The sequence below is a fragment of the Nyctereutes procyonoides genome, unplaced genomic scaffold, assembly GCF_905146905.1.
Source record: "Nyctereutes procyonoides isolate TBG_1078 unplaced genomic scaffold, NYPRO_anot_genome, whole genome shotgun sequence".
Lineage (NCBI taxonomy): Eukaryota > Metazoa > Chordata > Mammalia > Carnivora > Canidae > Nyctereutes > Nyctereutes procyonoides.
The window spans coordinates 13,754,922-13,827,010 of record NW_026575136.1 but is presented as its reverse complement, the minus strand read 5'-3'; the positions used below and the strand labels follow the sequence as shown (position 1 = coordinate 13,827,010).

General features: G+C 42.6%; 1 pseudogene; it reads right to left on the bottom strand.

The window, feature by feature from the left end:
* Window positions 1-16,480: 16,480 nt before the first annotated feature.
* On the bottom strand, window positions 16,481-70,627 carry LOC129495427 (60S acidic ribosomal protein P0-like; annotated as a pseudogene).
* Between the last annotated feature and the right edge of the window lie 1,462 nt (window positions 70,628-72,089).

Sequence of the window (72,089 nt, the reverse complement as noted above, 5' to 3'; positions counted from 1 at the left end):
ATAGTCACAGAGAGAGAGAGAGAGAGAGAGGCAGAGACACAGGCAGAGGGAGAAGCAGGCTCCAGGCATCAGGAGCCCGACGTGGGATTCGATCCCGGGTCTCCAGGATCGCGCCCTGGGCCAAAGGCAGGCGCTAAACCGCTGCGCCACCCAGGGATCCCCAGTTTTTTTTTTTTTTAAGATAAAATCATCCTTAATCTGCCCCCATCCCTGGACCTGGGCCAGGCCGTTGTTCAGCTGCCTTCATTGTCGTGGGATTTAGTACGCATTGGGGGTGCGGGATGTGGAGAGACAACCAGAGCAGTTGTTTTGTCACTAGTGTTTCAACTAATCTTCCTGGTTTTGGTCCTTGTTTTTTTCATTTCATTTGTCACCTTTCCACTGCCACCCCCCTTTCCTTACCCTCTCTTATCCTTCTGCACATTTCTATATGATGCCAAACCACTGAGTCACCTGGGTGTCCCAGCTTAACTTGTTTTTAAACTGAAATTTTTAGAATTTATATCTCCGATCTTTTCCTTTGTGACTGCCATTACTCTTAGGCCTTTCTAAAATCAAATATTGACCAATGTTTTCCATTTATTAAAAAAAATGTAGAGTTCACTGTTTACATTTAACTCAGATTCATGTGGGGTTTATGTTAGTAGATGATGTGAGGCAAAGCTCTATCCCTAATTATTTTTCAAGTATCTTATCAGCTATACTATCACCTTTATTGAAAAAAAATAGCTCTCCTCTCCACTGGTGTGTGGTGATGCCTGTATTAAATAGAATCTTATTTTTATGTTTAAAAAGTATCCTACTGTTTCTCTTATAGGCATCAGTTTTGAAAGGCAAGGATTCCAAAGTTTCTGAAAGAATGGTTGTGGTTGCTGGTCATTCAGTTGGCCTTTTTAATGATCAATTCCAGACCACAGTAGTGAAGACTCACTTCCAAGCTATTAAGAGTGAAGGCGGAGTTGATGAAAATGTGGTATATCCCACAAGACCCAGGAGTGTTGCAAATGTGACATTCAAAGAAAAAAAAAGGTATTTCCAAGTCAAATTTTGTCATCTTAGAAATACTTCTGTAATGAAATAAAAAACTGAATTTCATTAAAAATGATTCATGGGATTGATAAAGTTCAAAGTAGCTTTTTATTTTTTTAAGATTTTATTTATTTATTCATGAGAGACACAGAGGGAGAGAGGCAGAGACACAGGCAGAGGGAGAAGCAGGCTCCGTGCAGGGAGCCCGATGTGGGACTTGATCCCAGGACCCTGGGGTCACGCCCTAGGCTGAAGGCGGCACTAAACCACTGAGCCCCCCCAGGGCTGCCCTCAAAGTAGCTTTTTGAAAATATCCTATTCTGAATATAAAAGTGGAGCAATATTACACTAACATGAATGTATGTGAAAATAGCTCATGATAAAGTTGCTAGTAACTGCCTAATTCTTGAAGACTTCTTTTTTTCTATATTTGAAATCTGTCTAGCTTTTGGGGGAAAAAAGTAATACATTTTATTGTAGAAAACTTGTAAAATACAGAAAAAAAAAATCCACAAAGATAATGTATAATCTCACCAATGAGTTAACTGCTTTGGAATTTTCTTTCTTTAAAGATTTTATTTATTTATTCATGAGAGACACAGACAGAGAGGCAGCGACCCAGGCAGAGGGAGAAGCAGCCTCCCCACAAGGAGCCCGATGTGGGACTCGATCCTGGACCCCAGGATCACGTCCTGAGCCGAAGGCAGATGCTCACCCGCTGAGCCACCCAGTAGTCCCTGCTTTGGGAATTTTCAAGTGGCTTCAGCAGTATAATCATACTGTTTGCTTCTCTTTGTTCAAACCAGCAAAAGGATATTTTAGTGTAGCATTGGCTTTATCACTGGCAAAGTTGGTTCGGAGAAATGTGGCTTGGATCTGAGCTCAGGTTGAGCCATTCTATTCCACACCCTATCCTTTTTTTTTTTTTTTTTGATTTTTTTCCACACCCTATCCTTGACATAGGTGAGGACATTGGGTGTGCAGACCTGGGGGGGGGGGGGGCTCAATGGTTCAATGACTGGCAAAATAGGTTGCCAGAGAAAGATGTCTTGTGCCAGCACCTTGGACGTAAAATACCACATGGTATTGGAAGTAGAAGAAAGGCCTCGCTTTGCGTGAAGCAAAGATAGGATCTCGAGAGAGAGAGACCTAGGAGACTAAGGATTGTCAGCACATCGTCTGTCACCCTTAGTTAAGTCATTCCTTCTCAATGGGGGTGTTTAGGTAGGGATGGTGGGAAGGGCTCCTTATTATTTCTTTAACAGGACTGTAGTGTTTTTATTTTTATTTTTTAAAGATTTATTTATTTATTCATGATAGATACAGAGAGAGAGAGCGAGGCAGAGACACAGGCAGAGGGAGAAGCAGGCTCCATGCTGGGAGCCCGACGTGGGACTCAGTCCTGGGACCCCAGGATTGCGCCCTGGGCCAAAGGCAGGCGCTAAACCGCTGAGCCACCCGGGGATCCCCAGGCCTGTAGTGTTTTTAGAAGTCAACTTTTCCAACATTGCATTGGTAACTCAGAGAGAGAAAGAGAAGGTTCATTCATTCATTTGTTCACAAAGATTTGTGAGCGCCTATTATTTGCAGGGGACCACTTCAGGCCTTCAGGATACAGCAGTGAGTGAAGGAGGCAAAATGTTTTCTTTCCTGGAGCATACATCTGGGCAGGTGAGCAGATGAGAAAGAAACAAATAAATGAATATACGTTATATTGGGTGTTTCACTCATTTGTATACTTATACATATTTATATATTCGTATTTATGTTTATGTATTTATTTTTGTATGTTAACATACAGGGGGAGTGCTGGGGAAAAATAGAAGAGAGAATAAAGGGATGGAGCATGATGGAGAGTGCCATTTTATTAGATAGAGTGGGTAGGGAAATAGCCTCTTTAGATGACATTTGAGCAGAGACCTGAGTGAGGTAAGGAAATGACTCATGCAGAGAAGGAATAAGAATGTTCTAGGCTAAGGGAAGGACCGGGAAAACTTCACTGAGAGGGTAGCATGCTGGGCATTTTGAAGATAGTAAGGTGGCCCAAGAGGCTGGAGCACAGTGAGCAAGGCGGAGGGTAAAGGGAGATGTGGCCAGATGGGCAGCTGGGGGGCGAGTTGATGTTAAGTAGCCTAGAGGTCAAGGCAAGGCGTCTGGATTTTATTCTGGGCGAGATGGAAAGCCATCAGAGGGTTTTGGACAGACGACTGACAAACTGTGACTGCCTTGTCTTAGGTGGTCGCTCTAGCAGCGGCAGGAGAGCAGGAGCTACTAGTCTTTGCTGGTTTTCTCTGGGGTGGTAACAGGGCTGGTCGTTGGGAACTGGTGGCCATTCGGGATTTGCTTTCGGACTGGGTATTGCTTTCTGGAATGTTGAACACTGGAGGAAGAGCACTTTTGGGGGCAGCCTGCATGGCTCGGCGGTTGAGTGCTGCCTTCAGCCCACCCAGGGGGTGATCCTGGGGTCTCAGGATCGAGTCCCGCATCGGGCTCCCTGCATGGAGCCTGCTTCTCCTCTGTCTGTGTCTCAGCCTCTCTCTGGGTCTCTCATGAATAAATAAATAAAATCTTTTTTTTTTTTTTTAAAGAGTACTTTTGGAAGGGGGATAGTTATTTCAAGAGTTGAATTCTGGTCCCTGGGACGTTTATTAGGATAATGAAATAGAGATTTCTACAAGCACAGGGAGTTCAAGGCCAAGGATAGAATTTGCCAGTGATGCATCTAGAGAGAGCAGCTAAAGGCGTGAGACTGCAGAGGTCACCTCTTGGCTGGGTTTGCGTTTGCAAAGAGGTCCAAGGCCTGAGGCCCGAGACATGCCAACACCTAGAGAAGGGGAGGAGGAAGAGAATTAGCAAAGGAGGTGGTGAATTAGAGGAAAAGTAGGAGGGTATGGTATTCTGGATTCAAGAAGTGGAGTCTCCTCATGGCCATAATCACCGTATGGAGAATGTACTTTGAGGTTTTTGGTTTCTATTCATATATATACACACACACATTTGTGTGTCTTAAAAATTAGGAATAGGATCATAGGCACACATAAAATGAGCTGTGAAGTAGAAGAGAGAACTATTTCAAGGTTGGCTGTCAAGGAAGAGCAGAGAGGAGTGGCCGGGCAGGCTGAATAACGGGCTTGGAGGTTCCTGGCCCCACAGTTGAGGCCGCCGTGTGTGCGGCCACCTGGGCGCCGGGCCCGTTGGCAGGAAACAGAATGGCTGTCGCGGGCGCTTGGGGTCCGCTCAGGGCACAGACTGTCATCCTGGTGTGAGGGTGAGGCATGCTGGCTGGGCCGTGGCCTCCGAGGGTGCCCTATGTGGGGATACCAGGCCCCTGCTCCGCGACCCCAGGAGGGAGAGGCCGGTGTCCAGCTGGGAGTCCAGGCCCTGGCACGGCCCACTGGCGGCGGGCTCTCCTCTCTGTTGCCCTGCTCCTTGGGACGCTCTCAGGCGGCAGGGGGCCCGCATGCTTGACCCAGGCTGTCAGGTGTTGGGGGGGGGACGACACTTGGGGACAAAGAGCCGGCCAAGGCAACGCCCAGAGGGCGCCTGGGGGGCAGGAGAGGCAGAGGTGAGAGCAGGCTCAGCCTCCCTCAGGCTCGTGTCTGGGCTGTGAGGCTCCAGAGCCCGGGTGCAGCGGGGGGCCAGGGCGCAACAGGGGGGCCAGGGCGCAGCAGGGAGGCAGGATGCAGCTGGGAGGCAGGGTGCACCGGGGAGGCAGGGTGCAGCTGCGGGGCCAGGGCACAGTGGGGAGGCCAGGGTGCAGCAGGGGGTGGGGGGCAGGGTACAGCTGGGGGCCAGGGTGCAGCCGGGAGCTGGGGCACAGCGGGGACCAGGCCGCCGCCAGGGGCCAGGGCACCGTGGCCTGAGCGGCCCAGCAGTGCGCGGTGCTGACGGCTTTGCCCTGAATACCAGTGTCTCCAAAAGTGTTCGGCTGCCTATGCCTTGGGGACTGCGGGGAGGGGGGGGCCTGAACCCCAAGGCAGTGCTGCAGCCGCCCCACCGGCTGGTGCCCGGTGCCCAGGCCATCTCTCTCTCTCTCTCTCTCTGTGCCTTCAGGTCGCCCCCCTGTGGAGCCGAGCTCGGCCTCCCGGGTGCGGGGTCCAGGCGCCTCGAGGGGCCCTGAAGAGGAGGATCCCCATGTCACCTGCACCCCTGGGCCCCGTGGATGCTGTTGGGCCAGGACTGTTTCAGGCTCTCCGGAGGCTCAAAGAACCTGTGCTCTTGGAAGCAAGTTCTCTTTTAGCAAGAACCAGGAATTCCATGGCTAGGAAGAAGGGGCGGGAGGGTGCCTGCAGCGAGCAAGGCCACGGGGGGCGCAGGCCGCAGGCCCGAGGCCGCCTGTTCTCCACACGTGTCTTTCCTTTACTGCAACAGGCCTGGGTCCTATGAAGCGCCCTGACAGTGCTGAGTGTCCTGGGAGGAGAGCCGAGGGCCAGGTGAGCCCCCGGACAGGACGCTCCAGGAGGCTGCGGCCCGGCAAGGACACGGTTGTCAAAGGACTGAGGAATGTTCCCTGCTCCTCACATCAGCCTAGGAAGGGGACACGGACTCTGAAGGAAGGAGGCCGGGTGCCAGGGGTCCTCGCGCAGCCCACCAACCCCTAAGTTCCAGGTTCCCTCAGGTTCTGGTCACGTTTTATGAGACGCACCTTGACCTCATTGCATTGCCTTCTGACACATGCTTGTTCCAAAAAGAGGTCGTGGACTCGAGGCTGACGCGGTGGCGAGGCCGCCGCCGTCCTCATCCGGCCGCGCTGCAGGGGACAGTCAGCACTGGGCCCCATGCTTGGCTCTGTGTCCCGCGGCCAGGGAGGAGGCTGCCGGGACACTCAGCCCATCCGACTCCAGAGGGAACACTTACGGCTCGACAGTTTGGAAAAAAATTTCATTAAACTTTGAAGAAGCTCACTTTCTCTGCACCCCCAAATTCTTAGAAAGAGAAGTAGCTTTAATTCCAATGTAGAAGACGCCTGGATGATGGCTATGCCTGTGGCAGGTTCGCAGCATTCACGGTTCGTGTTTACACCGAATACAGCCAGGAGGCTGGCAAAGCTCACTCGGGAAGCTACTTAGATTGAACGTACTTTTTTTTTTTTTTTTTTTTTTTTTTAGGATTTTCTTTATTTATTCATGAGAGACACACAGAGAGAGGCAGAGACATGGGCAGAGGGAGAAGCAGGCTCCATACAGGGAGCCTGACGTGGGACTCGATCCCGGGACCCCGGGGTCGTGCCCAGGGCCGAAGGCAGACGCTCAACCGCTGAGCCCCCCGGGGGACCCCCGGATTGAAAGTATTTCTGAAGCAGGTAATCATTACTTAAATCTGATTGATATGAGGCTACTGGACAATACAGGACATTTTTATTGTTGCTTATTTAGTCTATGTAACATACGGAGATTGTTGGTTCTGTTAGAATTATGAAGAATTACAAAGTAGGGTTTCTTTTTTCTTTATTCCCCCCTTTATGTTATAATTGGGTGGTTAAAGTAATGACATTTGAGGAATAAAATCGTGAACGTTTCCTTAAAGATGACAGAAGGATTTGAAAATTCATTACTGGAAAAGGGAAATGAGAGTTTGTAAGTCGTCTGGTTGTCTAGGATTCCCCTGAATTTAGCTCTAGGATAGTTTTAAGTACCTGGTGCATATTGTCCTAGGATAATGAAATGCATTCATCTTGTTCATCTCAGTAAATAAATGTGGTTGTAATGATGGGAACTGTTTATATCAAAAGAAAAAGCGTAACACTATATGCTTTTATTTTTCTGAAACCCAAATATTTCCATCTTTTAAAATACGGTATTCATTGTTGTTTGAATTACACTTTTTTAAAAAAGATTTTATTTATTTATTCATGAGAGAGAGAGAGAAGCAGAGACACAGGCAGAGAGGGAAGCAGGCTCCATGCAGGGAGCCCGACGCAGGACTCGATTCCGGGACCCCGGGGTCACGCCCTGAGCCGAAGGCAGATGCTCAACCACTGAGCCACCATTCAGGGACCCTGGGGGACTTCAGGTCAGCCCCCCACCAATTCAGGGACCATTCAGGTATCCCTGAATTACACTTTTTATCACAAGAATCTGCTGTTTATATCAAGTGCCCAATAAGATGTCTTTCAATTAAAAAGGTGCTTCAAAAAAAAAAAATAAAAAGGTGCTTCATTTTTGTTTTGCTCCTAGGAGTTTGTCTCAGTCTGGGTCCAGTCAGGAGGGAGAAGGCACACGGTAATTTGAACAAGGAAAGTTCAAAGAATTGTTAACCGTAATAAGGTGTTGGGATGATGAGGGACTGGCTAGTATGAAATAAAGAGATCTCTAAAAAAGAACAGGAATCGCGGTTTAGATAAAGCACCCATGGAAGAGTCCCCCACCTCCTATCCCAGGATGGAGCCCTTTCTGGAAGGTTTATGCCAGGGGATCTTGCTGGAAATCCATCCTCGAGGTTGCTGTAGGGAACTCTTCAGAGGAAGGAAGAGTCTTAGTAGAGGCATTCCACCACAAAATGCATGGGGCATCGCTGGGGGAGCTGCCAGGGGCTAGGTGCTGCGTGCTGCTGGCCCCTTGCTCTCCCGGGCCCTGGGTGCTGGGGCTGGACCCTGGAGCAGCTGCCCATGCTGCGTGAGCCTAACGTTGGGGAGGCTGCTCATGCTGCAGAAACTGGGTCCCCGGAGAAGCTTCCTCTGCAGGAAACCTGGATCCCTAATAGCCTAATAGCCAGCTCTGCAGCTCGCTCAAAGCAGGGACAAGACTCTCCTCTGGCGGTGTCCCCCCAGTGCCCTCTACTGAGAGGATTTAACATCCCAGATCCTTTTGCACAGAGTAGGCACGTAGGATGATGGGCTTAGATTAGCAACAGCTGATAAACCGATAACTGACAGAGTTTGATTTGATACCTACTGAGCCTTTAATTATTATCAGAAATTTGACACTAACAGAAGAGTCTTTAAACAAAGAGCTAGACCAGAAAAATGACGCTCATTCCATGATCCGATAGACGCTGATTCACAAGTATGGATACAGCATCTTCTGCTGGAGGTTATGGATTTCAGATTTTTTTTTTTACCTATTGCTGTGCATTCTAGAGTTTGTCTAACAAGATTTCCCTTATAATATGCTCATTGTATAATCCATCTCTTTCTTTAATAACAACTGACACTTTTTTAAAAAGTGACTTAAATTAGAATTTATTTTTGAGGGTTGCTGATACCCAGGCTGATGATGCCGATTCCATCCTGTTGTCAGGCCTGAACCCTGTTGTATGAGTCTGCCACTTGGAGAAAAACCTATCATTTAATCAGATAATAAGTTGGTACTTTTCAGAGAGGCTGCACCGTAGTGAAGGGGGCCATCATCCAGGTGAAAAAAAAAAAAAAAAAGAAGACGGAGGAACGAGCTTCAGATCAAGACAGACAAAGAAGTAGAGTGGAAGAAAGGGTTCCAAGGCATTTGGGTAAGAAGTGCATCCAGAAATTCTCGTTGAGCTCGTCCTCTGGGACAACTGTCCTGCAGGGTTCTGGAGACAATGGTGGGACAAAGGACGGAAGCGGTCACGGATTTTCTAGAAGTCCCTGCTTAGTCTGCTAGAGAAGGCAAGCAAGCCCCTACCTCAGTGCTTGCTGCAGAAGTAGCTGGGGTCCCGTGAAGGGACTGTCAGTGTTTACCAAGGGCATGTTCATCATTTTCAAATTATTAGCATAGTTTTCATAGAAAAAGATAGTGAGCATGTGTCACAGTTTTATTTGCCTTATTGAGGAGTAAACTAGCAGAATCACAATCCTGGCTGTAAAAGAACATGAGAAACGGGATTTAAAAATCAGTAGGCAAAAGCATTGTTAATAAAGACTGCTAAAATAGAAACAAAGCTGATCAATGTCCAATAGAGCTTTAACACCGTGGTTTGGGGGGTTGTTTTCTCTGCTACACAGAAAAAAATAATCCTGCTCTATCATGTTTTTTTTAGGAGTTAAAATTCTAACTGTACTGAGTTGTAAAATGTCAGGGCCCCAAACAATTGTGATATTAAGTGAAATGAAGTTACATACCTCAAAGGAGATGACCCACTAGTGGGCTTACTGGAGCATGTCTAACAAAGCATTAGAAGGTCCCAGAATTCTTTTTTGCCTTATTTCTGTGTTTTGAATAATTCTCTTTAACCAGGGTCAGAAGCAGCTTCCCAGAGGTTATGAGCTGATGGGGGGGGGGGGGGTGTTACCCTGGTGAAGGGATGGGGAGGGAGCGTAGAACAGCACTTGGTTTGGTAGATGAATGCCAAGTTTAGGGATGGATGAATTCTTTTTAAAATTTTTTTAGGGATGGATGAATTTTGACAGCTTAGTTTTTATAATTTTTATTTGACGGGCAGGATTCCTTGATTCATCAATAAGAAAGTCACCCATACAAGGGTGTAGAGGGAAGAAAACATCTAATTTCCTTTGTGAATCTCTCCATATTCACCACCATGTTGGTGACACTGTATAGATTTTTCCAAAGAAAGTGATTTAAGAAACTTAACCTATCCTGCCTAGATGTCCTTACTGTAGGACCATTTGCTGGTGTAAATGCTGGTCTAGGAAAATACAAACTCAACTCCGGGAGGCTCTCTTCCACGTTCTCCACCAACCCCTTTCTTTCATCTTTCACTTCTTCCAAACTGAGTGATTCTGGGAGAGTCCCTAACCCTTCTAGCTTCCATGTGCATAACTGTAACTGCAAAACTGTACCTATTTTCACGGGGTTATTGTGAGTTTTAGAAATCGTAAAAGGTAGGAAGTGTTCAGAGCTAGTAGTCATTATTCTTAAGCACTTAGCCATTCTAACGCCCCCAAGGAGAGCTCCCTCTACTCGGAGTGCCTCATCTCAGGGGCGGTACCAACACGTTACTCCAGCTAGAAAACCGAGAGTTCTTTTCCACCTCTTCCTCTTCTCTCTATTACCTTAGATGAGGCTCATGTCATTTCTTGCCTGGTTTGGTGGGTTGAAGAGTGTCCCCTCCAAATTCAGGTCTACCTGGAGCTTATTTGGAAACAGGGTCTTTGCAGACGTGATTTGCTAAGATGATGTCATGCTAGGTTGGAGTGAGGCCTTAACCCAGGAGCTGGTGTCCTTATAACAAAGGGAGAGGACACTGAGCCTCAGAGGAGAAAAGGTTAAAGTTCATGTGACAACCGAGGCAGGGGGTGGGCTGATGGGCTGTGAGCCAAGGAATGCCGAGGGTGACTGGCAACCGCCTGGAGCTGAAAGAGGAAGATTCTTCCCTGGAGTCTCCAGATGGAGCAGGGTCTGGCCAAGCCGTGGCCTTACACTTCCGGTCTCCGGAACCCTGAAAGAAGTTTCTGTCGTTTTAAGCCACCAACTTTGTGGTGTTTTGACAGCAGTTCTAGGAAACCGATACACGTGGCTTTCTTTAAAAAAGTTCTTTTCAAAACAGCTGCAGAGAGCCTCCGATCCTTGCAGTTGGTTTTGTGTGTGGGACTCTGTTGTATGCTCTGTACCCCCCTCTTGTGACTGCGTTTCACGGTACATTTTGTTCATGGGTTTCCCGTATCCTTTTCCTACTATGTGGTCTCCTCCAGGCCAGGAATTTCGTCTATTTCTACTTGATTCATTCTCTGTTTATAGCGCTGTGAGCCTGGCACATAGTAGACATTCCACAAATACGAGGTATATGAACAATGTTTGAGCTCCCCACAGAATCTATACAGGGCTTTGTACTGAAATGAGCCCCCCTAAAAGTGTGCTCATTGGTCCAGGCATTTGTCTATACAGTCTTCCCACTTGCCGGCATCATAATACTGATATTCATCTCTTACCCCTTTAGAGCAAGCCCTCAGTTCCTACTTACAGGATCTCCTTCAATGTAGGGAACTCTGGCGAGAGAACCTCAAGCAAGAGAAATCCCTCTCTTTTATATTCTTCTCATGCGGGTTGGTCGGTAATGGCTCGGGGCAGGAAGGCCCTGAGCATGTTCCCTGAGAGGGCCCGGGATGGTTCTTCCGATTTGTCCAGTTCCTGACTGGTTTTCACTAGTGAGCCAAGAAGTCCCTGGTGTTTTAATGAGATGGTTATGAAGATTTGCTAGTTGTCTACTCTTGCATCTGGTTATTGGAGATAACCAGGAGGTCGGGGGGAGGGGGGTTTCCCAATGTTTATAAGCAGTTTGTCCACTAATGCTCGAGATAGTCAAACATTTAACCAGTAGAAGATACCACATGGCATATGTACGTGTGTCAAGAACGTCCCGCAGTACTGAGAAAACTAATAGGAGTAGAGCCCCCTTTTGATTTCCTATGAAATTTAATGTTGGAGGAAATTAATCTAACAAATATTTTACAGATTCAGATATTACAAAAGTATTAACATAAAGAGTAGGGTCTTTCAGGGGGTGGATATAGAATATAAAAAAGGCTTTTTTTGTTGTGATGGGAGAAATCTGTTTATTTTTTATTTTTATTTTTATTTTTTTTTTGAGAAATCTGTTTAAAATATATGCAATTTCAGGGAAGGAATAAAAAATAAAAATTAAAAAGGGTAGCATTTTTGAGGGGTATGTGTGAATGTTGGGAAGAATAACTGGCTCCTGAAGAAGGTGGATTTGTATAGGTTAACTGTTTAAAGTATATAACAAGTATCAGCCAAAGTAGACAGCTTACCCTCCTTCTTTCTACTTGGCAAGGTGCCTCTTTGAGTGAAAAATTCTGCAATTTCCTGCTCTTTCTCTCTAAATGACCAAGCATCTTGAGGTCTATCTCCATACCAGCCCTTGCATTTGTTTCCTCTCCTCCATTCTTTATGCCACCGCCTTTGCTTTTGCTTCAGGCCTTTATAAATAATAAGAGGAGCATGGTAAGGAAGGTGCTGCTTGTTGTTCTCTTGTTAAAAGATGGGAGAGAGAAGTGGTCTCCCCGGATGTACTGAGGTAGAGCTGAAGCAGGGTTCACGGTTTCACTGCGTAATCCTGTGACACAGGATATCAGAATCGTGTCTTCATGTTTTTCATCTCTGGGGGAAGAGGGAGTGATTTTTTTTTGGGTGATTTTGTGACAATAGGTGACTCTACCTGTTGATCCCCTAAAGGCCGAGTACGCCTTTGTGTTAAAGGCACACTTGACTCTAGCTTTCCTCCCCGGGATGACTTGGCCCAGGTTAGAGTAGATTCTTGGAGTTTTTAGCTTCCACCCGATTGTTTGGCTGCGAGGAGGGCAGGGCTGGGCAGTGGGGTGTCTGTGCAGTTCGCTGTATGTCAGGCACTGCTCTCGGCCCTTGTAGGTGCTCTCCTAGGTTCTATCACAATGCAGTGTAAGGTGAAATTACATTCTATTTCAGTATCTAAATGAACGACTCCCATCCTTATTTTTAGCCACCGTGAGGCCTTTAGTCCCTGGAGTCCTCCCTCTTTCCAGTTCTAGAAGCCCCAGGGATGCACACCCAGCAGAAAGGTCAGGGCGAAGGAGAGAAGCCTGGCGAGCCCGCTGTTTGCCCCGGGAGCCATCCTGCTGTGCCGCTCCAGGGAACCATGTAAACTGAGGCAGGCTCAGATCTCCAGAAACGGAGCCTATTTGGGAGCAGCGGGCCTCCCGGCGGGTTGGGGAGCAGAGGGCCTGCGAGGGGGGAGGGGCGGCCGGTGGCCCACAGCACCTGGACTTGGGGGGTGCTATGGGCCTGGGGGGATAAGTTTCGGGGGGCAGATGGGCCTGGGGGGGCGGGTGGGCAGATGGGCCTGGGGGGTGCAGGTGGGCAGTGGGGGGCACGAGCCTGGAGGGTGCAGGTGAGCAGTCGGGGGCTCGGGCCTGGGGGGGTGGACGGGTGGGGGGGGAGGCTGACAGGTGGGGGGGCCGGTGGACAGGGGCCGTGCTATGGGCCTGGGGGTGCAGGTGGGCAGGGAGGTGCTATGGGCCTGGGAGGGGCAGGTGGGCAGGGGGGTGCTATGGGCCTGGGAGGGGCAGGTGGGCAGGGGGGTGCTATGGGCCTGGGGGAGCGGTCGGGCCGCGGGGGGGAGGGGCTGGAGGGGGGACAGGCCGGGGAGGGGGGGCGGCCGGGCCTCTGCTCCGGAAAGCGGGGTGGGCAGAACCCAGGCAGGTCGGCGCTGCCTCCCGAGGGCTCATCGCGGCCCGACCCGGTTCTAGGTGGTCGCCCTTCTCCCGAGGCTGCTCGCTGCCGTGGGGTGTGCATGGGGTCAGGGGGTGGGACGGGGAGTCTGCAGGTGAAGAAAGATGACTCTGCCCGGCGTGGGCCTGCATGCAGGTGCGGGTGTGGGTGCGCGGGTGCGGCAGCTGAGCCCAGCGGCAGCGGAGCTGGGGTAGCCCCTCGCCCCCAGGGTGCGCATCCCTCACCCCGTCGCCCCCCCCCTCTTCCCCCCTTCCTCCGCCCTCCCCCCACGCCCTCCCTCCCCCCTGGGGCCCCCTCCCTGAGGAGAATGCCCCCCCTTCCTCCCGCAGCAGCACTTTGTGGGGGCCTGGCACCTTGGCGGTGAAGGTGCCCTTGCAGGGGCCCTGGGTGCCGACTTCCCGGTTCCCTGCGCTCCCGGGCTGTCACTGGGCCTGGATCCGGAGTGCTGCCAGGTGGAGCGCGGGCTGGGGAGACACGGCTCCCTGGGGGCCCAGGTGCCCGAGGGGGAGTCGGGGGCCGCGGGGCGCCGTGCAGTGACCCCGGGGCGGGGCGGCTCCAGGTGGCCTTGGAGTGCCAGGCCCTAGCTCATTCCTCCCCGGTGTCCACCCCGTGGCCCCTGCCAGGTGCAGCAGCCCATGCTGTCCCGAGTCCTGAGCTGCCCGGCGGGTGGGCCCTTGACCTGACCCGGTAACCTGCCAACAGCCTCTCTGGGCCCCGTTACATCCCAGGTGCCCTGGGGGAGGGGCAGGTCAACATGCCCCCCCCCAGGTCAGGTCAGGTCAGGTCAGGTAGGTCAGGTCAGGCCAGGTCAGGTCAGGTCAGGCCAGGTCAGGTTGGGTCACGCCAGGCCAGGCCAGGCCGGGTCAGGCCAGCCTGCAGATTGAGTGTTAATCAGGCTGTAGGGGCTTTGCTGTTGAGCTTGGCTTTTAGTGAAGAATTCGAGGGGGTAGTGTTTTCCGGAGTTCGTGTTCTTCTGACACACTTGAGAGGATTTCTTAGGCATGTAGACCAGTCTGGAATAACCAAGGTACTGCTACCCTGAGAAGTTCCTTATGAGGGACCTTGGGAGGTTCACCCAGCATCTAGGAGATGGGGTTCAGTTGATACTCTGCCTCCCTTTCGCTTTTATTCACCTTTACTTCTTTCAGGGGTGCATTTTAAAAAATGATCTGTGACAGAGACATAAGAATTTTTGAACATAAATAACAAAGATATCTTTAAAGCATTTTGGCAGGAAATGCAGGCATATCCATATACTCATACATGGGAAAATCATTCAGGGCAAACAAGGCTTGCTTAATTAGGTATGTCTTTACTTGCCCTTGCTTTCTTTTTTAAGATGCCAATCATAACATTTTGCATAATCAATCATTATTTTTAAACAGATTAATTTAATGTATGTGAATTATATGTAATAGTGTCTATGCCCCCCCTTTTCTTACTACCTGGTGCTGTGTCCTAGTCTTGAGTTTTTGTAACCTGTGTATGTGTTTTTCTTTCACTTTATCTCTCTCTTCCTTTCGGTCGTTCATCATCCTGTGCAATGACAAAAGCAACTCTAAGACATCGACTTGCTTTTAGAGAAATCCCCGCGCACGCCCTGAAATACAGTAATAAATGATATGTAACAGTAGTTTGAAATAAAAGAGCTATTAAAACAGGAGTATCATGGATAGGGCAGCCAGATGTTCTGGAGGAAATGATGGTGATGCTACTTTGAATGATGGATGATGACACCTTCCATGATAGGAAATATCGTGAGGAACTGACTCTCGACTTGGCATTACCTGTCACCTTCCATTATGAAGAGGACAAAACTAATTCCCCTTCTGCCCTTGAGTAATGCGGTGTAGGAAACACACAGCCACAGGTCATAGCATGGAACTATTTATATCCGGATTTTTTTCCTGTTTTAGTCGGTTTGAGTTGGGAGACAGCTGCTCTGTGAACAGGCACTAGAGGGAGCCAGACCCCTGTGGATGAATTCTTGGTCCTTGCTGGATGGAGCAGGATCCTCGCCCACAAACTTTTGAATTTAGTGCTCATTTTAGTCCACAGACGTGGTTACATGTGTACCTGAAATTTAAAAACTACAGAATTTAGAGAGTCGACTGTTACACATTCAAAGGGACTTAAGGGACCTATTATCTAAATACAACCTATGGACCTTGTTTGGATCTTGATTCAAGAAACAAACCAGCTTTAAAAAGATCTTTGTGGGACAGCTAGGGAAATTTGAACAGGGACTAAGTATTATATCATGGAATTGTTGTTAATTTTATTAGGTGTGATAATGGTATCTTGGTGATGTTAAAAAGCCCTTTTTAAATGCCATTAAAGATACATATGGAAGAATTTTGCATGACATGATATGATGTCTATAATTCACTATAAAATATGAGAAAGAAAATGTGTGTATATGTATGTGTAGATGTAACAAGAGTGATGACATCTTGATAATTGCTGGGTCTGGGGTTCATTATACTATTTGTTCTACTTTTGTGAGTATTGGAAATTTCCCATCAAAAGTAAAAAAAAAAACACACACACAGTATTTTCTTACAATTTATACTTATGGTTTAATTTGTGATCATCTACTGTTTATGTGTATTTCTTAGGTTACAAAGTCAGGTATCCAAGAAAATGTCATCTTTTCCCTCAAAGGGTAGCAGATTATGCTAGTCCAAAATGTTACAGTTGGAGTCCAGGACATTCCACCCCAAATGTGCTGTTACGGTGTATTGATTATTTTGAGCTGAAGGCACTTGAAAAACACCAAATGCAGGCAGAGGCTTTCTCTGGACTCTCCTATCTGCCTAAAGACACGTTTTCCAAAAGGAACCCAGTTGTCATAAATCTCGCTGAGTTTCGTCAGCCAGGGACTCTTGTCACAGGAGAGGAATTAGAAGTTATCATATTCAGATGGACTTTGTCACAAGCTATCATCATACCTCCTATGTGTTCTGCTAAGGACTCATTTATCTTTCCTAAAAATGATTTACTTTCCTCTAAAAGGGCTACATGCCTCCTCCCCGTTCCCGATTAATATGGTATTTAATCCTTGTTTCTGAGCCATCTTGAGGAATTATTTTTTTTTCCTGGTGTTGGGCATGGATTCCACGTTAATAAACTTCTGTTTGTTTTTCCCTTGTTAATCTGTCTTTTATTACAAGGGTCTCAGCTAAGAACTCAGAAGGGTAGATGGAAAATTAATTTCCCTCACCTATGCCCCCGCCCTGTAATATAATCTCTATTTGAGTTTCTATTCCACTAGATATCTGAAACTAAATATCATTTAATTTAGAGCAATCTCACATTGCTGTAAGTCGGAAACTTAATTCAAGATACTCTTAGTTCTGGGTTTTAGCACCGGCGTTGGCACAGCAGTGCAAGTAGTGAAAGCCGGTGAGTGAGAAGTAGTGGTGGTGAGGTGGGAACTGGTCTGTGGTTGTCGTGTCTGTGGTCAGATGCCTAGGAGGACGACGTTGATCTTTCCGGTCAGTTTGTCCCGCAAAGGACAGCCACGTTGCCCGATGCTCGGCGGCAAGCCTTCTCTTCTGTGTTTCTACCTCTCTCCTGCAGTGGGGAAAACATCCAGAGGTTTTCCTATCCTACTCTGGCTTTCTCAGCCCTGCCTATGCAGCCATTGCTGCTCTACTCCTGTGCCACATTTGTCATGGAAGGCCCTGGAGGGTTTCTCTAGAACACTTGCCACTTCCCTCGGCTGTGTTTGGTGACAAAGGCACAGGTGCCTTCTGCTTTCAAGTTCCTTTACAAATCTGGGCACTTTGGGATATACTCAGAAGAGAGGGACATGACACAGGCCACCTTCTTAAGGAAATACCACGATATCCAGCATCCCTTCCTGAAGCCTGTTGTGTCTACGTCTGAACTGGTGGGTGGGCAGGTAGGCACAGTAGGGACTCTTCTCTGATTGCTTATAGCATGAGCGTGCCCAAAGTCCTGCAGAACTCTGGATGCAGAGAAGGGTCAGGGTCAACGGGAAGTTGGAAGGAACATTTTCAATAATTAATATAATAAAATGTTATCCTGTTGAATAATTTATTTTTGTTTTTTAAAGATTTATTTATTAGAGAGAGAGAGAGAGAGGGTACACTTGAGGCGAGTGGGGAGGGGGTAGAGGGAGAGAGAGAGAGAGAATATTTCAAGCAGATTCCCCCCTGGGCTCAGAGCTCGATCCTAGGACCCTGAGATTATGACCTGAGCAGAAATCAAGAGTTAGAGGCACAATGGACTGAGCCACCCACTTGGTTTTCATACTGAAATGAACTAGGGAAACAGTAGGTAAGTGGTTATCAAGAGTGTGGGTTCTGAGAGTAGATAGACCAGTGTGTTGTATTTTTGTCTCTGAGTTTCTTTCTTTCTTTCTTTCTTTCTTTCTTTCTTTCTTTCTTTCTTTCTTTCTTTCTTTCTTTTTTCTTTCTTTCTTTCTTTCTTTCTTTCTTTCTTTCTTTCTTTCTTTCTCTTTCTCTTTCTTTCTTTCTTTCTTTCTTTCTTTCTTTCTTTCTTTCTTTTTCTTCTTTTTTTTTTTAAGATTGTATTTATTTATTCATGATAGACATAGAGAGAGAGAGAGAGGCAGAGAAAGAAGCAGGCTCCTTGGCAGGAGCCCGACATGGGACTCGATCCCGGGACTCCAGGATGGCGCCCTGGGTCAAAGGCAGGCGCTAAACCACTGAGCCACCCAGGGATCCCCAGCCTCTGGGTTCTTTAAGTGGGGATCGGGTATCTATTTGTTAAGGTTTTTAAATCTCAATTTTCTTTTTTTTTAATATTTTATTTATTCATGAGAGAGAGAGAGAGAGACAGAGGCAGAGACCCAGGCAGAGGGAGAAGCAGGCTCCATGCAGGGAGTCCAATGTGGGACTTGATCCCGGGTCTCCAGGATCACGCCCTGGGCTGAAGGCAGGTGCTCCACCACTGAGCCACCCGGGCTGCCCTAAACCTCAATTTTCTTATGTATAAAGCGGAGGCAGTAACATCTATAGTGTCTGTGTATCTGTGTATGTGAAAGTGCACAAAGAGAGTTGGGCCTGCAGTATAGAAGCAATAAATGGCAGCCATTTTCAGGAAGAATAACAAAAGCGGGAAAAAGGCCCATTTGCAATTTTTCCAACTGGTTATTAGACCTTTCCCCTAGGACGTCCCAAGTATTAGGTCAGGTCTCATAGGACTTCATGGGCATTTGAGTGCAGCTCCAGGAAGCTGAAGTCACTGCAGCCGAGAACAGGTTCTCTCTCTGGTACTCACTCTTAGTTACGTAGAGCCTCAAGTCTTGTGGTATTTTTAAGAAACGACTGCTTAGCTTTCATTCCCAGTGTGGCCCATCCTTTATGAACTGTCAGTGGAAAGGAAGCAGATGAAAGGAGGAATTCCAAGGGTATAATATCACCATGGCCTCATGAAACAGGGGGAAAGAAACCAAACAATTTATAGTGGACAAACTTCTAGATGTTTATTGCCAAGACCTGCTCAGAGTAAAAAGAAAATGCAAACAAATGCCATGTCTCTGTCCTGCACTGTAAGAAAAAGCAAAGTTACTTTACTCAGCTTTTAAAAAAAATATTTTCCTTTTCTACTCTCCACTATGGCTTTGGTATTCTGGGTAGGAGAGGAAGATAAATTGCTGCTCGATTTTCCTGGGAGTTTTGACAGTGATTCCATGTTGAGCTGGCCTCTGATTCCTCTTTACTCTTAGACGTTGGAGTTCAATCCCTTCCAGAGAGATGTTCAGCTTTGGGATTAGCTTCCTTCCTGAGGTAATATGGTGCTTGCTGGTGGTGAGGTGGCAAGAATTGACTTGGGGTAAGAAACTGCAGTCTCCCATACACACAGGCTCTCTGTCCAGATATGATCTATTAATTAATCGTATGCATCTATTAGGTTTTAGTGCTTTACTGTGTGAAGTCAGTTCTGTGAAAAAAAATGTGACTTGTATTCCACAATCAGTTATTCTCACAGCACTATTTAACACAAAGCTCTCCGATTCAGAGTGTTTTTAAAAAAGTATCCTTGTATTCTTTTCTGTTGTGGCTGTAAGCCTTATGATGGGTCCATCCAAATAATCCATATAAGCCCTCCATCTGAAGACCTTGAACACCATAAGATCTGCAAAATCACTTTTGCCATATAAACCAGCATATTCACGAGTTTTGGGGATTAGGATATGGATGTCTTTGGGGTCCGTTACTCTAACATATCCTACCCTCTGTTTCATGAAGATTTACTTTTGTCCAGATGTAAAATATGTTCATTCCCATTCCAACACCTCAAAAAGTATCAGCCCAGTTTTGTATTAAATGAAAGTTCCAGATCTCATCAGCTCTAAAGTCCCACAACTCATCAGGTATAGGTGAGGCTCTGGGTGATTCCGAGGCTCAATTTATCTCCATCTGTGAATCTGTGGAACTCAAGAAACAAGTTGCCAGCTCCCTAAGTACAACGATAGGATAAACACGAGATAACAGACATAGATGTTCTAATTCAAAAGGTGAGAAAATAGAAAGAGTGAAGAAGTCACCCGTCCTTCAAGACCCAGCAGGGCAAACATTAAATTTCAAGGCCTGTGAACAAACTTCTGTGGTTCATAGCTTCACCCCCTGGGATGGAGGCTATGGCCTTGGTCATCCTTCTGTCTTTATGAAGGAGAGCAGGTGTTTGCAGATGTGAAGTTTTATCAGTCTGTTTCCTGCTTGGAGAATTTTGGGAATCCGGCAGCTGTCTTTCATTTCATCTTCTCTGCATCCCCTTTAATTCAAGCTGCCAGTGTTTCTACTGCTTAATACTCTCAAAAACCTTGTGGATCTCCCATGTATGTCATGGGGATTTACTCCATTAGATAGGAAGCTTCTTTGCAGATATTTCTTGGATAACTCAACCTCTGGTCCTCATTCCTGACTTCTGCTGAGATTATTGAGAGGACCCATGAATTATGCACCTAATCTATTCAGAGAACTCCCTGGGACTGAATGCTTAGACTTTCTGAGCACTCTGAAGGTTGTTCAGCCACACCCTCCACTTTCTCTCCAGAGCATGATTTCCTAATAAGTGAATCTCCTGATTTTACTGTCTTTTGATATCTGGATAGGTTCAGAGTTTTTCAAATCATCTAGTCCTGGTTTCTCTGGCTGAATGATTCTTCCTTTAACCTCTTTCCTCTAGCACTTTACTATAAGTACCCAGAAGAAACCTGGCCTCACCTTCAGCACTTTGCTTGGAAATCTCAGCCTTATATCCAAGCTCGTCATTTATCAGTTTGCTTTGTAGATAACTGCAGGATACAGTTCGCTTATGCTTTTTGTCACTATATCTATACAACGATCTGCTTTCCTCTAGTTCTCAGTGATATGTTCCTACCTTAGTGGTACTTTTGATGTCCATATTTCTACAGTCTCTTTATGACATCTTAGGTATTCTCTGAGACTATATATATATATTTCTGTGCATGGTTGCCCTCCTCCTTCTGAGACTTCAGTAACAGAATCAACATCCGTATTTCTACAGACAGTCTGTAGGCAATCTAGGCCTTTTACCATGCTCCTCAAAAGTCGTCAAGCCTCTGTCCATTGCCCAGTTCCAAAGACACTCCCACATTTTCAGAGTTTTGTTTTTCGTTTTTTCCAGCTGCGCTTTATTTCTAGGTACCAGAATTTTTATCCATTTCCTGGTGTAACAAATCGTCAAAAACCTAGGGACTTAAAGCAACACAAATTTGTTACCTTATAGTCTGGAGGCAAATATGAAATCTATCTCATGGCTAAAATGTGAAGAAGCAGCAGGGCTGCATTTCTTTTGTACTCTTGAAGATAATTTATTCCTTAATTTTTCCAGCTTCTATAGGCTTCCCATATTCCTTAGTTTTTGCCTCTCTTCCAGCAGCCACACTGCTCTAACCTCGGCTTCCACTGTCACATCTTCTTCTGTGACTCTGACTCTTTGACTCTCTTCTTTCACTTATAAGGATCCTTATGATTACACTGATCCCACCTATATAATTTAGGACAGTCTCTCTACCTTAAATGCTTAAATTAATCACATCTGCAGAGTCCCTTTTGCCAAGTAAGGTAACATATTCACAAGTGCTGAGGACTAGAATGTGGACTTCTCTGGGGGACTATTATTTTGCTCATCATAGCATCTTAACTGTTTCAGGTTGCATTCTCTGGAATCAAGGTCTGAGAGTCCGGTTGAGATGCAAAGATTTTAGGGATTAACACCTGAGGAAGGGAGCAAGAATGGGCAAAGAAAAAGTTGGATTTTGATGTAGGTCTGATAAAACCTTGCCCAACTCAAGGCCAGTTGCTATCAAAGTTGTCCTGTATTGAGTCAGAATGTTACCCCCACCTTGTTCGTTCACCGAATAAACATCACCTACAGTGAAGGAGCTTTCTGCAGCTGAGGCAGACTCTGAAAGAGCCAACCCTTGGAGACTGTCTGCTGGTCACTAGGGGGAAGTTCTTCCTAGAAGGGTACCCTGGATCATGCATCTTCGTGTTTATCATGTGTATTGGGTCATCGTGAATGTGAAAGAGATTAGAAGGTAGGTGTGTAGTTCCTGCAACCTTTGAGTTGGAAGCTTCTCCTGGACCAGCTCTCAAGTCCTGGGACAGTAGTGGTTCAACTATTATAGTATTTAGGGTAGCCATTTAGCTTAGGAAAGAACTCATTTGGGCTCCAGGAACCAATGGCCATAATGGAAGTTTCCCTGTATACTTAGAGCATTCTTTCTGGAGGTTGTTGGGGAAAGTCTAGTTTATTCAACACCCAGATACAGTCTTCTGTCTCCATGCCAATAATTATTGCCATCACCTAATTTCATATTGCTATTATTTATTGAACCCTTACTCTGTACCAAGCACTGTGATAAGTATTTTACATGTAGCATCTCACTTAATCATTTCATTATGGCTGGGAACAGGTCAGGAACCAGATGCGGGTTAAGTAAAAGGGCATGAAAAATTTCAATTCTAGGCCCAGTGATCCTTCTTGGGATTGTTATATCACAGCTCAGCAACAATAGACCTCTGGTCACCATCTTCTTTTGCCCAAGTCTTGACACATAACTACAGTATGTTTAAAACATGGAATGAGGGGTCACTGAGATCAGTTGTTCGAGTTCTAGAACACTGACTACTTTGCCATTCCAACATTGACTCTGTCCTAATAAGTTCCACTGTTTTCTAGAAGGTGCTGAATGGTTTTTCATTCTTTTAAAATTTAGATTCAGGCTTCATTTTTGGTGGGATTTGAGGCCAAATGGGAGGAGAGATTTGTCATGCTATTTGTATTATTAAATTCTGATTACCCAGTGAAAGTGACAGGTAAGACCATTAGTCTAGAAGCTATAGCCAAAGCAACCCTGCTAATTTTCTCTGACACTGAATGTTTTGGTGTGTTTTTTCCTATGCTCAGTATTTATGATGATCAGAAAAACAAGTCATGTCATATATAAAGATATTTGCAAACATGCTTACATTTTCTGTGTGATATGGTGTCTTTTTGAAGTTCTGGGCTCAGCTATGAAAATCTGTTCCACTCTTGTAGACTCGTGTAACTAAAATTTAGACTCTTTTTAAACTATGAGAGAGAGAGCTATCAAAGACAGCTTAAATCCTCTCATTTGTAATTTTGTACTTAAAATTTAAAGTCACATGTTTGAAGTCTCTTACATGATTATAGTCTGCATGTATAATTTCTCTTCAGTGCTAGACACTTTTGAATTCTCTAAAATAATCTGTAACTTCCCAAGCATATTCATGTGAACAAGATCTTGAGTTCTAAATGTATATAGATTTTTATTTATTTATTTTAATTTAAAATTAGCCAACATATAGTACATCATTCGTTTCAGATGCAGTGTTCAATAATTTCATCCTTTCTGATGGCGATGCCTAGTTGGTTTCTATCAGGATTTTGAGCTTTCTGGCAACAAGTAAACTTGAGATAATAGCTTTCTTACAGAAATAGAATTCTCTGGCTATGTCATGAATGCAGTCCTTGAGAGAGAAGGGGGGCACAAATGATTACATGTATGTTTGATGGGACAAGACCTTGACAATTCTGTTAGTGGGTCTCCTCTACAATACACAGGAAAAGCCTTACAACTAGCTTTCCTAAGTTGAGGCTTTCACTGTTTGCCCTATATTAGTTTTGTATTGTTGGTATGACAAATTTCCAGCAATTTAGTGGCTTAAAATGATACAGATGTACTATAGCTCTGGAGGTCAGAAGAAGCTCAAAATGTGTCTCACTGGGCAAAAACCCAATTCTTTGCCATTTCTGGGTTCTAGGGACTGCCTGCATCCCTTGACCAACAGAGTCATTTCAATCTATTATTCTTCTGTTAATGCAGATAAACAGTTATCTGGCTCAGACCCTCTTGCCTCCCTCTTAAAAAGGACCCTTCTGATTACATTAGGTCCTGCTGGATAATTCAGGGTAATTTCCTTAACATAATCACATACTCAAAGTTCCCTTTGCAGTGTATGGTATCATATGCACAGGTTCCAGGGATTTGGACATGGACTTTTTGGTGCGCAGTTATTCAACTTAGCATATACTCATTCATGTTGAGCTTTCCAACCAAAATGGCTCCAGCTAGACCTCTTCAATGGCTTCCTATTTCTTCTCACATCAAATCCATATTTATTTATTTATTATTTTTAAAAAAGATTTTATTTATTTATTCATGAGAGACAGAGGCAGAGACACAGGCAGAGGGAGAAGCAGGACTCGATCCTGAATCCTGGGATCACACCCTGAGCCAAAGGCTGACACTCAACTGCTGAGCCACCAGGGTGTCCCATTTGGAGTTTTCTTTTGTTGGTTCATGACTTTTAAAAACTTCCACTTAGAAGGTAATAAAATAGATCTCAACTTGGTATCTACCGAGTAAACAATAGAGGCTTCTGTATGGATCCATTCCATAACCCACTGTAAAACCATTTTTCCTCATTTGGAGGGCTTGAACACAGATAGTGGACCTTTCTCAAACTTAAAACAATAGACCATGTGGCCTTTTTGTGTTTACTTGCTGGTAATTGTTGATACATTTGATTGAATTTTACTTAAGGTGTAATTTCATTATAACACTCCACCCAGAAGGAAATTATGGATAAAGGGAAAATAGTCCCCCTTACTTTTAATTGTGGAGTTTATCAAAGACGCTTTTGTTATTTACCAAAAGAAACTGATGATTGTTGAATGGCCAATTTGGCTTAGGTCGGTTTGCAATAATGAACTTAGGAAAAAGATATTATTATTATTATTATTTTATTTTATTATTATTTTTTTTAATTTATGATAGTCACAGAGAGAGAGAGAGAGAGAGAGAGAGAGAGAGGCAGAGACACAGGCAGAGGGAGAAGCAGGCTCCATGCACCGGGAGCCCGACGTGGGATTCGATCCCGGATCTCCAGGATCGCGCCCTGGGCCAAAGGCAGGCGCCAAACCACTGCGCCACCCAGGGATCCCTATTATTATTATTTTAAAGATTTTATTTATTTATTCATGAGAGACACAGAGAGAGAGTCAGAGACAGAAACAGAGACACAGGCAGAGAGAGAAGCAGGCTCCATGCAGGGAGTCCAATGTGGGACTTGATCTTAGGACTCCAGGACCATGCCCTGGGCCGAAGGCAGGCACTAAACCACTGAGTCATCCAGGGGTCCCAGATATTATTATTATTGCCTTAATTTTATAGATGAGTATACTAAGGGATGTAAAATCAGGTGACTGAACACTGATAGGTTAGGATTTATATCTAGGCAGTATGAGTTGAAGGTATTTGCATTTCTCTTTATGCAAAACAATTGGTGTATGTTTATATTCACTTGGGGCAATTGGCAGACATGACATATGAAGACTAGAGACTTCTGTGTAGAGTAGTGAAAGGAAAAACATTCTAAAAATTTATTTATTTGAGAGCAAGTGTGAGCAGGGGAGGGGCAGAGGGAGAGGAAGAGGATCTTAAGCAGACTGTCTGGTGAGCACAGAACCCCACATGGGGCTTGATCTCAGGACCAAAATCAAGTCGGATGCTTAACTGACTGAGCCATCCAGGTGTCTGAAGAAAATGTTTAAAGACTTGAAAGTATGGCTTCTTTTCTCCATTAGTAACATTCAAAAGCAGGGTACATCTTTTGCATGTTAAATAGGTCTATTTAGTTTCTTGCCTCCATTGCTGTGGAAGAGAAGTAGGAAGGAACTTACTGATTGGCTTCAAGGTAAACTTACTAGTAGCACTTTACCTGGAAGGAATTTATTGCCCACGTCTCCCAAGATGGTGTAAAGGACTGTTGGCCTGTGTAGACAGTGCAGTTATATACATAGTAATTGATTCTAAATATACAAATCGTATATATAGAGGACTGTATATGGTGTGTGTGTGTATATTTATGTTCCATAAAGGTGTTTTGGTTCATTTCACATAATTCATTTTTCTCTATCTTGAAGTCTTAACTTATAGGACTGTTCCATATATTTTTTAGCCAGAAATACTAAACCTTCAAAGAATATCAATATTGACTATAACGGAATTGACTATAATGGAATATAACTCTATATAGTTATATAGTTATATAACTATAATGCGTTGCTTTTACATTATTGTGGATATTAAGTGATAATTAATTTTAACCAAAGTCACTTACATTGGGGTATCCTTTTCAGTAAAATTTATGAAACACCTACGATGGCAAAATAAAGAATCTGACTCTTAGGGGTGACTACTGATGTCTGATTTATGCACTGTGAGCAAAATGTGATACAGGGAATGGTATCACTATAGATTATGGAAAATTAGAATAGTAAGAAAACTACATTTTAGAAAAATAACAACAATGCAAAGTGTCTTTTAAATTTTTCTTTCTAGCTGGTAAACTCAATTTCAGTCAGGGAATACCTTTAATCATCATCAAGTGAATAATAAATCCCTGCTGCTACTCATCCTGGAGCACAATTCATTGGGTTTGCCCCCATGACAAGCAACCCCATCACAAACCAATGCTTATATAATTTATACTGTTTGCCTTTATGACTTTTAATTTATAGTTCATGTTTGAAACTGCAGGTTATTTTCTCTTTTCAAAGAATTTTAATATGTATGAGATGTTTTTTCAGACCATTAGGCAACTTAGTATCTTATGCCTCAGTTTCAACTGTTTTTAAGAATTAAGGTCTGTATTTTTGCTGGGCTCTCCAGGTTCTTCCCAAACACATTTTTTTTTCCCCAAACACATTTAATGAACAGTATCATATAGCTTATTTTTTTTAATGTCCAGGTGATTCCAAACATAAGTCCAAACTTGGTTAATAGTCTGATTAGGTATTTTTTTACTTGACATGGTAGCAGACAACCGGAGGAAATTTAATTATTTATATAAAGTGGAAAATGAGAAACAGAGACTGGTATAAAAAGACAAAGCATCAGTAATAATAATAGTAATGGCAATAATCCCCAAGTTTGCTGGTCTTTTCACTTTCTTATTAATGGTGCCTTTTAATGAATAGAAACTGCAAAGTTAACGAAGTCTAGTTTATTCATCTTTACCTTTATACTTAGTGAATTTTGTGTTCCTTTGAAAAAAATCTTTGAGCTAGATCAAGAACACATTTTCCTGTGTAGTCTTTTTTTTTTTTTTTTTTTTTAGATTGACTGATTTTAGGGAGTAGGGTTGGTAGGGGCACAGGGAGAGGGAGTGCGAGAATACCAAGTAGACTCCTCGCTGAGCATAGCTCCTGACCTGGGGCTTGGTCTCAGGACCAGGACTCCGAGATCATGACCTGAGCTGAAAGGAAGAGTCGGGGACTTAAGTAACTGAACCACCCAAGCGCCCCTTCCCTTGTAATCTTATGGGAGGCTTAGTGCAGTGCCTTTCACGTTTAGGTCTGTGATTCACTTGGAACGGAGAAGTTTATATGTATGTGGTATGAGGAAGAGATAACATTCCCCCCCCCCCAGTTGATCTAGCACCATTTATTGGTAAGATCACTCTCTCTACAGTATTATGGTTGACACCTTTATTGTAAATTGGCTTACTCTAAGTGTCTAGGAATATTTCTAGACTTAATTTTTCCATTGGTCCATTTGTCTGTTCTTGTACCTGTAATTTAATTGATTTCTGTAGCTTTGTCTCATGTATTGATAACTGGTAGTGGAGAAACCTTCTACTTTGTTTCTTTTCTTGAAGATATTGGCTATTTTGTAATCAGGTTGTTAATTTCTCCCTACCTTATCCTTAATTGCTAGCATTTTGATTGGTGCTACCTTAAATTCGGAGAGAATTGATGCTTTTAATAAGACCACGTCTTCTAAATCATGCACATGGTACTTCTGCATGGAGGTCTTGCTCATCTTTTGTTAGATTTATGTTTAGGTGTTTGATATTTTTTGATGCTAGTATAAATTACATTTTTCTACAGTTTATTTCTCATATAGAAATACAGTTGATTTTAAAATATTGATCTTGTATCTTGTGACCTTACTAAATTCTTTTGTCATTCATACTTACCTTTAGATCCATGTATTTTTAGATATTCATGTATTTTTAGATATTCTGTGTAGATTCATTTATAATTATTCTGTTCATGACACTATCTTTTTTAAATCATTTAAAAAAATTTATTTTGACAGAGAGAGAGAGAGAGAGAGAGAGAGAGAGAGCAAGAGCATAAACACAAGCAGGGGGAGCAGCAGAGGGAGAAGGAGAAGGAAGCAGGCTCTCCGTTGAGCAGGGAGCCTGATGCAGGGCTCCATCCTAGGACCCTGGGATCATGACCTGAGCTGAAGGCAGAAGCTTTAACTGATCAAGCCACCCAGGTGCCTCTCTTCATGACATTGTTATATATTTTTTAATCTAAGGAAACACGTCTTTCATCACTTCTGGAAAATTTCCTGCCTTTGTTTTAGTTGAATATAGCTCCTTCATTTTTCTAGTTTTTAAATTTCTTTCTCTCAATCAGAGATATTATTGCAAAACTTCACATCATCAAAGATACCAAAGAATCTGCAAAGCAACCTGAAAGAGAACGATTATTCATAAAGGAACAGTAGGTAGATTGACAACAGATTTCATGTTACCAGAAAAAGAAACTGAAGGACAGCTATCTGAAAGGATAGCTAAGAGAAGCTATCAACCTAGAATTCTTTTTTTTCTTTAAGATTGTTTATTTATTTATTCATTCATGAGAGACACAGAGAGAGGCAGAGACACAGGCAGAGGGAGAAGCAGGCTCCCTGTGGGGAGCCCGACGTAGGACTCAATCCTGGGATCCCAGGGTCACGTTCTGAGCTGAAGGCAGATGCTCAACCACTGAGCCACCCAGGTGTCCCCTAGAATTATCAGACTAAAATTTCTTTCAAGAAAGTGTGAAGTAAAGACATTTTCAGTGGCAGACTCAATTTGATTCTCCAGTAACATTATTAAGAAATACTTATTATGTATATGTCACTAGGACGAGAGAATAAAACAGTATTAGGGGGATGGGGAGAAGATGTAACTACATGATAGATTTAAACAAGTGTTTGGAGATTACCATGAGCAATAATAGTCTTCCCGTACATTTGAAAACTTTATTTATTTATTTATTTATTTATTTATTTATAAAGATTTTTTATTTTTTTTATTTATTTATGATAGTCACAGAGAGAGAGAGAGGCAGAGACACAGGCAGAGGGAGAAGCAGGCTCCATGCACTGGGAGCCTGATGTGGGATTCGATCCCGGGTCTCCAGGATCGCGCCCTGGGCCAAAGGCAGGCGCCAAACCGCTGCGCCACCCAGGGATCCTATTTTTAAAGATTTTAATTATTTATTCATGACAGACACACAAACAGAGAGAGAGAGAGAGAGGCAGAGACACAGGCAGAGGGAGAAGCAGGCTCCATGCAGGGAGCCCGATGTGGGACTTGATCCCCAGTCTCCAGGATCACACCCTGGGCTGAAGGCGGCGCTAAACTGCTGAGCCACCCAGGGCTGCCCGAAAACTTACTTTAAAGGAACAATTTTCTTTCTTTTTTTTTTTTTTTTAGGAACAATTTTCTAAAAAAAAAAAGTTTTCAAATTGGATGCTGGAACAGGCCAAGATTCATTAATAACACTGAGTAAAATGAAATCATTCCATATAAAAAAGTCAAAATAAAGGCCCAGATGGTTTAAGTATGAATTCTAACAACTCTCCAGAAACAGATTACCTGTATACAAATTATTGCAATAAATAAAAAGGACTTTTCTTCTCATGCTTATTTTATGATATTTGTATAACTTTGGTTATAAAACAAGATATATTAGGACAATACAAGGAAAGAAAATTATGAACATAGATATAAAATTACTAAAAATACCATTAAACAAAATTTGCAAGTGCTTATCATGATGAAATGTATCCCATCTAAGTTGATTTTACTCCAAGAATAAAAGACATTAACATTAGATAAAATGTAATTTTGGGATGTCGGGGTGGCTCAGTGATTGAGCATCTGCCTTCAGCTCAGGGTGTGATCCTGGAATCCCAGGATCGAGTCCCATGTCGGGCTCCGTGCATGGAGCCTGCTTTTCCCTCTGCCTGTGTCTCTGCCTCTCTCTCTGTCTCTGTCTCTCATGAATAAATAAATACAATCTTAAAAAAAAAGTAATTTTAAACCAGAAACTCTCCCTAAGCTAAAAAAAAAAAAAAAATCTATCAAACCCGCAGCAAGTATCATGCTTAGTGGTGATACATCTGAGAAGAAAACAGACTACACTCTGCTTGGCAAACGTGTTGCTTGTCTGGGGTCTATTTAGATGATTGAAGAATATCCTCTTTTGTATATCAACTATATATTTGAAAACTTCTAAGTGATAAACTGCGGTTCATGTCAGAAGAGCTGTGATCTACAGATAATTTATTTTTAGGTGTCAAACAGTTCGTTCAAGCACTTTCAGATTTCAGTGCTGGGAATTTGGTTTTGACATTTAGACAAAGACAGACTGCTTATATTTTAGAGGATTCCAACTTAAATTCATCTTCTAATCTGATTATATACACATTTCATACAAGAATTTATCCATATAATACATTGGGAAAATCCATAACAGAGGTATTGCTTTAACTTATGTAATAAGATAATGATTGTTGTATAATGTTATACTGAATCTTTTGCTATTGCATGCCACAAGAAAGAGCTATAGCAGGCGTAAGGATTGAAAAGGGGGAACAGGTGGTTGGCATTCCTAGATCGTATGATTGTCAATCCAAGAGAATTAGAACCAATAAGGAAATTCAATAACTTTTACTAGATACAATGCAATTTTAAAACAGCTAATGGCATTTTATTCAGAGACAAAAAGCAATTAGAAAATGTAATTAGAATAGAGATCCCACAGACAATGGCAAGAAAAATGATAAGTAATCTTGGAGTACCTTTAACAAAAGGTACTTAAGATATTATTTCTAAAATGATACATTTTATAAAATCTAAAATTATAAAACTTTATTAAAATATGAAAGAAAATCTAAATAACTGAGAAGCAGTCTCTATTGATGGATGAGGTTACCGAGTACCATATGACAGCTGCCTCTAAGTTAATTTATAAACAATGGAATTTGAATGACATCAATAGTATTTTTATTTATTTATTTATTTGATTTTTTTAAAAAAAATTATTTATTCATGAGAGGCAGAGACACAGGCAGAGGGAGAAGCAGGCTCCATGCAGGGAGCCCGATGTGGGACTTGATCTGGGACCCAAGGATCACGCCCTGGGCCAAAGGCAGGTGCTAAACCACCGAGCCACCCAGGGATCCCCCCAAATAAGTTCTTGATGGAGATAGAGCTTTGGAACAAAACAAAAGCCCAGAAATACATGAATATAAAGTTGGTGCATTTAGTTACTTAATACTTATTAAGCACTCTCCTTTGTGCTAGTGGGGGCTTCTTCAGGTTGTCTTCCAGGTTCCTTTGACATGATCCTGCTGGTCATTGATAATGTCCTTACTACTGACAACATTTTCCAGACTCACCCGGTACGTTTCCTGCTCCTAACCTGGAATCAGCCATTTCTCCAAGAAGTCCTGATTTCTCTTATGGGAAGTAGAATTGCAAGACCATATCCAAATGTGAGGGGTGCTCATTGCTGTTGGGTTGGTACATGTTCCTAGGCCTTTTCAGTTAACACAGCTAAAAAATTAAATGTGTATTTCATATACACATATATGTATACAAACACATATGAGACATATGTATGCATGTATTCAATATATTACTATATTATATATTATAGAATATTATATGTATTTAAAGTGTGAATTCACAGATACTTAAAAAAATTATTTATTTAATTTAAGACAGAGAGAGAGTGCATGAGTGTGTGGGGGCGGGGGTAGGGGCAGAGGGAGAGGGAGACAGAATCCTGAGCAGACTCCGTGCTGAGTACAGAGTCCCACTTGGGGCTCAGTATCATGACCATAAGATCACATCTGAGCCAAAACCAAGAGTTGGTCACTTGACTGTACCATCCAGGCACTCCTATAATGATACTTTATTTTTAAAAAAATTGTAAAAAAAAGATTTATTTATTTGAGAGAGAGAGTATGTATGAGCTGAGGGGAGGGGTAGACAGAGGAAGAGAGAGTCCTAAGCAGACTCCACACTGAACATAGAGCCTGACCTGGGGCTTGATCTCACGACCCTGAGATCACAACCTGACCCAAAAACCAGGAGTTAGAGGCTTAATTAACTGCGTCACCCAAGTGCCTATAATGATACTTTCAACTGAAATTCAGGAATGCAAGATTTTTGCTTATGTTTTTATATATTAAAACTATATCTCCTTTGAGATTGGGAATCATGGTTGTCAAGGACACAAGGGATGGGGAAATCACAATATCCTATCATCACGTTTGCTTTATCCTCCATACAGAATCACCTAGATTTATCTACATGCAGAATCATCTTAAAATGATAATTCTAATACAACCATGGCCGGCAGGATTACAGAAAACACTGTTTTCTTGTAAATATTGTCTTTGCTTTCTGGGTTTTGTTATGTAGTTGTATTGTCTGCCTTCATATGGAGGTTTGGGGGGATTCAGATCCGTGTTGCTGCTTATATAGCAGTACATGCTAGCTCAGAATTGCCTTTTGAAAATTCTGAAATTTGCTTGGATAATTAAACATATGTAAAGAGTAATCCATTTGGCTGATTATTGTTCAGTCTAGGATGTACTTTATGATTTATTTCTAAAGGCCGTGATAGTACCATGAGTCCGTGTGGTGGGCCTTTCCAGACTAATCCTACTGAGGATCCCAGAAGAAGGTCAAACAAACTATAATAGCAATTGGGGAGGGTCTTTGGAATTGTAATGAGTAGAGGGACCAACATGTGGCCTGGAAAGTTTTAATGTAGTCAATACTTTTGAGCTACCCTTCAGAACTATCCAAATAATGATACACTGTAAGTCAAAGCAGGGTGACTGCCATCTAAGTGCAGCATTGAAAAAATGACCTGTTGCTTCCTCTCAACCAGATTGCTATTTCTATGCAGAAATCCTGGAGCGGCGCTTGCAGTAGTAGACATACATGTATTATGTTTTGGTTGCCTGTCACTCATTTCCCCTACTTTAGCGTAAGCACACTCATTTCTTTTTTTCTTATTGTTTAATTCATTTAAAAATAAAGTAAAAATTTTAGAGCAGTTTTAGATTCACAGTAGAATTGAAGGGAAGGTATAGCAATTTCTCATATACCACACACACAGCCTGCACACATGCAGAGCCGCCCTCATCAGCATCCCCACCAGTGTGGTATAGCTGTTACAGTTGGGGAGCCTACACTGACACACTCTGGTCACCCAAAGTACATAGTTTACATTATGGTTTACTCTTGATGTTGTACATCCTGTGGGTTTGGACATGCATCCATCATACGGTATCCTATAGACAGAGGATTTTCACTGCCCTAAAGATTTGTGCTCCCATCTATTTATTCTTCCCTCAACCCCTGGCAACCACAAGTCTTTTTATTGTTTCCATAGTTTTGCCTTTTCCAGAATGTCATAAAGTTGGAATCTTACAGTATGTAGTTAATTTCCTTTTGAAGAATTATCTCTCCCTCTAGAAATTTTCTACCTTTAGGGGATTATCTCCAACTAAGGGTAGGCATGTGACTCCAGCTAAATTAATCAGACTCTTACGGAATTTCCGTTACTGATGGGAGTGATACAGAAAGGTTCAAGATGGTAGGGGATTATTCATTCCAGTGATGGTATTGTGATGAGAATGCTGATTAATTCCCCGTGCCTTGGAGCTGCCCTGATTCTTGATATTTTTTGCAGCTAGTTTGTCCATTGTTACTGTCAATTTTGTGAGTTCTTTAATAACCACTTAATATATTTATCTTCTGTTTAGAGCTGGTTTCTCTTATAGCAAACAACTGTATCTGATTCATTGGTGATCCCTCGAGTACATTAGAAATGTTCAATCTATTCAAATTATATTTCTTCCTTAAAATTTCTTGCAGAGCTGGTTTGGAGGTCACATATTCTTTCAGTTCCTGCCTGTCTTGGAAGCTCTTTATCTCTCCTTCCATTTTGAATGAGAGCCTTGCTGGATAAAGTATTCTTGGTTGCATGTTCTTCTCATTTAGGACCCTGAATATATCCTGCCAGCCCTTTCTGGCCTGCCAGGTCTCTGTGGAGAGGTCTACTGTTACCCTAATATTCCTCCCCATGAAAGTCAGGGACTTCTTGTCTCTTGCTGCTTTAAGGATCTTCTCTTTATCTTTGGAATTTGCAAGCTTCACTATTAGATGTCGAGGTGTTGAACGGTTTTTATTGATTTTAGGGGGGGATCTCTCTATTTCCTGGATCTGAATGCCTGTTTCCCTTCCCAGATTGGGAAAGTTTTCAGCTAGGATTTGTTCAAATACATATTCTGGCCCTCTGTCCCTTTCGGCGCCCTCGGGAACCCCAATTAAACGTAGGTTTTTCTTCCTCAGACTGTCATTTATTTGCCTTAATCTGTCTTCATGGTCCCTTAATTGATTGTCTCTTTTTTCCTCAGTTTCCCTCTTTGCCATTAACTTGTCTTCTATGTCACTCACTCGTTCTTCCACCTCGTTAACCCTCGTCGTTAGGACTTCTAGTTTGGATTGCATCTCATTCAATTGATTTTTAATTTCTGCCTGATTGGATCTAAATTCTGCAGTCATGAAGTCTCGTGAGGCCTTAATGCTTTTTTCTAGAGCCACCAGTAGCTGTAGAATAGTGCTTCTGAATTGGCTTTCTGACATTGAAGTGTAATCCAGATTTTGTAACTCTGTGGGAGAGAGGGCTGTTTCTGATTCTTTCTTTTGAGGTGCGGTTTTCCTTCTAGTCATTTTGCTCAGTGCAGAGTGGCCAAAAACAAGTTGTATTGGAACACGGGGGAGTATCACTGGTCCGTCCAGCTGGTCTTCTGGGGGAGGGGCCTGCTGCGTTGATTTTCAGGTGTTAGCACTTGGGGGAGCTGTTCTGCCCCTGCCTGCTGCAGGAGAATATGTGACCTCCAAACCAGCTCTGCAAGAAATTTTAAGGGGGACTCTTAAAACTCCCCTTTAAGAAGAAGTTCAGTGGAACAATCCACAAAAACAAGGACTAAATAGATATCATGATGACACTAAACTCATATCTGTCAATAGTAACTCTGAACATGAATGGGCTTAATGACCCCATCAAAAGGCGCAGGGTTTCAGACTGGATAAAAAAGCAGGACCCATCTATTTGCTGTCTACAAGAGACTCATTTTAGACAGAAGGACACCTACAACCTGAAAATAAAAGGTTGGAGAACCATTTACCATTCAAATGGTTCTCAAAATATACCCTAAAAACTATAGAACACTTCTGAAAGAAATTGAGGAAGACACAAAGAGATGGAAAAATATTCCATGCTCATGGATTGGCAGAATTAATATTGTGAAAATGTCAATGTTACCCAGGGCAATTTACACGTATAATGCAATCCCTATCAAAATACCATGGACTTTCTTCAGAGACTTAGAACAAATTATTTTAAGATTTGTGTGGAATCAGAAAAGACCCCAAACAGCCAGGGGAATTTTAAAAAAGAAAACCATATCTGGGGGCATCACAATGCCAGATTTCAGGTTGTACTACAAAGCTGTGTTCATCAAGACAGTGTGGTACTGGCACAAAAACAGACACATAGATCAGTGGAACAGAACAGAGAACCCAGAAGTGGACCCTGAACTTTATGGTTAACTAATATACGATAAAGGAGGAAAGACGATCCACTGGAAGAAAGACAGTCTCTTCAATAAATGGTGCTGGGAAAATTGGACATCCACATGCAGAAGAATGAAACTGGACCACTCTCTTGCACCATACACAAAGATAAACTCAAAATAGATGAAAGATCTAAATGTGAGACAAGATTCCATCAAAATCCCAGAGAAGAACTCAGGCAACACCCTTTTTGAACTTGGCCACAGTAACCGGAGAAGGACAAACAGTGTATGTTCTCATTCATTTGGGGAATATGAATAATAGTGAAAGGGAATATAAGGGAAGGGAGAAGAAATGTGTGAGAAATATCAGAAAGGGAGACAGAACATAAAGACTTCTAACTCTGGGAAATGAACTAGGGGTGGTGGAGGGGGAGGAGGGTGGGGGGTGGGGGTGAATGGGTGACGGGCACTGAGGGGTACACTTGACGGGATGAGCACTGGGTGTTATTCTGTATGTTGGTAAATCGAACACCAATAAAAATTAATTTATAAAAAAAAATTGTATTTCTTCTTCCAACAGTTCTTCTATCCTTATTTCCCTGCTCTATTGAAAAATATACTTTAAAATTTGCTTATTAGTTATGTTTATTGTCTATCTCCTCCTTTAGAATATATGCTTTATGAGGGCAAGCATTCTTTAGGTAAATCTGTTTCTTTGCATTGTGTATCCTAAGTACCTAGGGAGATTCTTGGAACATAATAGGTACTCCAGAAATATTAGTGAGTTTAATAAAGCTTCTAAGCCACTGTGTTTTAAGTCTCTTGATTGCCTCTGTATGGAGCAATGCTTTGTCTCAGTTCACTGTAAAATGTCGGCATGTTTTTGCTGCAGGTGGTTTTGGCATGTTATCCCTGTGTAGGTTGGGAGAAAATGTAATTACAGTGGAGGAGAATAACAGTGGCTCTCCACCTCCAAGGAAATGAAAAAATAAAAAACAAAACTGAGGGCTCAAATGGATTTAGTTGATATCTTGATATCTAACATAAACCCGTTTTACTTAAAGGAAATTTTGGAAATACTAGTGTCATAATAAGGTAAAGGTATACTTGACTAAAGGACTCAAAAATAAATCATTCATTTTTAAAAAATATTTTATTTATTTATTCATGAAAAACACACACACACACACACACACAGAGGCAGAGACACAGGTAGAGGAAGAAGCAGGCTCCATGGGGGGAGCCCAATGCAGGACTCGATCCTAGGACCCTGGGATCACCACGTGAGCTAAAGGCAGATGCTCAACCACTGAACCACCCAGGTGCCCCGATAAAACATTCATTTTTACAAAAAATACAAAAAAAAATTGCACTTACTCCAACGAAATGACATAGCACCTAGCTGAGACTGAAAGTCATAATCAGGGCGAGGGCCTTGGATTGACAAGGTCAGCCAGGAGAGGATAGCTAGTAGGTGATTTGAGGCATCGTTATAGAGAGTAAGCTCAGAATGAGGTTATTATCTGAATGTTACAATTGCTAGCAGAGGGTAAATTGAACAACTTATCTTGCACAAGAAAAAAGACTTAATATTTATTAGACAAGTCTTGTTTCACATAAGCTTTGCATATATTATTTTACATATGCCTTTCATATTTTTTTTCACATTATCCTCAAATAAGTCCATGTCTTAGCACTTTCATTTTATAAACAGAAAAAACTCTGAATAAGAAAAGTTAGTTAACTTATAGTCACACAACAAGAAAGTGCCGGGCCCAAAGTGTAAATCTAAATCTCAGGTCAACCTAAATCTCCTGCTCTTCCTACTACATCATCTCTGACACAAGAAATTGAATCTGAAACTATAGAAAACAAACCACTTTCTGTGGGTAAAGATGGTGGATTGAAGATGTACAACAGCTACCACTCCTTTGTCAAAACCCAAACCTTTCTGCAACAGTAATTTTTTTTAAAGTCGTAAGCATGCGAGGACAAGAGAGCAAGAGAGGAACAACAGAATTTGGGAAACTGATAAGCAGACGGAAATGTGGTGATTGACTGAGCAGACTTAAGATAACCGAATCCCAAGCTGGCAATGGAAGAAGTGGAGTAATAATAAATTGATTTACACTGTTGAATCAACAAGATCTGATACCTGAGTAAGTGAAAGGAGAATGGTCTGATTTTGAAGCAGTAGGCTCCCCAGGTCTACATGCACCTCCGCAGAGCTGTCTGATGGCTTGCTCCTTTCACATCCTGAAGACTGAGGATACGCTCTCTGGAGAAGGTGACGTAGAAAGTCACTGGAGGATTTCATGTACATTTGAGGACAGAGGCCATCCTGAAAGCAAGGGAAAGAGTTAAAGTTTGATACTCAATTGTGAAGCCACTGATTGTCTTTACCTGCACACCTCACAAGCTGGCAGCTGGCCCATATCCTGTAGGTGAGGCATTCAGGTGATTGTTCTCTGGGGATCCAAGCAGCCATGGCTCTCCCAAGAGGAGAGTCCTAGTGATACCATCGGGGATTCTTTACTGAAATAGTTTGCTTCATCAGAACTGAAGCCCATGCAAACTAGCTCCAATTTTGTGCTCAGAGCTTCTAATCAACATTTAAATTTTTTTTTTACGTTTTTTAATGGTGGTAAAAAACATACAATTTCACATCTTCATGATTTTTAAATGTGTAGCTCAGCAGCGTTAAGTATATTCACATAGAGATTGTTCAGTAGATCTCCAGAACTTTTTCACCTGGCAAAACTAAGTATATCCTTTGAACAACAACTCCCCACGTCCCCTGCCCCCACCCCTGGCAACCATCATGTTCTGTCTCTGTGGGTCTGACTACTTTAGACACTTCTTAAAAATGGAGTGAAATAATATTATCTTATTGTGACTGGCTTATTCCACTTAACATGACGTCCTCAGAATTCATTCATTTTGTAGCATGTGACAAGATTTCTTCCTTTTTTTAAATTAGAGACAGACAGAATCCCAAGCAGGCTCCACACCCAGCATGGAGCCCAGCGTGGGGCTTGATCTCACAACCTTGATGTCATGAGCCAAAATCAAGAGTAGGACACTCAACCAACTGAGCCACCCAGGTGCCCCAAGATTTACAATTTTTCTTTTTTTAAAGATTTTATTTATTTATTCTTGAGAGACAGAGAGAGAGAGAGAGAGAGAGAGAGAGAGAGAGAGAGGCAGAGACACAGGCAGAGGGAGAAGCAGGCTCCCTGTAGGGAGCCCGATGTCGGACTTGATCCCAGGACCCCGGGATCATGCCCTGAGCCGAAGGCAGACGCTCAACCACTGAGCCCCCCAGGTGTCCCAATTTACTCCTTTTAAAAGTCTGAATAATATTCCAGTTTCTAATCAGCTTTTAACATGCCACTCATAGCTGTGTGGGACAAGGTAGAGTTACCAGGCATCAGAAGAAAGCCTCTTACATGAAAAATTGAGAGACACAAATAAACGTAAAACACCAGATCATTCAGAAATAAGATCATGTTTTAAAAGCTATCAATTAAAATGTCAGAGAATAGAAGATATCACATAGGAAGCAATAATGGAATAACCATTAGAAAAAAAAAAAAGAACACTAAACACGAGAAAAATCCCCTAAACCAAAAATTCCCCCAAACCCCCAAAATTCCCTCCAAACCTCAGTGGTGGAAATATCAAGCTGAGGAAATTTTTCAAAAGTGGAGGAAAAGGAAAAGAAACATGGAAAATAAGAGAAATAAGATAAAATTAGATCAACAGGTCAGAAAACCTAAAGTCTAAAATAATAGGAATTCTAGTTGAGACAATAGAGGAAATGGAGGGGAGATAATCAACAAACTAATATACAAAAATTACCCAGAATGGAAGGGCATGAATTTTTCATGAAGGATTCATATAGTTCCTTGCAAAATGGCTCACCATCATGAAATCTCAGGACAGCAGGACAGTAAGAGCACTCTACAAATTTATAGAGTGTTTAGAAAAAGAGAGATTAGAATGATGTCAATATCACAGCAGCAGTGCCGGAAGCTAGAAGACAATGGAGAAACATCTTCAAAACTGATAGAAAATGATATCCAATTTAAAATTCTGTACCCAGCTAATTTATTAACCATGTATCTAATTAGTATTAAACTTGTGAGTGCCATGGCTCTACTTTATCATTTCATATACTGGGTGCTGTTACAGAAATGAATATAAAAGAAGATAGGTCAATTCTCTGTATTTTCTTTTTGTGTTGCTTTAAAATAAACTTTGATTTTAGTGTATTTTAGATTTATAGAAAAACTGTAAAGATAGTACAGTGTTCCCATAACCACATAACCCCATACCTAGTTTGCCCTACTAACGTCCTACATTAGTATGGTACGTTTGTCATAATTTTGGAACCATTGTTGATATGTTCTTTGTCAGATTTTCTTCATTTTTACCTTGTGTTCTTTTTCTGTCAAAAAAGATCCTGTCCAGGAACTACATTACATTTAGACATCACATGTCCTTAGGCTTCTCTTGACTATGATGGTTTCATAGACTTCCTGTATTTTTGATGACCTTGATAGTTTTGAGGGGTAGTGGTCAGGTATTTTTTAGATATCTCTGAATTGGGATTTATCTGATGTTTTTCTTATGATCAGACTGGGGTTATAAGTTCTTGGAAGGAAGACCTCAGAGTAAGGTGTCATTCTCATCACCCTGTAGGAAGGGTATGTAGTATCAGCAACCCTAATCACTGGTAATGTTGACCTTGATCACTTGGCTAACCCAGTCTCTCTTTTTCTTACTGTACTCATTCCAAGGAAGTCACTTCTGTTGCCCACATGTAGCGGGTGGGAGTTAGGCTCCACATCTGAGTGTAGAGTATCTATAAAAGTCATTTGAAATTCTTCTGCATGGTAGATTTGTCTTTTCCCTTCTCATTTATTTATTCAATAATTTGTTTATGTCAGTATTGACCCCCGGGTATTTATTTTATACTCTGGATTATAATCCAATATTTATATTTATTTTGTTGTGTATTTCTTTTTGTGGCACTTATTTCAGAGATGCAGTGTCACAAAGACCCAGAAAGTTGTCTTTCTTTGAGTCTATAGCCTTTAGTCTAGATCCCAAAGCAGATAAAATTGATGTACTGAAAAAATGCCCTTCTACTTGTATACAAGTCACAGACTTTTATTAAAACAAATGCAGTCAGCGTTCTCTGTTAGCAATGAAAACCATTCCATGGAAAGCACAGTGCCTGTGGAGCTTACGATCCATTCACTTACTGTAATGCCATTTCCCCTGAATTAGGTCCGTTGAGATAAATTTATGTTGTAGTTAACCTGAGCTGCTATAGAACTTGAGCCATTAAAATGCCTCTTACTGTACTGATTATCATTTGACTCATACCCCTGTCAAGCAATATATGTAGGGAAATGTGTTTTCTTTAATTTTGCAATGACTTTATAGCAGAGAATTACATTTAGAGCTTCTTCAGCAGGTTTATAAAAAAACAATCTTCACAAGATTTAGATACTCTGAATATTTCTTTTGGAAATATATTTGTTGTTTTCATTCTCCCAAGGAATTTCTCTATCTGTGGTCCTCATGGACTTAGGCTGTACACCTTCAATCATATAAAGTACGATAATTGTCCAAAACAAAGACTCATGACAAGTCATTAACCTTGGAGAGGTTACACAGAACACTGTAGAGTTGCAGAAGAAGAACAACTTTAATGTGAATGTTTCTTCAGTTTCATCATTCAATGTGAGGATTTCTATCAATTGCTGCTATAAGTCACTTATCAAATTTAAGAAATTTCCTTCTATTCCTTGCTCAATAAGGTATCTTAAAATTTGAGAATTCATGTTGAATTAAGCACTTCTAAAGAAAGGGTCATTTTTCTTTTCTCCTTTAATCTGTTAATGTAGTGATTTGCATCAGTAGATTTTCTGCCTGAATTTTCTATGTTGGCCATTCTTATATTCCTGGGGAAAAATGTTACATGGTTCATATAAAATATAAATTATTTGTTCCTTGAGGAGTTGGTAATGCTTTCTTATAAAAGCATCTTGGGCCAGCATCCTAACCATTGGGCAGATCTTTTACTACTTAAAAAGATTTCTTCCACATTTATTGATCTATGTAGTTTAATAAGTCTTCTTGAGTTAATTTTGTTAATATTTTCCTAGGTGATCACTTCTTATATCCAGATTTTCAAATTTATTGGTACAAAGTTGTACTATATTATCCTGAAATAAAAATAATATTCCTTATGTATATCTTATCTTTCTTGATCCTGTCTAAATGTTGTTATTTGTGTGTTTTTCTTATTTTATTTAAACTTACCAAAGTTTGTCTATTTTATTAGTCTTCTCCAATAGCCAGTTTTGAATTTACTTGATTTATTGATTTCTACTTTTTTAAAAAAATAAATAAGATAACACAACAAATAACCATTTAAATAACTTAGTCCTTTGTGGGAAAGATTTTGACTGGAATTGTATTGGTGATGGAGAAAACATCCAGGTCAGCCCTGCTGCCCCTCTCCTTGACAAAAATAAAAGTCTTGGGTTGCTTAAATTGCTCTATTTTCTTTTTTCGTAGGAGAGCAACTGTATTGGATAGTGGTATTCACAGATTTGCAGACTTTCAAAGGTCTAAGGATATGTCCCATGAGGCTGCCAGTGGTGTTTTGTCTTTAACAAACTGGCTTTGTTGGAACTGCAAAGATCCCACCCGCAGAAGATGACTGCTGCTTTAGTTACTACTGTCAACTTCTCCATAATGCATAAAATTCTAAGGTAATGAGGAGAGTTATAATGGGTAGTGGAGAAGTCCATGTGGGTAAACCAACTTATATAGCAAAATAGGTAAATGATTTTACACTACGATTTTGTATCCATTATTGAGTCTGAAACACACAGAACACTAGCTTCTTAGTGACACTTGAAAATAGCTGTATCAGTCCTTTACTGCCTCTGGGGTCCTTTTATGACCATCCCTGCTGAAAAACTTCAATGTTGAGGGAGAAAATAGAAATATTCGCATTTGGAATTAAGTTTTCCATCACTTTCTATCTTTATTCTTACTGATACACATTTGTGCAAACATGAAAGCCAGGATTGATTAGAACAATAATTTTGTGGCCCACAGAACACATGCTAAATCAGCACTCTTGTCTGGAAGCTGGACATTTATCTTTCCAAGCCAGGCTAACACCTAATTGTCTCCACATTGTGAGAAGTGTAAAGGCCATCACGACAATGGGGCAGAAAGTTGAGCCAACTCGATTTATTTAACACTTCATAACACTCTGGAGTTTTTCTTCACTGCCCAGGCTTGTAAAATTTATTATGAACCTTTAATCCCTCCCCCTGCTTTCCTGAGGGTTTTAAAGTGAATATAAAACAACAACAAACAGAGTCTATAAAAGCGTTTCCACCCCCGCCGCACATGTTGCCTTGTGTGTGCTCAGCCGGCAGGCTCGTCAGTGTCCCTAAGAACTTGTCCCGGTCGCGGACACGTTGGCCAGTTTAGGCCAGGCCTGCCTGCACTCCAGCTCTCTGCAAGAGGGGTGTTCCCAACAAGCCGGCGATTGTGGGGATGGCAGCCCTCATTCTGTCTTTGCTGCTTAAATATTTCTATTACAAGGATAACACAGTCACACAATTAAAAAAAAAAACAAAACACCCAAATACTATTACTTTTAACACAAAGACGGTTCATTCACATGGAAAAAAAATTAAAACATTGCAGAAAAGACTAAACTGAAAAGTAAAATTCACTTGTTTTCATCTCTGCTTTTGCTCCAAGATACTGGTTTGTCGTTTTTTAAGTGTGAGACATAAGTATTGTCTAAGAGTGTCACCGATTACTTCAAAAGGTTGGACTATATCTACAAAACCAAAGTAATCAGTCTTCGGCATCTAGATTCTAATGGGAGAACAAACGCAAAACAAAACAAAACAAAACAAAACAAAATAAAAACCAGGAAAATTCCTGTAATGTCGAATTACGAGGTGTCATTTCCAAAGGCAAAAAATGGTGGCTTACTTCTCTTCCTATCCCAGTAAAGAATTAACGGTGCGTATTATTACCCTAAAGGGGGGAGATCCTGGCTTATGAACGACACTGGACCATATCATTTATCATACAAATGGACAAAAGGCATAAGCCAGAACAGTCCTGGATGAGCCAGCGCACGGGACCATCCCACGTATATTGTCTCTCTGGTTTCAGCATCGATTATGTGCTGCTTCACACTGTTACCTGCTCCACAAGTGCAGTCTTGTTCTACATTTTAACTAATTTTAATTTTACATTTTAAGTAGACCAATAAGCGTCCAACCCGAATGACTAGTAAAAATTGATATGTATTGATAGGAATTGAATTATTAGTAAGAATTCAATGTGTTTTTTTTTCTTTCTTGATTGATTAACAAAGACCTTAATAACTTCTAAGATTTTTCTGCCTCTGCCTCCAGACTATCAGCCTCTTACTTGTGATTCTGTGGTTGTTGGGTTTGTCGGTTTTTGCTCAAAGCCTCTGAAATTGCATTGAGACGCAGCAGGCCTCTTTACCTGATTCTGGGAGGTCTGGATTGGCAACTAATTCTGGAGTCCAGAATATCCAGCAGCCTGTACCACTGAATTGATCAGTGGTCTCACCATATTATCAAAGTGGATGGTCCTATTCCTGAGCTTCTATTCCGTTTCTCTTGGGATAAAGTTATAGTGTTTAATGCTTGTTTGCTTTGCATTCCATCCCAAACAAATTAACAACAACAACAACAACAAACAGATTTATTTATTTATTTTAAAGATTTTATCTATTCATGAGAGACACAGAGAGAGAGAGGCAGAGAGACCCAGGGAGAGGGGGAAGTAGTCTCCATGCAGGGAGCCCAATGGGGAACTCGATCCTGGGACCCCCGGGTCACACCCTGGGCCGAAGGCAGATGCTCAACCACTGAGCCACCCAGGCATCCCCAAAAAAACAGATTTAAAATGGGGCAGGATAAGAGGGAACAATGCTGACTATTGGAGGGAAAAAAACCCTAATTAAAACCTTTTTTTTTTTTTCATGGCAGGGCTCCTTTTCACTGGAATGTCTTGATTTGGCTTATTAAGTTTGAAAATGATCCTGTACTTGCTCTCCCATCCTCTTTAGAGCTGTATAATAGTCTCAGCCTGCTAAAAAGAATGTTGGGGAGACAAGTGCTTGAGCAAATGAATGACCACACAGCACTGTAAGAACAATGATAGACAGACTTAGGAACGTTTCCGTAGAGAGGGCCGAGCTCTGTGAGGGTGGGAGTGGTGAATGAGATGTGATGTCAGGGCAGGCAGATCCTGATCTGGGTTTCGAGAGATGGGCAAATCCATTATGAAGCATAGGCATAAAGGGATCATGAAAGACTTGTGTGAGTGTAAAAATCCCATAATTGAAGTGTCGGGTGTTGGAACTACTGTTAAAATTGATTTGTGTGGCTGGTTATGTTCTTTCACAGGAGCCTTGAAACTACGAGTGATCTCTTTATATACCACATGTTTGTATGAAAACTGGTCTGAGGGGTATGTGAGTGACTTTGCTGTCTTAATAACTAACATTGTTTTAAAAAGACAAATGTAATTCAAGTAATTAAAAATATGTATGTACAGATATATAAAATATATATTTTGGGGGGTATATACCCACAATTAGATTCTCCTTTTTGAGGCATCCTTTTTTTTAAATTTTTTTTAAATTTTTAAATTTTTTCCTTTTTTTTTTTTGAACTGTTTGGATCTCCATAGAGGTGCCATATTTTGCAACACAGTACGGTTTTTGAGGCACCCCAAATTTATAAAGCTGTACCCAGAGATCATAACTTCCTTAGCGAACCGTAAAACACATATGCTTAAGTAATTAAAGGTACTTGTGGGGTTAAAGCATGCTTGAAACTCCCAAACAAGTTTGTAAGTACTTTTCCAGAGAACCCCTTGCCCAAGAAAGCTTACGTCCGTCCTCCGCACTGCAATAACCTGCACCACTGAACTTAGAATATCTGATGACGAGCTTTCCTCAACACAGAGATTTGATCTTTTGCTTGTTTGCCCTCCATGGGAGTATGTTGTTGAACTGTGGCTCGGGGATGCGGTGAGTTAGTAAAGGAAGGAAGTGAGAGTTTTAATTTTCCTAGTTAAGATTCATCACCATCCCTCGATACCGCTGTACCTAAATGTAGGCTGTCTTCCTGTGATGGTTAGATTTTGGTTGGTTCTCAATGATCTAGACCCACTAGTAGTTTGTATAGAGAATCAACAGGTGACCGCTTTGCTTGGTGCATGTCATGGCTCTGGTCTGTGGCGGGAAGTGACTCTGGTCATCTTGGAGTGGGCCTATTCCCTTTGGTCAGCTTTTCTAGCTTTACTGCCTATAATGACTTTTTCTCACAACTCTTAATGGCTCTTTCTTTTCTTCAACCCTTTTCTTAGGGGAGAAAGAAGAGATGTAGCATAGCACCACCCTGCGGGAATTGGTACTGGGGAGACCGGTGCAAGAACATGACCTACTTCTACCATTGTCAGTGATAAAGTCCTTCATCTTGACCTACCCAGTTTATGTCTCCTGCCAGCACCCCTGAAACTATGGCCGGCTAAATTGTTACTTTGCAAGTTGGGTAAACTCTTGACTCTTTATGGTTCTTGACATTTCTTGTATAAGACTCCCTGTGGCCTAATTTCTTTGCCCATCCATTAAATATGGGTGTTTCTCAAAGTTCTGCTGCTGGCTTACTACTTTTCTCCTTGCTCATCCTTTTCTTCGGTGATCTTATTTAGTCTTGTATGTGGTTCTAAATGATAGAAGATGCCTTGCACATCTGCATTTCTAGCCTCAAACTCTCATTGGAGCTCTGGACTCAAATACCCAACTCTGATGCTCAGGGCACCTCAAACTTAACATGTCTTGTACTAACTACTTGTACCTGCCTGGGCCCTCACCTCCTTTAGGATCTTTACCTCAGTTGGTGGTACAGTCATGTACCTGGGCACATAAGCTAAGTGATGGCCCTTGACTCCTATCCTCCTTTGAAACCCCCACATTTTAGTCATTAGAGCCACTGATTTTCCTTCTTAAATCATTTTCATTTCCAGCTTTATTATCACTACTCCCAGTTGAGCCCCTCCTTTGTGGTTCTCGGCCACAATAGTGTATTAGTCAGTGTTTTCCAGAGAAATAGAATTGTATGTGCAGAAAGTACATCTGTATCTATAGATCTCCAATAGAAGATAGATATTTGGATACCTAGCTAGCTAGCTAGACTTATTAGAAAGGGTTGGATTATGTCATTACAGAGGCTGGTAAGCCCAACATTTGGTGGTGCAGGAGACCTAGGAATAGCTAGTATTTTAGTTCTGAGGCCATCAAGTAGGACGAAGCAATGTTGCAGATGGAAGACCACAGGCAGTTGATTGGGGAATTCTCTCCTGCTTGAGGAAGGATTGGCCTTTTAATTTTATTATTTATTTATTTATTTATTTATTTATTTATTTATTTATTTTAATAAATTTATTTTTTATTGGTGTTCAATTTACCAACATACAGAATAACACCCAGTGCTCATCCCGTCAAGTGCCCCCCTCAGTGCCCGTCACCCATTCACCCCGCCCCGCCCTCCTCCCCTTCCACCACCCCTAGTTCGTTTCCCAGAGTTAGGAGTCTTTATGTTCTGTCTCCCTTTCTGATATTTCCCACACATTTCTTCTCCCTTCCCTTATAGGATTGGCCTTTTTATTCCATTCAGGCCTTCAACTGACTGGATGTAGGCCACACACAATATGGAAGTCATCTGCTTTACCCAAGTCCACCCATTTAAATGTTGATTTTACCCCAAAACACCATCATAGAAAAACCTAGAATACTGTTTGACCAACTATCTGGGCACCTTATGGCCCAGTCAAGTTGACCCATAAAATCAACCATCACAAATAGCCTCCCAAATGGTCTGTTTTCGCTTTTGTTCCTTTCAGATTTGTCCTCCAAAGGCATCTATCCGAAAGACAAATCAGACCACATGGTTCTTCTACTTAAAATTGTTCAGTGATTCCATATTACCTCCAGAATAAAGTCCATACTGCTAACCTCAGCTAACACACAGAGACCTAGGATCTTGCTCTGCCCATATTGCTGCAAATTGCTTCCTTGCCATTCCTCACCTGACGTATTGTGCTCTCTAGTGGCTTTTAGTGTTACAATTCCTTGGACACATAAACCCAACATTTCTGCTGTCCTTATAAGTAGAATTCTTTCCTGCTCCCCTGGCACTTGGCTGATTCCCACTACTGACTGACACATAACTCAAGGAATATTCCTGGCTTTCTTTGATTCTGTGCAGAATATGGTGTCCATATTTTTACCATAGCTTTACTACACTTATTAGAAATAATATTAGAAATATTAGAAATAACTCAGTTTAATCATGGGGCTGACAAACCAACCTCTTATAAAGCAAGAGACTGTCTAATTTATTTTGTAACCTCAGTGTCTGAATAGTGTCTGACATAGTGTTGCTTGACCATTGACTGATTCACCGACTGATTTGAAATCCATAAAAACTCCATATTGGAGTTGGATGGAGGACATAAAGGAAAACACAGATCTGCTTTAGTGAAAAACAGAAACTAAAACAAAAATTAAAGGCACCATGGAGTTTTAGATTTTTGGGGAAAGTAACTTTAAGCAACTTGTAACAAGTCAAGAGCTTATTTTTGAGCATTAAGCATACCTGTAAGGCAGTGTCTGGCTGGTTGGTGGAGCATATGAGTCTTGACCTCAGGATTGTGGGTTCGAGCTCCATGTCGGGGGCAGAGATCGCTTCAAAATAAAATCTTAAAAAAAAAATACCTGTCACACCAGAGGCTACATGTGACTTTCTTCATCATGATCACAAGGCCATTTCCTTCTCTGCTAAACAGCCAGAGAGTTGGGGTTATGGTGCAGCGATAAGCCTGAGAACCCAGGATGGAGATAAGTGATTGTTGTCACACTAGTGGGTAAGATCAGCTGACAGTTCAAAAAATTATTATTAATCATTATTATTGTTATTTTTGAAAGATTTCAGATGCCTGAGAACACTATAATTATTATTATTATTATTATTTTGTGTGGTTTGCACTTAATACACAGGCATTTTTTGCTGCTAGGCACTGTTTAGTCCATACACCATATTCTGGGCACCTGAAACCATGGCAACCATGATTTCTGATCATTTGTAGGCAATTTAATTTGGCTTAAACATTTAGATCCATTATTCTGCCGGTTATTTCTGAAAATGATTTAAAACACACTTCAACAGGCATCAATTTTTATTTTATTTTTTTTTCTGAACCATTAACATTATCTTTTTTTTTTTTTTTTAAGATTCTAGAGGTAGAAAGTGATTTGTAGCCATCAGGTTATCCATTTGCTTATGGACCATTTACTTAGTCTTTGAAATAGGGTTCAAAGAATTCAGTGTAGGGCAGAGATGGGTAGTATTTTTATTTTATTTTTAAAATTTTTTTTTTAATTTATTTATGATAGTCACAGAGAGAGAGAGAGAGAGGCAGAGACACAGGCAGAGAGAGAAGCAGGCTCCATGCACCGGGAGCCCGACGTGGGATTCGATCCCGGGTCTCCAGGATCGCGCCCTGGGCCAAAGGCAGGCGCCAAACCGCTGCGCCACCCAGGGATCCCTTTATTTTATTTTTAAAAGAGATTTATTTTAGGAAGAGAGAGGAGAGAGAGAGAGCAGGAGGGGCAGAGGGAGAGGGGCTTGGAGCCTGATGCTGGGCTCAATCTCACAATCCTGAGATCATGACCTGAGCTGAAACCAAGAGTTGGCCACTTAACCAACTGAGCCGCTCAAGCGTCCTGACAAGTATTATCTTTTAAAATAATTAATAATGCCCCTTTCTCATTTTCCTCTAAGTTAACACCATGATGAGCTCAATAGCTTTTTTTTTTTTTTTTTTAAGATTTTACTTATTTGAGAGTGAGAGAATGAGTGTGAGAATGGGGAGCAGCAGGGGCAGAGGGAGAAGTGGACTCCCCGCTGAGCAGGGGGAGCCCATGGGGGGCTGGATCCCAGGACCCTGAGATCATGACCTGAGCTGAAGGCAGGTGCTTCACCACCTGGGCCACCCAGGGGACCCTCAAGTACTTTCAAATCCTGAAATGCAAACTGAGATAAAGACAGTTACTGACGGTTTTACATGTGTGTTGGAAAGTAGGATGGTACCATTATTTTTTAAAGCTCTTAACTACAGGAATAAAATATGTCCAGTTTCTAACATCTCTGTACATCCATAATCACTGTAGCATCTCAATTTACAATAGCTGAATCATCTAGAGGTTATGAAGATTGGGGTCAGAAAATAACAGGCCGGGTTTCAATCCTCAAAGCTCAAGAGGAACTAATGTCTTTCACAGGTTTCTCCATTTGGAATCTAGAAGCTTTCCTTCATAATGACTCAAGATAAATTCCTCACATTTGTCAAAACTTGTGGATATATAAGGAAATTTTTCTTCTCTCCAACTTGAGAAAGACAGTTTTGTTTTCTCATAGTCAGTGGGTGGGGGAGTTCTAGTACTTCTTGTTGATAAAATATTTATAAGGCAATATTCTCGAAGTTGTACAATTGTGATGGTAAACACATTTATATGAAATTTAATGAGGCCAAGTGGGAGTGTAGTTAAATATCTTCTTGGAAATCTTGGCAAGTTACAATGGAGATTAAGATTCTAATTCATTTTAAAATGGGATTCAGTAATTTGTTATCTTTCAACCCTTTTGTAATTGTACTGGGGAGTCATACAAAAAGCACAAATATCAAGATTCCTTATGCCGGTGTTAGTTTGGCTTGTCAGTGTCTCTAGAGCTTCTTTTTCTTTGTTCAGATTACACACTTGGCTAAATGTTATCATTTGCATTTTGATATATACACTGGATTTTGTTAGTGGCAGAAATATCTTTATAAATAAATTAGAAGAAATTTTAAGATGTTTCATTTCTGCATGTAAACATCTGTGGGCACAAAAAGCCTGATGTTGTCAACAGAACCTTGATACTATGGTAGGGTTTTGTAATAAACAGTAGGGAAGTGTTAGTAATTGGGCGGACAGTGCGAGGAGTCTTGGTCTAAGCAGATGAGCCTCCGTGGGCCTGATGCCCTTTTAAGCAAACTCTGTTGAGAACTGAGGTGTTTTTGTTTTTGCTTTTTTGGTTTTGCTTTGTTTCGTTTTGTAACTTACAGACCATCCTCTACATTGTAAGAGAAACTCATACCTTAAATGTAAAGTTGGCTGGTACAAGCCATTTAAAAAAATTCTCTTTGATTTTTGAAGCCAGATTGTATGACAGACTTTTAGTCCTGCATTTTTGTTTATTTGAAATATTTTATTCATTCATTTATTTTAGATGGGGAAGGGGAGAGCACCTGTGTAAGCAGGGAGAGGGAGAGAGAGTCCTGAGTAGACTCCACGCTGAGTGCGGACCCTGATGTGGGCTTTATTTTTATTTATTTATGTATTTATTTATTTAATTTATTTATGAGAGACACAGAGAGAGAGGCAGAGACATAGGCAGAGGGAGAAGCAGGCTCCACTCAGGGAGCTCAATGTGGGATTCGATCCAGGGTCACACCCTGGGCTGAAGGCGGCGCTAAACCGCTGAGCCACCTGGGCTGCCCTGATGTGGGCTTTAATAGAACCACCTTCTTAAACCAGTATTCTCACGTGGCAGTAGCAAACAGCTTCTCAACCTTTATGTATTCTAGTCAACTACATTTTAAATGTTTCTGGTGTCTAAATAGTCAGATTTGCATATTATTATCTCAGCTGTTCCAGCTCTATCTCCCAGTCTTCTCTTTTCCCTACTCATGGTCTTGCTTTTGTTTCACTGGGCTCGTGATTCCATTCCTGGCAGTGGAGGGAAGGGAGGGAGTTGCAGTATTTATATAGCATACGGGTGGCCTCAGAAAGGCTGGTCCACTCATTCAGTATCGGTTTTGCCCAGATGCCAGTGCCGCCCACCTATTGTTGTCCATAGCTGACTCTCTAGACCCGTGGACATGCAACATTGGCTCTTTTGTGTGTCATGGTGGATGACACATTCTGTGTCCAACTGGTACCTTTGTAGCATAATGCAGGGGGTCCTGTAGAGGCAGCATTGCTTTCCCTCTCCTCTTTTCAAGTTTTTGCTAATGTGGTCCTCTTCATTCTTTTTTTTTTTTTTTAAGAGAAGTAAGCCTTTGTTTTCTTGTTTCACAAATAAAGTTGGCTGAGTTGATTGCTTTTCTGTGATTAGCCAAAGAGACCAATCCTGCATCATCCTCCAACTCCTACGACTCTTCCTTTGTTTCAGACTTGGCTGCGACTGCGGCAGCTGCAGGTGCGGCAGTGGGGGTAGTGGCCATGGTGACAGCAGCCAAAAAGGCAGATGGGTCAGCCAGGAAGGCCTTGACCTTTTTAGTGAGTGGGAAGGTGTCACCAGCCTCTGCAGACAAAGCCAGACCTGCTCGTATCTATTAATGATGGAAAGGGGCACTGACGCAACGGTTGGGTAACCTACCTGTAGACATACGCTGACAACGTTGTGGACGCCCTCCAGGAAGTGAGAATGCAGTTTCCTCTGTGATGTCAAGCACTTCAGGGTTGTAGGTGCTGCCACTGTCACCCACATGCTGGATGATTGACTCAAAGGAGGAGGGGGGAAGTGTTCAGCCTGTTCAGCAGTGTGGCTTTGCTGGCTCTCATTTTGTCTCTAGTCTTTATCAGCTGCAATTCACTAAGGATTTCAGTGGTGCCCCTAGAAATTTTAGTGGCGGAGTAAAGCCTGGAGAAGGAGGCCTTCTTGGGCCCCGGACCAGTGTTCGGGGCTGGCACAGTGACTTCACACAGGGCTATGGCACCAGCTGGCACGTTATTGGCCAGCAGCATGTCCCTGAACTCAGCGAGGTCTTCCTTGGTGAGCACAAAGCCCCCATTCCACCAATGTGAGGCTGCAGTCTCTCCAGATGCCCTTGAATGGCCCTGTGCATCATGGTGGTCTTGCTCATCAGCATGACAGCCTTCCCGTGGACGGACATGAATATGCTGCATCTGCTTGAAACCTACAGTGTGTGCCTCTACAGTGAAACATTTTGAATGATCATCCAAAAGTTGGATGATCTTAAGGAAGTAGTGGGACTCCCAGCTTGTCCTGACCCCCGAGCGTCATGGTGGTATGTCAGGGATGGCCACATAGGGTTTAAAGACAATGTCACTCTCATGAGGATGCCTGTAGAGACCTCTTCATTCTTTGGGCTGGCCTCCTTTGGAGAAAGCAAGCTGAATCATCTTACTAGATACTTTCATGTGCCTATTCTAAGTTCACAAAAAACCTAGAAATCCCCCGTCCCTCAGACTTGCTGCTTAGGAAACCAGAGGTGATGTTTACTTGTTCCTTCTCCTCTCTGCTGACCCTTTTCCCGGGCTTGTCCAGCATCGGCTTACTTCTAGGTCTGCTACTCACTACAGAAGTGGTCGGCAATCCTCTCCATCTAGAATCACCCTCACACTTCTGGGGAGATTCTCTTAGGCATCCACTCTCCCCTTGGGGTTACAGTAGGGAGTGGGGAGTGGGTGTCCCCAATATGGTTTTTAGTTTTTTTTCTTTAGTATGATTTTCCAACTTGCTGTGTATTTTGTCCTCTAGAAGAGAAGGAAAGGAACATAGAATAAATCTTCATGTCCAGTCTTGTTTTTATTCTTACAAGTAGCTAGATGTGCACTGAATAGTGTGTATTCTGAGTCTGTGTGTGTATGGGGGGGGTGTTGTTTTGAAAGCAGAGAGTTGTTAAGGGGAGGAGGGAAGCAGAAATCATCACTCTTTGTTTCAAGTTGCTAGGAATGACTCATTAGAGAGAAGAGATGTAGGAGAGGGGAGAGCGTTGCTGGAGTGATTCTTTAACCAGGAAGGGGGATGGTAGCCGGTGCTCTGTTGGTCTGCCTGCCTGGACCTTTTGCCTCTTGCCTTTCAGTTGAAAGTTTACTGCCTTGTTTACTCTTTCCTGATTGTTGCTTTGGGTGTTCTGAATAATGTAGCCGAGTGCTTCATGAAGGATCAGAGAAGAAATAGGAACTTTTGAGAGGTCCAAGTTTTGGACTTCGATTTTTTCACAACAGCTTTGATTGTGAGTTTAAAGTAGCGATATTCAACCAGGAGGAAGCAATAACAGCTTACGGATAACAAACACGCAAACTTCTTCCATAATGGTAATTGTTAGTGTTGGAGTTGGGAAAGCAGTTGGGGCATGGCCTCAGGGTAAGAATAGAGGACTAGAGGGTCAACCTCAGAACATAACGTTGAAGGATGTCATACTCCCTGAACATGTAAATCATACAGCAGTCTTTCCTGTCTGGGATGAGCATGTGCATCTGTGCTTTGGTTTCCAAGAATGAAAGTTATGAGGGATGCCTGGGTGACTCGGTTGAGCGTCTGCCTTTGGCTCAGAGTGTGACCCTGGGGTCCTGGGATCGAGTCCCACATCAGGCTCCCTGCAGGGAGCCTGCTTCTCCCTCTGCTAAGTCTCTGCCTCTCTCTGTGTGTCTCTCATGAATAAATAAAATCCTTACAAAAAAAGAATGAAAGTTATGCTTGTTTTATAACTGCATAAAGCCTGACCTAGTTGAATATGCAGGTACCTGCTTGAAGATACTGTTCTATAAAAGGGATCCCACTCTGAGCTCAGAAAGAAAGGGGTAGGAAATCTCCTTAGGCTTCAGAGGCTGAAGGCACAGAGTTCTTCATAGACTATGGAGACGTATCGGGAGTCAGAAGTGGGCTTCTCGTAGTGGAGCATAGGACAGGCCAACAGAGCTGACACCAGAATGTTAGGAAGACACATTTGGGAACATCCAGTAAAGAAAATGGCAATGTTAGGAAACCTAGCAAGAGACAAAGATATCCAAGTGGAATGAAAGCAAATGTAGGCAGGAAGCCCTGGTGGGGTTGGAAGTTGAAGACCAGAGGGGAGCGTGGAACAGAGTAGAAGATAATACCAAAAAGGGGCCAGGTGTCCAGTGAGGAAGGCACGCCTGACAGGTCTCACAGATGGAAACAAAGTGTTAGCTAGAAGCCTCTGGAGATGTTAGAAGTAAAGAGGTCAGGATCCAGGCAAGAAGTTCATTGACACTTATGGGGTGTAGGAAGCAACCAATAACATGAGCTTAAGGTAGGATTCCAAGCTCAAAATATTCTAAAACAGAGACCAGATATGGTCTTGGTGTGATGGATAGAAATAGGTTAATGTGACTAAAGTGAGTAATGTGGTCAAGCTATTCCAACACTTGGCTCTCTGGAATATTTTACATGCACACGCAGACGCAGGGAGGACTGATATAGTGAAGAACAGAATGCCCACAAAATCTCATAGAAGTAAAAGGAAAGTATCAGTAATTTCATTCTATTTTTGCTTCTGTATGCTTTCTAAATGGTCTTCAGTGAATGTTATTTTAAAAAATATTAATATAAAAATGAAAAACAAAACAAAACAAAAAAAGAAAAACAATCGACGCAAATGAATTGCAGGATACTTGCAGAGAGCTTGAGAATTTGGTATTTTGTTCGGTGACTTGTGATGGATCCTGCCTAGAAGGGGCACAGATGCAAAACTAAATTATTGGAGGACACAATAAATTCTCTTGGAATTGTAAATTTCCATATCCAATCTGCGGGCCTTTTATCTTCTAGTGGAAATTTCTCAACGGACTGATAGAACAGCCACTTTCTTCCAAAACCGTCATTTAGGTTGGGTCTGTCTGGGACAAGATGAAATAAGATTTGGAAATTATTGAACTGAGGTGATTAATTGGAAGGATTCAAACTGAATAAATTAAGATTGGACCCCAGTCCCTGTACTCAGCTGGATACTTTTTATTGGCCGATTGAGCCCATAATGGGATAATGGAATAAGAAGAATGTTGGGCTTTGTTTTTTAGTTCATTTTGCAAATGAGAAAAGCCTTAGGCAAAATTCCTTTTGTTCTTAATGCCAAAATATTTCACTATTAACCCAACATAAAATGTATTAGATAATAATTTCTAAAAAACACTGGACCAATAAACCTTGTAAAAATTTTTAAAAAAAATCTTGTAAAATTTAAAAATGTTTTCTGTCCCAAATACTTTCATTAACCCCCAATGATAAAAACTAGAGTCAAAGATATTAATAATGAGAAGATAAACAAATCTTTCTCAGAGCTTTTATTCATACCTCAGGAATTGGGTTATAAGAAAATAAATATTTGGTTACATGAATGAAATAGACTATTCAAGTGTATCACACACACGTACGTGACTAAGTACAGTTCTCTGGTTCAGTTGCAAAGTCAGTTTGAATAACTGTCATGATTTTAACCTGTTCTTGTTCGTGTGTGTCCTCTGAATTTTGGAAAGGCACAGTAGCATTAGGACAGTAATTGGATGGCTTGGCCATAGATTCCTTGGATGTTAGATGACTCACATGCTGTGTCTTTAATTAATGCAAGCCAGTTGTGTTTAGCAGGGGATAGCAAATGGGCCATTGTCATGTTTGGTAGAGTCATGCCACCCTTACCCACGGGTTGGGTGGATAAAGGTCACAAAGGAGCCCCTAAGGAATATGACGATGCTAAATGGACCCTAAATGTGCTCTTCCCCACATAAGCACCGATTGAGGTTGTAATATGGAATTTATCAGGACTCTGCTAATTACAAATCCTTTCCACTCTTTGCTAGAGTAAAATAAAGAACCTCGTTTAATACCGTCATTAACATGCTGCGAGCGCAGTGATTGCTCCCATCCACAGATACCCTCAGCGCGACCCCCAGGTGGGTGGCGGACCTGCATGTTTTCTGACTCGGTTATTCGCTTTGTCATGACGGCTTTGGATGAACTTATTCAGGCTGAATGGGATTTACTTGTTAGGAGGACAGGTCTGGGATGATTAGGCCAAAGCAGCTGGTTTTATTCATGTTTTCCATCTCTTAGTTCCACTTAACAGATACAACTCCTCATGAGGCCAGCCCAGAGGTGTAAAGTACCATTTTTTTCCTTGTTGGTACGACCATTTATCCTCTTGCATATATTTGCACAGGTTTTCTTGCTTCTAGATGGTAGTTGCGAGACTGCCGAAGTCACTCCTCTTTTCTGGATGTGTGTGTGTGGACACTAAGCGCCAGCATGCACAGCCCACTGCGGCCTGGGCTCCCCCTGGGCTCCATCACCGCTCTATTGGTTCGGGTGCATTGAGGGGCATGGGCGCTGAGACTGGCATAGAACCTGAGGCATTAGAATGGTTTCCCTAAACTTCCCTTCCAGAGTGGGGTGTCCTTTCCTTTTCTTTTTCTGTGTAGGGAGATAAGCTGCTCAGGTCCAGGGTCCGGGCTATGTGGACTCCCATAAAAGCCCTGGGCCCTTTCTGTGTGATCCTTTATTTTTTGTTCTAAGCAACTAAACAAGTTTGTCTTCACACTTCCCCTGTGTCATCCTGCACCTGTCCATTAGGATCAACCACCAGATTCCCTAACCAGTGAGTGCAGGGTTGGCAGAGATGCCCACGATAGCTGCTTGTGGGAGGCGTGAGCTGGCACCAGCTCACCACTGTTTATGGGTACCTCACACTTTGTGTGGTGTTTCCAATTCCAATTAGAAAGGGAGTAAAAATTCAGGGGAGTCAATAGTATAAAGGCGTACCTTGCCTAATGCAGTAGAAATGGCCCAGAAAGTTGGACCTGAATAGAATATTTATTAATCATAAGGGAGGTCATTATATCGGAGAAAACTGTAGTGAAAAGTTTAGTAAAGCAAAGATTTAAAAAAAAATACATTTTTTTCCAAATAAACCATGCCTCCTGATTTATTTAACTTGTACACATGGAGTTTACGTTTCACATTTTCTTTAAAGTAATATATGTCTATAAAACTAAAAAAAAAAAAAAAACCGGTAACAGTTTTATGGGGGGCTGGGGCTGGAGCAGGGATCTCTCATGAGTCATTCATTTTTTAGGTTGTCTCCTTCCCTTCAGATGGAAAGATGACTTGTTTCTTTGGCAGGTTCTGACAGGTGCCCAGGAGTCACCTGCAAAGACATCGTGTTTTCCGTGGGGGAATCTGCATTTCTGTTTGGTCATGTGCTTCCTCTGTTCCTTGAACGGAGGTATAAGGAAGTAGCAGAGCTGGATTTGGGCGCTGGTTCTGCTCTAGATGGCTGCATGATTGGAACAAAGCAGATGGCCTCTCTGAGTCTCCTTTTTTAAATCAATAAAACGAGAAGAGTCTGCTTAATGGTTGCTAAATTTGCATCTAGTGGTGCAGTTTTAAAAACAAAAATAAATGTGAGTGTCCATCTTTGAAAACATTACCAAATCGTAAATTTCTCTATTTATATTCAAATGCTAACTATGAAGGACACATGTGCATTTATGAAGGCGAATAATGGCATAGAACTGTAGGGAAACTTATATGTTTAATAGAGCTAAGTGATTCACGCCCAGTAGTGGCAAACTGCATTCCTGAGTAATGGTGGAATATATTTTCTCAGGTGATAGCTTAAATTCAGCTCTGTTGGGGCTTAATTAAGGAGTGCTGTCTGTAGTCATGAGCGATTCTGTGGAGTAAAATCACTGGAGAAATAGAAACGCTCCAGAAAGCAATGCCAGTCTTTGGCATTGGAGGAATAATCTGGTTGAGTTAGTTTGGGCTCTTAAATTTGAGGGAGATTCAAGGCTCTGTTGAACGGACCAGGAGTGAGTCCCAGTGGTGCTGGTCTGTTGGAAAGAGCCAGGGAAGTCGATTTTGTGTCTGGGCTGTTGGGCAAGTTCCCGAAACCAATTTTCTGCTGGAAACGGTGTGTATCCTTCTGGCAACAAGCTGCTTGAGCAATGAGCTGTCACATTTCAATGCAGAAACCTTTTGTTTGGCAGTGAGATAATTTTAGTTCTTTTTCTATCAGGAATCTATTTAGAAATTCAGCATAAATGCATTTGGAGTATACTAGCTTCTTCATAGGGGAGCTGAGGTCCAGAGCAAATCATAATGTGTGGGTGTGTTCCTCCGTTCTCATCGGCACCTCCTTCCATATGCCAGGTTTAGATACAGGGGAAAAAAGCACCAAGGGCAACCTTGGAAGGTGGTTCCCAAAGCACAGTATGTGCAGAGTGCAAGGAAGCACATCCATTCTTTGCCCTACCAGTGGAGGTCAGAGAGTGATTTAGAAGCTGAATCTGTAAAAAAATTAAAAAAAAATTAAAAAATTAAAAAAAAATAAAAAAGAAGCTGAATCTGTGTGTGTCGGTTCCTGAGGTTTTGTTGGCATCTACTGGCTTTTGCACTAGATAAGCTTTATCAGCCTTCTCAGCTTTAAACCACTAAGATACTAAGTATTATAAGGGATGTGCTTGTATTAAAATTGCTAAGAGTTCTACCAAGACAGACCATCCAATCGTCTTTATTTTTATCTTTGGTTTTTATAGTATATAATACTGCTCATTTGTTCTTACATGCGACTAGGATGGTATTCGAGCACATTTTCTGATATCATTTTGTGATACTCTATTGCTTATGCAAGGAAAAACGGACATGACAAAATTACACTGCTTTTCAGGTGGCTTAGATGCATGTCTTCTAACATAGAGTCTGCATACAATATAATCTGAACAGAATCATGGTATCTTCCTTCCTTTCCAAGAAATCCCTGTTCACTTATCTTTATTTATGTACCAATAGAGAGCAAACTGCAGCTTTCCTTTACATTTCCTTTCATTTTCTCTGTTCACCTAACCTTTCAACAACCCTTTTGAATTCAATAGAGCATGTAATTATTGCACCATATAGAAACAGTTGGGGGAAACAAATGGCATAGTGCAAAAAGGTGTAATTTATGGTAGCAAGTCATCCAGAAAAACGTGGAAGGAATGTTCAACTTATTTTAAATATCTTAATACCATTGCCTTTTTTCTTTCAGTTGTGCACGTTAAATTTTTCATGTGACACACGAAAAATTATTAAACACAAGCTTATATAAAAATCCAGCAGAAGTTGCTATAAAAATTAAAATGTTCCAATTTAAATGACAATAGGAAACCAGCAGGGTTTAAGGCATTTATTTTCTTGGTTCAAATATGTGACTGTAACTAGAGTCTAGACATTTTCGTTTGTCAGCAGCTCAAAAAACTTCTCATGTTCTTCAATCTTAGAAAGATACAAAGGTGAGATTCTGGCCTCATAGCGCAGCAGCGTGAAGTAAGAGCATGTGCGTGCGTCAGTGTGGTGGTTGGATGGAAGTACAGCCGACACGTTGATGTTGATTTTATGAGAAAATCTGATGTATAGAGCATGGGACTGTAGCAATGTGAAAATAATGCTCTCACATAGTAATATTACAGCCTACATAGGTGTGTATATATGTGTATGCTTTGTAAATCTATAAATAGCATGCTAGCATTTAATTTGGGAGTTAGGACTTTCAAAATCAGAAATATAGTACACGGGGAAGTATTATTTCAAAGTGTTTACTTCATTATTTGGCTTCTGTGAAATCCCAGTGCTCAACTATGGATTTGACCAGTGTTTTAGCTCAGGTCCTCTCAACACTGGATTCAATAAAATAATCTGGGGAACTTAAAAAAAAAATCCCAATGCCAAGACCCCATCTCTGGAGATTCTCATTTAATTGGTCGGGAAGTGGGCCTGGGAATTGCTGATTTTTAGCAGCTCCCTTGATGAATCTAATGTGCAGTCCGGGTTGACAGCTACTGCTTCTGCCCTGTGTCGATGAGCAGTCGGTGGGGGTATCTAACATCCCCCATGTGGTGATTTGTGTTCCTGGAGGTCTTCCTGCCATGGTGACTGCGGAGACCTAGAGCTGCTGATATCTGCAGAAGGGTCCCGTCTCTATGTTTAGGCAGAAAGACCCAGGATGGGCAGTGCAATGGGAAATACCTCAGGAAGGACTGTGTTTTAGGTGATGCATACAAGATTATAAGCTTAGGTGGAGTCAGGCCTTGAACCCAGTCGTCTGTAGTGAGAGGGTCGAATGTGAGTCTCTGGAATCAGACTGCAGGCCTGGCTATGTTGGCCTCTGCGTTAGCTGGCTGGTGCAGTGGTGATGCATGTGTCATTTATTCATCAGCCTGGTAAAGACTTTGGAACTCCTCACTTTTGAGCCAGTTATATTTGGGGAAGAAAAATATGGCACCAGCCACAGTCTTACATGACAGGTCTTAGTTAATTAACCTCTTTTGGCCAAAGTTTTCCTTTTTTTTTGTTTAAAAATTTTATTTATTTATTTATTCATGAGAGACACAGAAAGAGAGGTAGAAACACAGTCAGGGGGAGAAGCAGGCTCCCTGCGGGAAGCCTGATGAGGGACTCGATCCCAGGACCCCAGGGTCATGCCCTGAGCTGAGGGCAGATGCTGAACCCCTGAGCCACCCAGGCATCCCTGGGTTTCAGTGTTCTTACGTCTCAGTTAGACGGGTGTCCTGTTGGGCATGAAGATCTGGATTTGCTCTCTGCAGTTGCATGGACTTGATTTAGGTTTCAGACAGACTGGAGTTTGAATTCTGGTTCCATCTCTGGACTTTGTGCCCCTATGTATCCTCTATGAACGAGAGTTATTTGGCCTATTAATGTGATGGCGTAATAGTACCTACCTCAAGAAGTGGTCGTGAGTTGGCGTACGTAGAGTGCTTTGTGCTGTGCCAGGCACACATGGGTGTGTACACACTGTAATATCAGGTACTTCATGTCCCTGGGAAGACACATGTATGTTTCCAAATGTCTGGAGTATTTAAGTATTTACATGCTAACATTCAGAAGTGTGCGTGTGTTTAATACAGAGGGAGCGTGTGCATGCAATTGGGAGGAGGCAGAGGGGATCTTAAACCGGCTTCATGTGGGGCTCGATGCGGGGCTCGATCTCACCACCCTGAAATGAAGACCTGAACCAAAATCAAGAGTCGGATGCCTAACTGACTGAGCCACCCAGGCACCCTCCCCCTCCTTTTTTTTAGACCTTTGAAAGGATGTAGCATCCCTGATGAGATTGACGCTCTTGACTCGATGGGTTAGGCAACGACGGTCCCTTAGATGGTCAAGAAGTGCCTTGATGAAGACTTGGTGCAGCTGATACAGAAATGCCTTCTCATGCGCAGCCAGGAAGCTGCTGCCTTGTGAAAGCAAAATAAATGTTTTCATGTATTAGCTCAGGAGCAAAGGAACATAATTTTTAATGAATGACGCTTCTCTCTTTAAGCTACTTTAAAGTCATTTGTCACCATCTATGCTCAGAAAACAGCAAACATTCTCACAGAACATGCATGCACATCTTTTGTTGCCGGCTCTTCCCACCCCTGCCTTCAGTGAGAACCCACACTGTGAACCATACGATGAAGTGTGAGGAATGTTAAGGCCGGGGGAGCGTGAAGGGGTGGGTGGGTGGGTGTGGGAGTCCCTGTGTGTAACTGCCTTCTAAAATTAAAGATAAATTGTTTCTTAATTACCTGCTATTTCGGAATTAATGCGCATTCCTCTCTCCCACTACTTTGGATGATCAAGGGCTGATCAGACACAGTTATTTTAGGGTATTTTTCCTCTGCTCTGTAACACCTGATATTTAGAAACCGAATCCCCTTCTAGCTCTCCTTTATTTTTCCTGTGTTCATATCAGTGCTCCCCAGGACTTCGTTTGAACAATTCAACCTTGTCAGAGGAGAATCATGCTCTCCCCGTATTGTACTTAATTGTGTGCCCTGTTGCTTCTAAGCCGTGCGCTTTATGTACCTTGTGCACTTGTCAGCAGCGGCATTCTTTTTCATAGTCCCACTAGGTAAGAATGACACCTTATAACCTCTCTCTCTCTCCTTTCTCTTCTTTGTTAGGTAAAAACAAAAGGGGTATTTTGATTTATAAGTGGCAGTCTAGCTTGGCTCTCACCTTCAGGATATCCTTGCACAGGGAAGAAGACAAATGTTTTCTGCTCTATGAACAGCCTATAGAGAATTTGCTTCGCATGTTCTTGAACTTCCTACCCCTTGCTTTGGGGTCCCTCCCACGCCATGGAGAGAGAGCTGTGGAGAATGTGGATTCTTGGAAATTCTCTGCTGAAGCCAGATGTCTTGCCTCCAGCAGCGGTATATTTGGGGGACATTAGGTTGCTTGCCTTTCATACAGTTGTGTCAAGGTAATAATTCATGTTGTCTGATCAAACAGCTGGCAGGGCTTGGCTGTCAGGCCAATCTTTTAGAATTTTGTATCGGCAATTTCTGAATGAAATAAAGGCTACAAATTATATTCAGTCCCGGGAACTTGACCCTGGGCATAAAATTAGAAAATTGGGAATGGTTTGTTAGTTGGATAAGTTTAGTTTTGCAGTCAGCTGATGCTTCATTTTATCTATCATCTATCATCTATCTATCTATCTATCTATCTATCTATCATCTATCAATCATCTATCATCTATCTATTTCTATCATCTATCATCTATCAATCATCTATCACCTATCTATCATCTATCTCTATCATCTATCATCCATCTATTTATCTATCATCTATCTATCTATCTATCTATCTATCTATCTATCTATCTAGATCTCTCTATCCATCCATCCATGTATCATCTATGTGTCTGTCTATACCTGTCTTTTTACCATCACTTTTTTGAAGGTGATAACTTTTTATACAATGAAGTGCATCAATGGCAGATAGAGTTCATTGACATATGTATATATTCAGGTTTAACCACCACCCTAACAAAGTTATGGAATATTTCTGTTATGCCTGATTTTTCCTTATGCCCCTTTCAAGGTGATAAGAACAGCCCATCACAGACTGTCATTCTTAAATGAAGACACATCATCAAAACTCAGTTGTAACTGTGCGGCTAAGACTGACTTTAACAAAACCAACACTCAATATAATTACTTTATTGTAAGTAGAAACATGCAGGCACTAAAGGAGTTGCTTCTCTTGACTGGCAGCTCAGAGGAGGAGGGGAGGAAAGGGTGGAAGTGAGTGGATGTTAGGGCGCAGCATATCTACTGCAGTTAGCTCAGGATGCTCAGGCCTCGGCTTTTGAGGGACCTGCTTTTCTCTGCTTTAGCAGAAGGACGGACAAGATGCAGTGAAGGACAAGATGATCCAAAAGGAAAAGTGTCATATGTAGTAGAGGTCAGAGAGCCTTGCTGAATTGTTATTCAATAAGTGCAAGATTGGTAATTGTTATTCAACAAATGCAGGTTTTGTGCAGAGACCAAAGGCAGCTGCCAGGGAGGCTAGAGATGTTAAAGGTATGTATAGAGTGCACTGGCCAAAGGATTAGCTCTTTATTAAATCAAAAAAAATTATGCCTGGGCACGGTGAAGGAAGGACTTCATAGTGTTTAACATTGTGGGTGGGAGGGGTGAGACCAAGGCAAGGAGGCTGGTGATCCCAATTAAACAGGGCTTATCTTTGATGAGATAGGTCTGAGTTCTTCACCCGCCACATGTCTGTGGGTGTTTGATACCGTTCAGACAGCTCAATTATAGGATTTTGATGCCTTTAGCGACTCAATCAATCATCTGTAGTAAGGTTCAGGTTGTTTGCATGCTGCAGTGTGCTGGTGAAGACGGCAGCGAGTTCTTTCACTGTAAGAATGGTGGGATTGCAGCGGGGGAAACACCAAAGCTATTTCGGATTTAAACTGCCTGCATACCATTGGGTCACAAAAAATAGCTTGGAAGACGGAGTAAGATAGACGTCTCAGTTTTACCCAAATGCCAGCCCTTATTTGTTTTTCTATTTATGCAACATTATTCAAATTGAAGTGACATGCAACTTGGTCCAAAGACATCAAACAAGTAAGACTTCCCTGGAGAGTGGATTCAGAGCAGTTAAAGTGGGGAGGAGAGTGCAGTGGATGCTATGATCGAATTTTGCGTCCAAGTTCAGAATAATTGTCCAAAGTTAGAGGATTCTAGGGAAGCCAGAGCATCGTGCAGAGTCCCCAGCAGTAGTGGCGCATTGGTGTTTTTGCCATCCTGACAAGAAAAGTGCTGGCGGTGTGTTGATGCTATGGGCTCTCTACCGATGCCTGAATTTCCCTTTGAGATTGGATTTCACTAGAAGTCAGTCCGTTGGTTTTTTTTGGTGTTCCTCTGATCGTCCTCAGAAATGGAGTGAGCTGTTCCTTTTATGTGTTCTGAAATACCCTTTATCCTTAACACATGGCAGCTTATTACTTTTTAAATAAGATATAAATACTTCTTAAGTATGTATGTACTTTTCAAACACATGCTTGAATTACCAACTGTTTGTTGTTTTTTTTTTTTTAAATTGTGTGTTTGATGGTCATATTCCTCTTATGAATAGGCCTGTTATTTCATTTTTAGTACATGCTAATTCTCCTAAGACTACAGCCCTCATTTCCCTGGAGACAACTGAAAAAAAAAAAAAAAACAATTTATCAGGATCAGAATATTGTACAACTTGAGAAATTTCAGTTATGATTTTTTTCCCCAACTAAAGTATGTTTCAATTAAGCAAAACAAAACAAAACATGCAGACTTCCTTTCTCTAAATCATGTTTTGAATATAGTCTCTTCTCTCCCCCCAACCTATGGAAAGACTAATTTTCTTCTCCGTCAATTTTCTCTGTTTTCATATTTTACATGTGGTTGGATAACAAGACTCTAACTTTCCATTTTATAGCTAAAGACCTTGACCTGTTGGTTCTAATAAAGAGTTATGAATCATGCCCTGATAATGTGACCCCACTCCCCCCCCTCACCCCAATAAATTCCCTTGGTGGGTGATAAAACAATAGATTAAAGCAGACACATTTGGTCTCTGTTAAAGCTATTTACAGTGATTTCTCTGCGGCAAGCATTATATTTTAGGGCAACCAGATGCTCCTCTTTCAGGGTCCGTCTTGTTACGCATTCTCTCAGTATCCCGGGGGAAATCATTGGGGGCCAGCAAATTATCTTCTCTCTGCTAGTACAGTTATATAACTTAGCTCCATCCAGGAGGAGCTGTGAATATAGAGAGGAGAAAACAAAACAAAACAAAAAAACAACCCAAAACAAAAAAGCAACCACACAATGGGAAAAGCCACCTTGAAAAAAAAGAAAAAAGAAAAAGATCACTTAACGAAATCCCATTTATACCGTTTGCTTTCTCTTTGTCCTTATGCTTCGCTTCCTGTAGAGGGGGACTTCAGAGGTGGCCGGCAGCTGTCCCAGGACATTAGTGATGCTCGCTCTCTGCGGTGTTGTTCCTGAAAGAGCGCAAACTGCCCGAGCCACCTCATGGCTCAGGGAAACCTGAGTGGGGTGTCCTCAGAGCGTTAGGCTTAATGCTTCTACAGCTACATGGCTGAAGAAGACGTTGCTGAAGACCTGCGTATTTATGTACATATTTGGAAGATTTGGACGACTTATTATAGATCATAGTTTTTCAGTTGGCTGGTTGGTGTTGTGTCACCTCTTGAAAGCTTCAGCATCTTCCATCTTTGTCTTTGCCCCAGGTCTTCTGCTTTTTTTTTTTTTTTTTGACCAATAATAAGAATAATAGCACTAATGATATTGTTAAAACTGTAGTCTGCTTTTCTTCCTAAAGCATCGATGAGTGCTTCCATGTAAGCCTTCAGGAATGTGGAGGAGTTCGTCTTTATTCCTGCAGGGGAGTTCCCCACGAGCTCAGGGAGGCTGTAGATCGGGCCTTCTCCTCCTAAGCCCTGCAGGACTCTGCTGCCTCTGTGCTACAAGCGAATCACACAGTGCGGCCAGCTGGAGAAAACAACACCCCTAGAGCAGACTATCAGATTTCATAGAGGCAAGGTACTTTTCTTCTGTTTCAAGAAAATAACTTCCTTTTAGCAGTGAGAGGGCAATGGGTGCTGAGGACTATATGGCAGCTTTCTTCTCACCAGCTCTGAGAAGTCTAGTCTATGGGAGCAGATTTGAAAGAGAAAAACTGTTTGCTTCTTCAGGGAAGAAATCAGTGTGAAAATTGGATGATGCTCTACCCTAAAGCCATTTGGTATCCCTAGCACAATGCGTGGCAAAAAGTTGGCATTCAAATATTTGCTGAACTAAAATTTCTGTGTTAAAAATATCTGTGAACTGGAAAAAGAAAAATAGCATTTAAGATACTAAGTCCCAATAATGATTGTTGTAGGAATAAGACAACATAATTAATGTCAATGCATGCACTTACATTTGGAATGTTTTTGTATAGTTTGTGGAGATTTCACATTTAATCCTTTTATGATTGGATAAAATTCCCTTGTTCTATATTTTGACCTTTGACTATTTCCATTGTTTACTTTGGAACTGGCTCTCAGGATCTAAGTTTCCTATATGTAAACATGCCATTTAAAAATTATTTTAGAAGCCTTGATATTATCTTTCAGAATTCAATTTTCTGAACTGAAGTCTGCTTTTGGCAAAAAAGAAAGAATAGGATTGTCTATGTACAGTTGAGGCATAATTCAGACAAGGTTGTTATATCAATCAAATTAAATTTAGAGAAATAGAGACCAGTCCAAACCTCTAATGTGATAGAAAAATAACTCCTGAGTTTGGTGAGATCTGACACTCCGAAAATTAAATTCAGTTTGATTCAATTTTATTTAATTCAACTAATGAAACATTGCTTTAAACTTTGCACCAGACATTGTGCTAAGTGATAGTGGTTTAGGTACAATTTGTACCCTTCAGTAGCTCACAGACAGGTGGGAGGATAAGTGTTTCCACTAGAATCTGTCCTCTATGAGAGCAGAATTTTGTTCTACTCATCTGTGCATCCCTAGTGTCTAGAATAGCTTTTGGCACATAGTTGGTATCAGTCTGCTCAGGCTGCTATAAAAAAAAAAAAAAAAAGCACAAACTGGGTCACTTCCACAACAGAAATTGATTCTCACAGTTCTGGAGGCTGGAAAGTCCAAGATCAAGATGCCAGCAGATTCAGTGTCTGGTGAGGGCTCGCTTCCTGGTTTGAAGACAGCTGCCTTCTCTCTGTGTACTCACATGGTCTTTCCTTGGTGCGTGCTCTTGAAGAGAGAAAGCGAACTCTTATTGGGGCTCCACCCTCATGACATCATTTCAACCCAATCACCTTCCAAAGGCCCCACCTCCAAATACCAAGTTAGGACTTCAGTGTATGAATTTTGAGGGGACGCAGTCAATCCCTAACAGTAGGTGCTTGATTAATAACTTTTGAATAAAAAAGAATGGATGCATGGTTATGTTGAAGGAAGATTCTGATTATTGTGTGCTTGTATGAGAAATGGTCAGTAGTAGGAGAATTGGGTGCACTTCTTTCCGATCCTCATCGTCATCTATAGAAGGTCACAAACAGTGCTATACTTTTCAAATTCTAGATTACAACCTGGCATATTTGTGTTGATTCTGATGTAAACTTCACATCACCTAGTGTTGTCTCAGGCCATCTTCCTGTATGGGACAAAGCATAAATTAGTGATTTCTTTAAGATAGGTAAGTGTCTGGGAATTCTTTTGCAAACACTGAATTCCCAGTTCTTTGTCTCAGGAAAAGGAAGACGAGTCCACCTTATGGAAGCTAGTATATAGCAAAAATGGTCTAGAAACTCTGGATCAATAGTAACCTGACAGGCTGCAAAAACCAAGCTTCTCCCAAAACCTTAAAAATCAAATAAGAGGTGGTTAATCAAGAAAATAAGCTAAAGAGTCATAAAAAAAGAGGCATGAAAAAAAAAAAGAGGCATGATAACTTACACAGTTTATTTGAACGTACTTTAAAACCTGTGTACAAAGGGGCACCGGGGTGGCTCAGCCTGTTAAGTGTCTGCCTTCAGCTCAGGTCATGATCTCGGGGTCCTGGAATTGAGCCCCACGGCAGGTTCCCTGCTCAGCAGGGGGTCTGCTTCTCCCTCTGCAACCTCCCCCTGCACGCTCTCTCTTTCTCAAATAAATAAAAAAAGTCGCAAGAAACCATGCATACACATATTCATTCTTCAATATTTTGATAGGGGAGTTGGAGCATTCTCTAAGTACTGTTCTGACTGAGATAAATAACCGTTTTTCTTTCTTAAATAAACCGTGTCTGTAATGCATCTTCCATGATTTCCTGTGTCTTTACATTGAGAACTTAAATATAATTGGAAGGCATTCTGAGAACAGAATCTTTCTATACTTCTATGATTTTCTGCAGTTTTGCTTATAAAGCTCCCAATTCCTCACCAAATACTTCTATTAAATCCTTTCAAAACAAATTCATTTTATATTAGTGTTTCACTGGTGTCTCTCAATATTTTATTAAATTATGGAATTGCAGTAACAAGTACAATTGTCACAAACTAGTTTCAGAACAAACTCAACTGATTGCTGATAAAATTACAACTCCATGGGTGGTAGCAGAAATGCATCCTGCCAAGCAGTCAGTTAGCTGCTAGTGGGAAAAAAGGTTTAGTAGGTTTAGCACAAGATTTGAGTGGCCTGCAAAACTGTGTTACTAGCAGTTATCCACACTGGGTGATAAGAAACAGCATGCAAGGTCTTTATTGAGTGAAGATGTGTAGCTCATACTTTTAACATAATTTTAAAGGAATTTCAAGAAAATATAAAAAACGGCACTTATGCTTGCTTGACAGCTCAAGAGGGATTTATTTATTTGTGCCAAGAGAAACAGAATAGTATAAAGATTCCTGATTTGGAATTGGAAAACCCATATCCACGTCTCACCTGTCACTCATAGCTGGATCGGCATGGGCTGCAGTTGGGTCATCTCTGTGTGCTCAGCTGGACGTCTGAAAGTTGTCCCATGAATAAAGAGGCAGACTCAGCCCATTGGGGCCCAATGGGGCACAATGATTACCATTGTGAGAGGAGCTTTCAGAGAAGAGCATCCATTTTGTAGGAAATTTACTGCTTTGGTCAGAGTTCTCCCTTACTAACAGTAGACATCGACTCTTGAGTGATAAAGTAGAAAAAGAGTTTATCGAAAAACAGGTTTTTAAAAATTATTATTTATTTATTCATGAGAGACACAGGCAGAGGGAGAAGCAGGCTTCATGTGGGGAGCCTGATGTGGGACTCGATCCCGGGACCCGGAGTCATGCCCTGGGCTGAAGGCGGTGCTAAACCGCTGGGCCACCTGGGCTGCCCCAAAAAAGAGTTTATCACAAAAGGATGTGGGACAAAATACAGGATCCTTGGGAAGGCTGCAGTGACAAGATGGGCAAATCCACCAAAATCAACATCTGAAGTCGTGCACCAGAACAGGTCTTCAGCTGCTACCAAGACATGGATGCAAACGTCTGTGACTTCTGCACCAGGGTATTGCTTCTATCAACCACACCAGCGCTGACACCACTGCCGTCAAAGACTCGCCCTCACAGCCACGGCTCCCTGCTGCCACGTGTCAGTGTGCGTGCGTGCACATGTGTGGGAGAGAGTGGGGCTGCTGGGGAGAGCGAGCGAGGACTGTCTTTTCCTATTAAGCCCTAGATCTTGAGTCCAGTCCAGTGTGGATGGGTTTCTTCTTGGTTGGTTACTAGCTTGAGCCTAGTCATAAATAACACAAAGGCAACACGTACCTGGTGTTTTTAGTGTCCATAGTAAGCTCTTCAGATACAAATGAACCCAACAGAGAGAAAGCTCGGGTTCTGAGCTGCGGAAGTGAAGGTCACACATCCACCTGGGCAGGCGCAGAGGAGCCGTGCTGGAGACACCATCTAGAGCGAGAGGCCCGAAAGATGCAGGCCTGAGTGAGTGGCAAGTGTCCAGGAAGGAGGGTCAAGGGGACTTCTGTTGTCCTTTGAGGAGGCAAGCCGCTGAGCTCGGGAAGCTGGAGGGAGTGGTGGTGATAGTGGTGGTGATGGTGGTGGTGGTGGTGATGGTGGTGGTGATGGTGGTGGTGGTGGTGATGGTGGTGGTGGTGGTGGTGGTGGTGATGGTGGTGGTGGTGGTGATGGTGGTGATGGTGGTGGTGGTGGTGGTGGTGGTGGTGGTGGTAATGGTGGTGGTGGTGATGGTGATGGCTATGGCTCACACCTGTGGCTTGGCCGTCGTTCTTGAGCTGACAAGGACTGAGGTGGGTGTCTAGGCCTTCACTGGCACGTCCCACGCGATGACTGAGGACCCCTGTGTGCCTGCTGGAGAGGGAGCGGGACGAGGATGCATCCCTACCGGGGTCAGGGAGCTGTGCTGCGGGGCAGTGGTTTCCCAGTTTTAGTGGGACTCGGGCAGCTAGGATCAACCGGGCAAACCGAGGGGGCATGGTTCGAAGGGAGCCAAGCAGCTGTGCCCAGCGGCGCTTGGTTCCCCGATGCCCTCAGGACTCCGTGGAGCACGGCTCAGCCCCCTTGGGCCCGGGCCCTGTGTGGGGCTTTCAAGGCGGGGGCTCCCGCAGCCAGAGGGCCTGTGGGGGGCCGCGGGGTTCGCACAGGCCGGGAGCCAGGCACTGGCCTCGGGAAGCAGAGCAGCTGGAGAGGACTCTTGTAGTGAGGCATCGGACAGATGGCCCTTGCGCTGGGGCCCCCCGGACCGTGGAAGCGCTGCCGGCGCCGGGTGGTGGGCGGGCGAGGCCCCGGGGGTGATGCCCCTCTGCCCCGGGGCCTGTGGTCGCCAGTTCAAGGTTCACATGACACCCGCCGGGTGTCAGCCGCACCGGCCTGCGTGCCGCGTGGCTTCTTTTGCCTTGTTTGGGCACATGGCGAGAGGAGCGCGGGTGGTCCAGGAGTTCTGGTGAAGTCCAGTCCGAGACTCTCCCAGAAAGAGAGGAGCCGTTTGCCCTGGGCCCGGGCAACTCTTGTAGTGACACGAGGAAGTCCACCCCCTGCCTTTCTACGTGATGCCATCGACAGTGATTCTAGACACATCCTGTCCAGGATGGAAATGGATCCTTCAACAGTGACAATTCTTCATCAAAGTATTTGGGGGCTTTTATGGGAAAGGTGCAGGTACTGCATGAGGTGGAGAAGGAGGAGTAGGGAGTGTTGTGCGGGATGGAAGTCCTGGCTTCCTACACGCCACGGGGTTTACACGCCCGAGCAGATGCTCCGCCAGTGCTTCTCTGTCCACCACAGTCTAGCCGGGCCCTGCACTTGGAAACCGTGCCAGGTTCCACGACACTGTTCTCTTGCCCTCGCTCTCATGTGCAGATGAAGGGACTGAGGTGCAGAGACGTTGAGCGCATGTGCAGAGGTCACGCAGGTCAGCCCGAGAGCGGGGCAGGAAGCCAGCATTCACACCCTTAGCTCCTGGGCCAGGCCGGGCTCAGGGGAGCATTTTCCGTGGGAATAGAGGAGACCCAAGTATGGGGCAGTGGATCTCTGCTGCCGTGGGCCAGACTTCTGTTCCGTCATGACCTGGTTGTACCACCTCTGGTTCCATTACAGAGATCGGCTGCCCAGGTGGTGGCTGAAGAGACGGATGGAAAAGGAACATGATCCAGGGTGTCATTGACCTTTGCTTCCTACTCTGGTCATGCTCAGGTTAGTCTCTGAGCTCCTCGAGCTCAGGGATGATGTCTTCCTTAGCTTGGCAACCCTTTAGTAGCCAGAGCAGTCCGTTGGCCTGCCGTATGTCATGGAAGTGCCTGGAACTCCCTTCCTGGAGCCAGGCCTAGCTGGGGCTGCTCTCGGAATATGTGACGAGAGGAGTCATATCTGTAGAGATGTGTCCACAAATTCTCCAGCATTTTGGGCGTTACTGGTGACACTGGTATTTCATGTTAACGG